Genomic DNA, 72,089 nt, shown 5'->3' with positions numbered 1-72,089 from the left:
GACTCTACAACTTCATCAGTTAATCTAACAAAATCTCTCACACTCTCAAAACCACAACATGAAGATGAATAGAAATTTCTTGGAGAAAAGAAAACCCACTCAATGGTCGGTACTCACGCAATTCTCATGTAAGTTGCCCAATTTTTCATTTTCTGTTTTTCTTTTGAACATTTTCAGCAAAAAGGGGGCAAAATAGTTTGATAATTGCCTTCTCTTCTAAAGAAATTGTCTTTTCTATTTATTTTTTGCATAACCAAGTTTTAATATCATTGGATGTTCTTTTAGCCTAATTGCAAGTTGAGAGCAAGAATAGACAACATATTAGTGGGTCTTATTAGCCATGATATTAGTGGTTCTTTTGGCCATGATATATTAGTGGGTCTTATTAGCCTCAGTACTACCCTCATTGTCGACATTATTAGCCATGATATATATGTTCTAATATAAACAAACAAGCGCCTTAAAAAAAGAAAAAAGAAAAACAGTTCATTATAGATTATTTCAGCACTTTGAAAATCTAAATAACAATGCATATAGTTCATTGTTCAAAGCATAGTTCGGATAGTTATATATCTTCAGCATTCAACTCAAAACAACTCGTACAATTCGTGATCAAATGCATGAATGCTTGATTTCCATACTGAAAATTGGAGTTGCATGTTCATCAGAGCAAATAGTTGAGAGAATAGACATAACAGATGTTCTCATGGATATGTGGTATTCTAAGTTCAGTTCATACGCTGTTATGGTTCTCAGGGAACAGGTGGTGTTATTTGAATATCAACAATTACAACTGAGTCGGTTTATAGGATTCTGCACCTTCAGTTGGCCAGCATGGATCCCCTGCTTGGGGCATCACCATATCACTGACTTCATTCCAAAATAAGGTTTTATGTATACAAGTGAATGGCAAGATGATGGTGTAACCCACAGATAGTAAGTATTTCATTGTAATGGATTATTACATATCCTAGTAGTAGTAGTTTTTTTTTTCCTGAAACGAAGTAATTTATTCCAAGGGGATCTTGTGTAGGACTTTGCTATCAGATGTTTTACTTGTTCCCATGACAACAGTTAGAATGAAGAGATGTTCACAGCCCATATTTTTCAAGCATATTAGTTTCTATAACGGGAGAGAACTTGCATTTGGTAATAAATTCTTGAAGCACAACATTGCCACTTCTTTATATTCTATATTAGATGAACAATAATGCATCCACAAGACAAGTCATCGAACTTAAGTTGGACTATCCTCATTCAGTAGAAGTGGGTGTGTCAGTAGGAACTACACTAACTAACCAATTTCTATAAAATGCGGTGACATACAAGGACAACATTTAAGCTCCAAATAAGGTGATGTTAATTCATAACACTCCACAACAATGTACCTAGAACAAGTACAAACCATTGTCTCTTAACTAATCAACTTTGTTCCTCTATAAACAATTATTTATCTTCAATACACATCAAATAAACAGTACCCAAATTACCATTTCCAAAAAGAACCAAAACCCAGATAAGTAAGTTTAGAAAATGAATCATTAAAAGCATATACATGATCTAAAAAAGAAAACAAGTGGTGATCTAGAGATACTTACGGTGGCAGCAACAACAGAAATGAGCTCGTGATTGGTGGCGCAAAGAATTGGCAGCCGAAAGACGGTGGGAAAGCAAAGTAGCGTATGGGTGGAGCAGAAATGGAGGCAATGGGTGTGGCGGCTTGGGTTGGGAAGAAATGAGTTTTTAGAGAAGGTAGAAGAGAACGAGGGTAAAGGGTAGTATGTTTGGGGCATTTGTGTCTTTTTCCAACTTACAAGACTTACAAAATTGTAGTAGATCCAATTTTGGTACTTACAGAAATCAAGCCTCTTATAAGACATTTCTAGTAGAATGCCTCTTATAAGAGGCAAAAAGCAAACCAAAAAAATGTCAAAAATCACTGGGCCACATCTTATAAGACATCAATGTATTATACGAGGCAAAAACAAATGGCCCCTAAGTTGACACACTTGCAATTGGATTGGAAAGTTCCACTACCTATTTTCTCACTTATTTTCTTATCTATTTATGATTTTTTTTTTCTTAATCTTTATCAACGTTGGTTAGGCTTTTAATTCTTGAATGGTACCTAGGTTGGGGTTTACTTTTTCAGTTAATTTTTGTATAGGGTTTCAATTGAAATTAACACATTTAAAGGCCCCAAATTCTGGAATGCAATTTTACTTCCAATGGCCTATTAGTTACGTCTAAAGTTTAATATGAATTTGACCATTGATTTCTCACCATGAAAACCTGTGTGTGATTTTTTAATACGAACATTTACATAGACTTGGTTTTCTTGATGTTTCAAACGAGCAATTTGAAAATGCTATGAGAATCAGTAGCAATCGTTGTCGTTTTTTTTTTCCTTGAATCTCTTTTAACAAAAAAATTAATATAACAGGTAAACTTCCTTTTTGTGTGTGTTCATGTGTGTGTAAGCGGTTTCTTGATCCATATGTGGCAATATGTCGATTGCGTAATAGCATTAGCATTTACCATCACCCTAGGAATTTCATTTGAATAACAATTTGAGGACAAAGAAGAAATCGTTTAGCAATTGTTTCTTAATAATTTGGCTTCGCAGTCCTAATTAGACTTGCTTCATTACCGTTTAAAAGGATTATCAACATGTGGTTTTTCTTATCATCTCTAATCATTTTACAAGTATTAATTTCTTCTTCTTCTTACTCAAATTGTGTTTTTTTTCCTTAAGGGAAATTCATATTTAAAAAGGAAGATAATCAAACTTATCAAAAACAGAGCAAGCAACACCCATAACGGTGTTGAAATGTCGTGATAACCACGTTGATTATTTTGTCATTTGTTGATGCTTAGTAGTTCGCCTGAACAATGACCCTTTAAATTAGTCAACAGAACCCCATTTCAGAGTGTGTAAACCCCATTTCCACACCAAATGGGCTACATTGCTTAATAATTGGTAAGGAATTTTCGGGGTTTCTCTTTGTGGTGTTTTCTTATTAAATTTCATATCTATTTTGAAGTTCTTGGGGTTGAATTCATTGTAGCCAAGTGTTTTTATAGTGTGCTATGTCCATTATTATCCTGACCACAGTTTTTAATTTCAATTTTAATTTTTTTTCCATTCAATGCCTACTACTTTCATCCTGAAGAATTCTTGGACCAGTCTTTTTTGTGGGTGACTAATGAGAGTAACCTAACCAAAGTTTTCATTTTCCTATAGATAGAAAACTCAAACAATTGTTGTGATAGGCGGGTGACGTGCTACTTTGCATCTTTATTTTTGAGAGTTGTGTTAATGATTTTATGCAAACTTTAAGTTGTATTGGGATATTATCCTTGAGATTCATCATCTAGGAAGGTAATCCTTTATTTGGTTCCCTCCTGACTCTTCAATCTTTTAATGATTTGTCACTTTTGGAATCACAAAGTTGGTTATTGTTATTGAACCGTTTAAGTTCCGCGTGGTTATTGTTAGCGATCTTTCTATCATTTCTTCCATTGTCTCTTTTCCATGTAGTGCTCAAGTTGTTTGTTTAACGCTTGAAATCGAAATCTCTCGATGTAATTTCTCTTTTCCAATTGTTTCATATTATAGTTTAGATGTAATGGGCTCATGTTTTACGTTCCAGTTCCTATTCTTTGATTGACTGCTTTTAATTCATTCCTTTTAGTACCCGGCCATTTTTGTGCGGAGATTAGTGTTCGTGATATCACAATGTTTTTTTTTTCAAATGCATGGTTCTATATTTGTAATTTTCATAGTTCTTCCATGCGCTTGAATGGATTATTATCTTTGTACTATTGTAGGTTGTATTATGCTATTTTCTTTTATACACGTGTTTAGGGTGTCAAACATAAAGATGGGACAAACACTAAAAAGGATTGTGTTCTTAAGTTAAGACGTTATAAAGTCATTAAAACATTGTATGAGGTAGATCTTGGTGGGTCATTTTCTAGAAATAACTAATGACAAGATTATAATTGTAATTAAGCTATAATGAAAAGTATATTCATTAGACATTATTGTTCTTCTATGACCTTAAACTAATGATTAAGTTGTTGTCTCAATGGGTTGAAATATTTGTAGGTGGCACTGAAACTTTTTCGGTTGTAGCTGTTATATTTTGTTGTTTTGTAAATAGGCAATGTATATCTTTACTTATTTATAGTAAGCCTCTATAAAGTCAGTATTGGAAGTTGTTGAACCTGTTGCTCTTATTAAAATGAACTTGCATATGCACCAAAAGAAGGATTATACTTTGATGCAGGAACAAAGGAGTTGTTGTTGTAGCTATTGAAAATAAAGAGGAATAGATAATCAACTCCCCTATCTCTTTAAGCTTCTACCAGGAGGATGATTGGAAAAACTCTACAAAGGACACGGAATTGTTTAATAGCACTGACGACAAAGACCATGTTGGACCTGATCAGCTGTTCTTTAGCTTTTAATAAGAGGAAACCGAGATGGGTGTGGGTGCAAAGGGCAAGACTAGAGAACACAGGACAATGGAGGAGAAGTTGTTTCACATGAGGACTTTAGTTCAGATGATGAGCTTTTCTTCTTTGTTGTCGTTTTCTATTTTAGATAGTAGTTTGTACAATTTTGGTACTAGGTTATAGTTTGAAATATTGTAGTTGTGTTGATTTTGGTTAATAATAAGCGAAAAACTTAAGCAAAACTTTGTCTCTGAGTTGATTTTGCATGTAATAACACCGAGACTCATTGATTGCTACATATATTCTGACTTTTACACTTGATGCAATCACAGAATTCAGTCCGTATACAATGATTCACCATTTGCATCAACTTATTTAGTGTAACATTTCTATTTGCCTTTAGTGTTAGACTATTTATGTGTATAGGAACTTATATTAGTTGGTTTTGATGTAGTGAATTTGCTGTTGAAGTTTAAGATCCAACAAGAGGCTAAAAAATCTTCCGTGTTGAAGGCACGGGCATTAACTAGTCTATATAACAAAAAAGGGTAGAGTGGGTTGACAAATTCCACCTCATAAGGTGATACGTGGTCGTGCCACCCCCTAACCATAGGCACTAAAATGTTTTTCTTGGGTGACTTAATAAGTTTTTTTTGGGGTGAGTTTAAAATTTTTTCTCACCTCACCCACTCTACACAAAAAAGGCCTGGACTATTTTTGGGTTGAGCTTTTATGGGTTGTTAGGCTCAGCGCGCTGAAGGCGCACGTATCTATGCCATACAGCATGGGAAAATACTAGTATATTACAAATCAACATTGAGATGATAGAAATTGGTTTATATTTGGATTCGTTGTGTGCACTCCACTCATCGTTGATTGCCATGTGGATTTGGAGTTTATGGAGTAAACTCAGTGCCTAGTTGAATTTCAGTAGCGCCTACCACCCACAGACGGACGGTCAGACTAAAGTGGTGAACCGAAGTTTGGGTAACCTTTTAAGGTGCTTGGCAGGAACTAAACCAAAGTAGTAGGATCTGGCGTTACCGCAAGCTGAATTTGCCTATAATAGATCGAAGAACAGAACCACAAGACTGAGTCCATTTGAGATTGTCATTGGTCAGAACCCATCCGAGGTGTTGGACTTAGCCCCTATTCCACGTATAGGTCGTTTGAATCCTAAGGCAGATGAAATGGCAGAACATCTTCGGGGTATCCATGAGAAGGTTAAATTGGCCATTCATGAGAACAATGCCGCCAAGTACAAGCTTCAGGTCGACAGTCATCGTTGTCATGTACTTTTTGATGTTGCTGATTTTGTTTGGGCGGTATTAACTCGTCACCATTTTCCTATTGGAGAGTATAATAAGCTTAAGGAGCAGAAGATTGGACCCTGTGAGGTACTACATAAGATCAATGATAACGCATACCGGTTGCACCTACCCAGTCATTTGAAGACTTCTGATGTCTTTAATGTGAAGCACCTGAGTCATTGTTTTGTGGAGTCCGATACTACTACTGTGAACTCGAGGACGAGTTATTTCCAACCTGGGTCGACTGATGCAGGAAGATCCGAGTCAGATGATGCTGAGTTGACAGATTGTACGTTGATGGCACTAAAGTATCATGAGTTGGTGGATCAGCACAAAGATGGCAAGTAATTATGATCTTTTTGGTATTTTGGTATTTTGGCTATAACTTTGGCTACGGTTGTTAGAATCAGGCGTGTGACCCCAATTCAGAAAGATTTTGGTGGCGCGCATGTTGTCACCTCTAAGCTATGCTCTATGGTAGCTGTTTTTTAGGTCAAAACCCACTGTTTTCCCTTCCAAATTCATTGTTTTAGATTTTCTTTCCTTTTTACCGTTTCGGAAGTAAATATGAGTCCAATTTGGGCTAGATTTTTGGTAGATTACTTATCTTATTATCTAGTTAATTTTAGTAGGAATAATATTTGGATTTAGAATGTTTTATAGCTATAAAGTCCTGCCTGTGGGCTAATATTAGATCATTCTTGATTTTATTAAATTTTAATAGACATTAGAGACGATTTTCTTTGTGTTTAGGGCAAATGTCTTGTGTTCTTCCCTGTTTATTATATGTTATTACTAGTCTACATGATAATCGCTATTCTGTTTGTCTTCAAATGGCAATGACTGTTAGCGTTGTCTCTTGAAACACATCTTAATAAAATTCTTGAGATATTATCTATATTAAGTTTTTCAGCTATTGATGCATTTTAAAGTAATATTTGTCTATTAGCTCACATTTATATATAATGATGAATCACTTAATCGTGATTGAATGTTCATACTCAGATTATGTTGATTCCCTTTTATAGTAAATTTAAGTTTTGTTACTATATTTATGAATGGACAAATTTGTGGAATAATATTGTGAAGCAAATTACCTTGCTACTTTCACTAATAAAGTTGAGTTCGTGGTTTGCTTTGAGGCCATAATTTACGATGTATAGTGTGCATATTATCTTAGAAGTTGGAGTTGTATGTTAACTTTATTTCCAAATTGCTGAGAACTTAAGTTGCACCTATTTCTCTAAGAATGACAAACCATTATTGAGGTGCTAATAAACTGGTGAACTTGGAGAGAACTTATGGAATGCAAAAACAATAAGTGTCTTATGGATTATAATAGCGCCAACTTATGAACTAGTTTGTCCTTAACCATTTGGTTACTATCAAAGACGATTATGGATTATGTCGACAATACAAGTCTTTGATACAACCAATGATATTATGGTTATACAGATACATTGATGATTTATGCTTATTCTATTAGACACCTTAAGAGCTCAATTTTGTGTTTTTGCTATCTCTGTTTCATTGGTAGGAGTTTGTACATGAATAAAACGAGTTATCACTGTTGGACAATTTAGGCAATTATACATTGACCTAAACTTCTTACTTATGTGTTATGTTAAACAAGTTTACTATTGACGTAGTACATGGAAGGAATATTGGTGTCGCACACATGCATAAATGATACATGACCGCTATGACTCACATTAGTAAATTGTTTGATAATGACATTATGATGGCCAAATTAATGAGAAAAATGGATTGGATACATTTTCTAAAAATCGCGTACGCATGTTAGTTATTTTAAGTTAAACCCATGATGAGTCCTTTTACAAAATTATTATAAAGTATATATTTTTTTATAACACTTGTCATGTGGGCCAAGTGGGAGACTGTTGGATTTTATTGAATCCCTAAAGATGTTCCACATGATGGACACATGTCGTGTATAATTGATGGTTTACAAAACATGGGCTTATATGATGAAGTATATATCCAAATCCATATGAATATTTTGGCAATTAGAAGTTGTTTCCAATTATAGTCTAATTTTAATGGGAAATTAGAATCATTGTCCAATTAAAGAAATTGTCCTCCCCCTTTTCTATATATACACATGCCTCATAGTTGTGTATTATGTCAAGAAAGCACATTAGGGTTAGAGAAAATGCTTAGGGTGAGAAACAAGTTCTCCTTTGCGTTATACGCATTTCATTCAATAAAGCTATAGATTAAGGTATGCATGTTTACGTTTATTATTGATTTATGATTATTATGATGTTAGTGAGTTCATGCGATTCAAGATCCTTGGTTTAAGTTTAAGAATATATTTACAGTGATGACGATATAAATAGCAGACGAGGGGCTGGCTTTGGTTTCAAACAAACCTATTGCTAGAGCAAGGAGTACCCACGCACATAAGTCATTGATGATTGCAGCAGACATGTATATTCTCCCAAGGTTGGTATTTAGTAGCTTGAGGTCAGCAAGGATGCGTGCAAGCACAGGTGATAAGAGCCCAAAACTATAGTTTTAACCCCTTAATAATCATACTGTTAGACCAATTATGTGAATAATAAGTAAGAGTTAACACTGATTACGCGTTTTTATGCATTTCAGGCTTCAAAGTCCATTATGTGCAGAAATGTACCACTTTAGCGAGATACAGGAGCAAAAGTCAGCAGAACTTCCGAAAGCCGTATCTTTGGACTCAGACCTCAGAATTGGGCATACCTTATGTCAAAACGACCGGCTCGGAAAGAGCTTTGTAATGGTCCAAGCCTTGACCCAATCAGAGGAGCAGAAGTGGACGAAAAGTCTGTGGAAGCCAACTACGGTGAAGAGGCCTTTTGACTTTGAAAGAATTGGGTTTTGGGCGATTCTCCGCCCAAACCATGGCTCCAAGCCCATGCACGAATTTTGGATCTGAATGTATAAGAACAAAAGCTTAGTTCATTGTTAATGGTAGATAGTTAGGTTAGAAAATAAATTAGATTAGTTAGCCTCCATTAAACCTTAGTTCTAGATCTAGTTTTTATATTAAAGTAATTAGTTTTATTCTTGTTTTAAATTTAGTATTGAATGATTGTTCTCCCTTGAATTAGATAATAAAATAGTTGTTCTTGATTCAATTTCGATTTGTCAATTACAATTGTTAGATCTAATTTCATTTACTACTTGTTATTCAATGCTTAGTTGTTAATTAGATTTTTTTGTTATTGTTTAATTTAGATTAGTTAAATTTCATAAAGTTGGAATCTTTATATTATGTTTAGTTTAGATTCAATGGGAAATGTTAGTTTAATGAATCAAGGCTAAAACCTCCATTAGAGGGGTTGATGAAGCCTTGATGAAAACTTAATTGTTAGTGTAGAATTGTTTGTAGATTCTATTCCACTCTAGAAAGTCGTGTTTCGCCATGAGAATGGGTGGACGATTTCACATGCTAGTTAGTACTCGGTAGAAATGCCATGAACACTAGGGATTAGAACTCGAATTTCTTGCCGTAAGAACGTGAGAATCGAGATACAAGAATCTATACTAGGTTATTAAGTTGGATTCGAGGTGGATTCAATTCCCCTAATCCTTTATCTAGATTCAAAACAAGCATATTTCCATAGTATTAAGTAGTTAAATTCAACGTAGACTCATTTTAGTTTCATCGTGAGTATAACACCCTTCGTAAAGCTCTCATTGACTTAAGAGCGACTAGTTAGACTTAGAAAACAATCCGTGCTAGAGAACTAGGAGTGGAGCGAACTTACTTCAGTACTCCATTTAGTGCAATTTGCATTGAGAGTAGAAGCTTTGATAATAGACTTCGTAAAAGAATAGTTCTAGTTTACTTACGTTGTGGATTCGTAGTTCATTTCGTAGGTAGACTATTCATTTTACGTTTATCAAATGGCCGCCATCCATCTTAGTTGCACTTTAGCATTGTATTCATAATATAATTAGTTATTTTTAAGTCCCATTTCACCCACCCACCCTTGTTTGATTCATCCGTGTGGTTGCCGTTTCAGTTTTTGAAAAAATTCAGCGAAAAACGCGACTGAAGCCGCAACAAAAGAGAGCGACCCAGCTATCTTCTTGGAGCTCGACTTTGCCTTGAGCGCCACGCATGCAAAGAGAGCGACCGCTATCTTCTTGGACTTCGACTTTGCCTTGAAGCGGCGCATACGAGTCGAGCGCCACGCCAGCCTTAGCTGAAATTTCTGGATTTCCCGGGTTTGATTCGAACTTCGAGTTGTCAAGTTTTTCATTGTTCTAATCTCTTATTTACACTGAACACGCGTAAACAAGACGCTATTCAAACGCTGTAGCAAGGAGGCATTCGTGTACTCCTTCTTCCACCTCGCGATCTTACGTCAGGAGGTTTTAATTCTAGTATAATCGGGCTTGTTTTTCGTAGAAATAAATACAACACGCCTATCTAGAATTTCACACACTACACCTGATATTATGGTGAAGAAAGAGAGACTCCTCTCTCGACTTTTATAAAGCTTTGGCGATAGCCCTAAATCTTGCATCGTTCTAGCGGACCAACGGGGATTTTCGAATTCCCCAAACATATTTAATCACATTACCCGTTTTCCATGGTCTAGACCATGAAAAAACCTTACCAACACATAGGATTGAACAAGTCCTTACAACATTCCATCATCCTACCGTTGGTGCGGACGGATTAAAACCGAGGGTATTTCCCTTCACCTTAGCTGATAAAGGCGGCGTCTTGGTTAACTGCCCAAAGCCTAATTAATGGACTCGTGGGCCAAACTTGTTCAAATTGTTTATGGAACATTTTACCCACCCCTAAAGACGGATGAGATGCTTTCCAAGATTCATTTTTTCCGACAAAATCCTCATGAATCATTTTCTCGAGGCTTGGAATCGTTTTCACCGATGCTGCTTATAGAGTGTCCACACCATAACTTAGCTAAAGACACGTTAGTTCGTGCCTTTTCAAAGGACTTCTACACCACCATAAAGAAGTCCTTGACATAATGAATGGGGGTAGTTTCCTAAGTAAAGGAGCCAATGAGGCTTACAAATTTTTAGAGGATCAAACTAAAAGCGAAAATAACAATCGGGGTAGTGACGACGATTACTCCCGGCTCCGCTAGTTTCTTCTTCCACGATTAAAAGCTACCAAAGTATGTTTGAGGTTAAACCCGATCTAGAACTTAAAATTTAATCGAATCTCTAACTAAAAGGTTGAGGCCATTTCTGTACAACAAAAGCCTATCCCCCATGAATGTAAATTCAAATCCATGTAGTTTCGGAGTCCCGAGCATCCCGACTCCCATCGTCCCTATAGCCTATGAACATTCTTGTTCTATTAATAGTGAACCTAACGCCCCTTGAGACAAAATCCCAACTTCGTTGGAGAAATAACCAACAAGTCACACCTCCAGAGGTACAATAATCAATATGTTAGGCCAACACACGGTTATAACCAAGCTCCTCCAGGACAAGGGATTGTCGAGGGGTAATTATAATAATTATAACAACCAAGCACAACTCGACAAGGTCAAGCACAAGGTCAATATAGTTATAATAATTATAATGCTAATAGAGGTATCGTTCCGGTAAATAATAACTATCACAATCCGCCTATAAAATAATCAACGCGACATAGTTCCAAACACCACCCGTGACTATTACACCCACACAACCGATCGTCTTGACACCTTCATACAAGTGAGCCAACAACTTTTCCAAACCATGGCTCAATCTAACCAACACATTCTACAATGTTAATAATTTAAACCAACAGTTAGCCCAAGAGAAAGCCCAACCAAAAGGCGTGTTTCGAGTGCCAAGCGATACCCAACCCCTAGAACGGCAAACACGGCCTTTGAGGTAAACGGTAATACTAGTAATGGAAACTACAAACGTGGGTGAGCTAAATGCCATCACCACTCTCCGTTAAGGAAGAGTGGTTGATAACAAAGTAACTATGCCTATAGTTACCCCATCAAGATCCTCTACAACGGATATCGAACTAGATACCGAAATAGAAACCGAAGAGCCTACAACTGTAGAGGTACCAGTTAAAACCACAACCTAAGAAACAAAAGCCAAGGTTAAACATCCTGTTGATCCATATGCTAATTATAGAGAGAAAACACCGTTTCCCCAAAAATTAGCCATGTTAACTAGGGATACAAATTATGAGGAGATTAGAACGTTTTCAAAAATCTAACTATAAACCTTCCCTTTCTCAAGCTATTAAAAAGCTACCACACCATGCTAAGTTTCTTAAGGAGTTGTGTACTACTAGGCTAGAAGACCAATATAATATACCAAAAGACGCCTTTTAATGAACAATTCCCCCAACGCTTATCCGAAAATAATGGAATTGTTAAATACAAGGACCACGGTCGTCCCTCTTGTCATAATGCACCTTAGGAGATTCTCACCACGACGACCCATATTTATTAGACACGGGGGCTAGTGTTAACTTACTCCCATTTTATTTGTATAAACAAATAGGCCTAGAGGAGATGCAACCTACTAAAATGACATTGCAATTAGCGATCGGTCTATTAAGTATCCTAAGGGTGTGGTTGAAAACGCGTGCTAGTTAAAGTCCAAAATTTTTACTACCCAAATACCGTTGTCCTGAGACACGCGAAGTCACTAACGACTCTGTACCTATCATTTTAGGGCGTCCCCTTCTTGGCGCCAACGCCAACTTTTATAAAGCCGGCACGATGGTTCGATGTCCTTGTCCTTTGGCCATCTTTACTGTTGAGGTAAATGTTTTCAAAACTAGGACCAAAAGATATCCGATTCATCTACAAATGGAGAGGTTAGCATGATCGAGAGCTTAGCTCAAGATTACTTCAAAACATGTTTCGGAGAAACAGATTAACAAATTCCTTTCCTTCGAAATTCCGACTTTAACAATGACTCCACGGTAGTAGACGAAATAGAAGAAGAATTCTGCAACTCTTTTGCACCGCTTCTTTACCACTTCATGAGTCCCCTTTGCCAACAACCATACATCCTTTGATACTATGACGGAAGATGAATTTTTCAATCTCTATCCCAGTGATCCTTTTGACCCAACTATTGAGGAATGTCTTGCACATATCAAGATTTCGATGATATGGACTTGAGAGCTCTAGCTGAGAATCATTCACCTTCCCACCAATATTCCCCACCCTCCACCTTTTCAAAGGAACCTCGAGTTTGCACTTTCGATCCTTTAGTTTCTCCCCAGGCTTCATGATTTTTAAATCCACCTATTAAACAAATACTTCCCAAGGATAAACCACTAGACACCTTCATTTTTAGACTTGAGACGGTCCACCCTAACTACACCATGAATGAGTTTTGTGCTAAACCCACATCCTCATTTTTCCATGCTCTCCCTCTAAAACTTATCCCAATCCACCATATCTTCCACAACCATTCACTGTTCCACACTTATTCACTAGGACACCCTCTCGTTCAAAGATGAAACATAAGGTGCATGCTCGGTTATGTTATAGGTCTATTCGACTTCGCTTTCATTCCACTAGGTCAAATGCGTAGGGAAATCTTGGTGCTTGATTGTGTTTGGATATGTTTTCTGTGATATTTATTTATGGAACGATCCACAACTATTTCGGTTGTTGATATATGATAAACCTGCATATTCATACATATATTTAGATAAAGTCTCGAGTATCTGACTATAAACGACTCAATTTTTGTGTTTGGTGCATTTCCTTTCATTTCAATATATTATTGAGTGCACCATTCAGGTAACCGGGCCCTCCCTATGGAGTGTGTGGCTGTAAGTACCGGATCCTAAGTCCACGGTTCACATAATTCACGTTTTCCACTCCTTGCATGTTTTCTCGGTTTTGAGTCATGTTTCTCTATGGTGTGAATTATGTCTTTACTGCTTATTGTTTTCCTTTATATTAAACCTAATTCATAAAAAGTAAAAAAGTTTAAAGATATAAAAATAATAATCTAGCAAGTCTAGGGAATCTGACTTTAAAAGACCCACGTTTTAAAACAAATTTTTACAAACCTGTTTTCAAAAATTTGTTTGGGGGTGTGGTGTTGGTTTTTCCATTCTTGATCACTTAAATTCCTATTCTTACCCCCACCTCGCTCCCTTGAAGAGTAGCTAGATTTCTCCTTGTATGTTGTTTTGATGTTGTCTTTTTATTTTTTTAGTAGATAGGATATTACGTTGTTAAAATTCGTGGTTAATTTTGACTTTTGTAGTGAAATGTTGTTTGAATGACAATATGAATATAATGTCGTTATTTTCATTGTCGTGATTAGTTAATGTTGATCCCACCTTCCCAAACTTTTTGGGGTGGTGTTATCTATTCCAAAGCATGATTTTATATAAACTTCATTCATTCTACACTCACAACCCACACTACACCTAATTTCCATCACTCACCTTTCCTCCCACGTTTAGTCTCATTTTTCAATTTTCAGCAACTCCGGCGCTTTTCAAGCTTCTCTGAGGCCTTTCAAGGCTCTCTGTATATTTTGTTCTGAATTTTGCTCAAAGCGGCGCCAGCGCCCAAGGCCGCGACCGCCCATCTATTTCGGACCAAGGCGCCAGCATACAAGTTAAAGCGACCCGCTAAAACACTGGAATTCTAAAATTTCGGCCACTTCAGCCTATATGGCTGGCCAGCGCCGCCTCTTCCGTGGACCGAGAAAAATTCCAGTTTTCTCACGGGTAGTTTCGGATCATTCATAGCTATTCCAGGCGTAATTTTGAGATGACATCTCCTATAATAATACCGAGCAGTCTTTCAAAGATTTGTTCCAAAGCACTACTTATAGTGCTTGGTTTCCCGAGGTGATCACACACGTAGGCTAGGAACGCTTATGGGTCTTGCTAGCAATTGTTCTTGGACTTGCCATGCCCACTGAAATACAAGACCCATGATGCTATTGGGTAGATAATATGCATGTCCCGGAGTGGAGGTAAGTTTTAGTTTCTGTTAGTATGCGCTTATGTCCCAAAGATTTCATTCTGTTACCCCATAATGGGTGGAACTCTTATAGAGTTAAAATCGGTTTTTTTATTTCCTATATTAGTATGTTCTAACCTTGTTTTGCAGATGTTCCACAATTTCGCAAGTTTCCATGGTATTTTCCTACCCTCTTTATTTAAATGCTTTGAGGACAAAGCATGCTTTTTGTTGGGGGCATAGAAACACGATGTAATTAAGACATCTGCTAGGATATAAATATATAATATGCATTTGTTTTCTAGTGAAAATTTTCAAAAATTTAAAATATAAATAAATAAGTTATGCTATACACTTAGGAATATTGGTATTGTTTATTTCTCCATGCTTTTAACAATCTAGAAGTCTCACATAGGTACATTGCATCGAGAATAATTGTTAGAAACGTGGGTTATCGTAGGTAATAATCTTTGCATCTATCTATAAATATATTACATGAGTATCTATGATTGTTAGCGATGAAGTTTACTGAAATCTAGGCTAGAGTACTTATTCTACAAATCCTGTGAGAATATAGCCTAAAGCCTTATATGAGCGAAAACATTTGAGAAATGACACAAGGAGAAGTAAAATCCGGATAAAATCACACGTCCAAAGCTTGATCACTAAACCATATCCTAAGTGAGAATTTAGGCGCTCTTTTGGATCGATATAGCGAGAAATTCAAACCTATGAATTATTTTCCGCTAGTCGCCACTCGAAGCCTCTTCTTTAGCCTTCCATACACCACAATTCCTTTACCCCGTTACAAAAAAAAAAAATAAAAAAAAAAAGAGAATAAATCAACCTACCCAATTTAGAATAAGTCTCGAGAATAGAATGAGTGAAGAAAGAAGAAGAAAAACCTGTGTAAACAAAAATTGTTAGTTGCTTGAAAAAAAAAGAAAGAAGTTTCCATCCAAAGAAAAAAAATAGAAATAAAATAAAACTCCAAAAATAGAATAAAAGGAGTCAAAAGCCAAGGAAAAAAAAAAAAAATATGGCTAAGGATGGAAACAAAGTGTAGAAAAAAGAAAATAACAAGGTTTTCTCTAAGTTACATAATCTGAAGACTCTATTATCTCAGACTTGTCCTTTTGAATATCCATTTCCTTCCTTCTTAAACCATCTCCTAATCCCCGTAACACCTAATAAAGACCTCTAAGCTCGATTAGGAATAGGTTAGTGTGATAGTAAAGTGGCGAGATGTGTTTGATTGACCCCGCTTCCTTGTTGTCATTGAGATTGTAAGGTAAAGTGTGCCCATTTGTACAATTGGAGTAAACTTGAAACTTGAGTGCAAAAATCAGTGTTGTTTCTTGACTATTATTGTGAGAACCTACTTAGGGGCAGCTATTCGAGTTCTCGGAAACAAACACACTAAACATTTGATAGTCTTACTTTCGTTGTATATATGTTTATTGTAGATGATTGATTATTATGCATATATTAACTTAGGGTTTTGGTGGTTATTCTTGTGTAATTGCTAGAGATGTATAGATAGTTGAGCATGAATAAAGGAAACAATAGTTTTATTTTTCTTAGTCGTTGTAGTATAGATGAAGTTTGTGATACCTTCAATCGAAAACTCTCACGAGGCTATAACTTCGTCCACTAGGGAATTCTAGTGGTTTAAAGGCCTTGTTGCATATGGTCAATGCAATGCACTCAAGTGAAAAGAGCAGTTAGAAACTCCACTTTTGGTCACTTATTCTAATTTCTCATCTTTGCTTGAGGGACAAACAAAATCTTTGTTTGGGGAATTAGTTTGATAAAGAGCCCAAAAACTGTAGTTTTTAACCCTTAATAATCATCTTTTAGACCCGATTATGTGAATAATAAGTAAGAGTTAACACTGATTCTGGCGTTTTATGCATTTTCGGGCTTCAAAGTCCATTATGTCTTGAAATGTACCACTTTAGCGAGATCTGAGGGCAAAAGTCAGCGGGAACTTCCAAGTATCTTTGGACTCGGACCTCAGAGATTGGGCATACCTTATGTCAAAGCGACCGGCTTTCGAGGAAAGAGCTTTGTAATGGTCAAGCCTTTTTTCCATGCTCTCCCTCTAAAAACTTATCCCAATCCACCATATCTTCCACAACCATTCAACATTTCCACACTTATTCACTAGGACACCCTCTCGCTCAAAGATGAAACATAAGGTGCATGCTCGGTTATGTTATAGGTCTATTCGACTTCGCTTTCATTCCACTAGGCTGCTACCGTAGGAAATCTTGGTGCTTGATTGTGTTTGGATATGTTTTCTGTGATATTTATTTATGGAACCATCCACAACTATTTCGGTTGTTGATATATGATAAACCGCATATTCATACATATATTTAGATAAAGTCTCGAAAGTATCCGACTATAAACGACTCAATTTTGTGTTTGGTGCATTTCCTTTCATTTCAATATATTATTGAGTGCACCATTCAGGTAACCGGCCCCTCCCTATGGAGTGTGTGGCTGTAAGTACCGGATCCTAAGTCCACGGTTCACATAATTCACGCTTTTCCACTCTTGCATGTTTTCTCGGTTTTGAGTCATGTTTCTCTATGGTGTGAATTATGTCTTTATCGCTTATTGTTTTCCTTTATATTAAACCTAATTCATAAAAAGTAAAAAAGTTTAAAGATATAAAAATAATAATCTAGCAAGTCTAGGGAATCGACTTTTTAAAAGACCTTATCGTTTTAAAACAAATTTTTACAAACCCTGTTTTCAAAATTTGTTTGGGGGTGGTGTTAGTTTTTCCATTCTTGATCACTTAAATTCCTATTCTTACCCCACCTCGCCCCTTGAAGAGTAGCTAGATTTCTCCTTGTATGTTGTTTTGATGTTGTCTTTTATTATTTTTAGTAGATAGGATATTACGTTGTTAAAATTCGTAGTTAATTTTGACTTTTGTAGTGAAATGTTGTTTGAATGACAATATGAATATAATGTCGTTATTTTTCATTGTGCGTGATTAGTTAATGTTGATCCCACCTTCCCAAACTGTTTGGGGGTGGTGTTATCTATTCCAAAGATGATTTTATATAAACTTCATTCATTCTACACTCACAACCCACACTACACCTAATTTCCATCACTCACCTTTCACTCCCACGTTTCGCCTCATTTTTCAATTTTCAGCAACTCCGGCGACTTCAAGGCTTCTGAGCAGAGCGGCCTTCGGCCTCAGATATTTTGTTCTGAATTTTGCTCAAAAGCCATGCTTCAAGCCGAAATGACCACCCCTCATCTATCGGACCTAGAGCGCCACCACTTCAAGTTGAGCGACCAGCTAAAACACTGGAATTCTAAAATTTGAGCGCGACCTCTATATGATACCAGCGCCTCGACTTCCGTGGACCAGAAAAATTCCAGTTTTCTACGGGTAGTTTCCAGATCATTCATAGCTATTCCAGAGCGTAATTTTGAGATGACATCTCCTATAATAATACCAGAACAGTCTTTCAAAGATTTGTTCCAAAGCACTACTTATAGTGCTTGGTTTCCCGAGGTGATCACACACGTAGGCTAGGAACCGCTTATGGGTCTTGCTAGCAATTGTTCTTGGACTTGCCATGCCCACTGAAATACAAGACCCATGATGCTATTGGGTAGATAATATGCATGTCCGGGAGTGGAGGTAAGTTTTAGTTTCTGTTAGTGTCTGCTTATGTCCCAAGCAATTTCATTCTGTTAACCCCATAATGGGTGGAACTCTTATAGAGTTGCGTCAGTTTTTGTATTTCCTATATTAGTATGTTCTAACCTTGTTTTGCAGATGTTCCACAATTTCGCGCGTTTCCATGGTATTTTCCTACCCTCTTTATTTAAATGCTTTGAGGACAAAGCATGCTTTTGTTTGGGGGGCATAGAAACACGCTGTAATTAAGACATCCGCTAGGATATAAATATATAATATGCATTTGTTTTCTAGTGAAAATTTTCAAAAATTTAAAAATATAAATAAATAAGTTATGCTATACACTTAGGAATATTGGTATTGTTTATTTCTCCATGCTTTTAACAATCTAGAAGTCTCACATAGCTGTTGCATCAGAATAATTGTTAGAAACGTAGGTTAATACGTAGGTAATAATCTTTGCATCTATCTATAAATATATTACATGAGTATCTATGATTGTTAGCGATGTTTTTCAAAATCTAGGCTAGAGTACTTATTCTACAAATCCTGTGAGAATATAGCCTAAAGCCTTATATGAGCGAAACATTTGAGAAATGACACAAGGGAGAAGTAAAATCCGGATAGAGAAATCACACGTCCACTTGCTTGATCACTAAACCATATCCTAAGTGAGAATTTAGGCCGCTCTTTGGATCGATATAGCCAGAAATTCAAACCTATGAATTATTTTCCGCTAGTCGCCACTCTGAGCCTCTTCTTTAGCCTTCCATACACCACAATTCCTTTACCCCAAGTTAAAAAAAAAACAAATAAAAAAAAAAAAAAAGAGAATAAATCAACCTACCCAATTTAGAATAAGTCCGAGAATAGAATGAGTGAAGAAAGAAGAAGAGAAAACCCTCGCGGTAAACAAAAATTGTTAGTTGCTTCAAAAATAAAGAAAAGAAGTTTCCATCCAAAGAAAAGAAAAATAGAAATAAAATAAAACTCCAAAAATAGAATAAAAGGGAGTCAAAAGCCAAGGAAAAGAAAAAGAAAAATATGGCTAAGGATGGAAACAAAGTGTAAGCAAAAAGAAAATAACAAGGTTTTCTCTAAGTTACATAATACTGAAGACTCTATTATCTCGGACTTGTCCTTTGAATATCCATTTCCTTCCTTCTTAAACCATCTCCTAATCCCCTGTAACACCTAATAAAGACCTCTAGCTCAATTAGGAATAGGTTAGTGTGATAGTAAGTGGCGCGATGTGTTTGATTGACCCCGGCTTCCTTGTTGTCATTGAGATTGTAAGGTAAAGTGTGCCCACTGCATAATCGGAGTAGCTAAACTTGAGTGCAAAAAATCGAGTGTTGTTTCTTGACTATTATTGTGAGAACCTACTTAAGGACGCTTATTCGAAGTTCTCGAAAACAAACCCGCTAAACATTTGATAAGTACTACTATTGTATATATGTTTATTGTAGATGATTGATTATTATGCATATATTAACTTAGGGTTTTGATTGGTTATTCTTGTGTAATTGCTAGAGAGATGTATAGATAGTTGAGCATGAATAAGGAAACAATAGTTTTATTTTCTTAGTCGTTGTAGTATAGATGAAGTTTGTGAGTACCTTCACCTGAAAACTCTCACGAGGCTATAACTCGTCCACTAGGGAATTCCTAGTGGTTTAAGGCCTTGTTGCATATGGTCAATGCAATCGCACTCAAATAAAAACGAGTAGTTAGAACTCCACTTTTGGTCACTTATTCGATTTTCTCATCTTTGCTTGAGGACAAGCAAAATGCCGTTTGGGGTGGTTTGATAAGAGCCCAAAACTGTAGTTTTAACCCCTTAATAATCATACTTGTTAGACCAATTATGTGAATAATAAGTAAGAGTTAACACTGATTACGCGTTTTATGCATTTCAGGCTTCAAAGTCCATTATGTGCGTAAAATGTACCACTTTAGCGAGATACGAGGGAGCAAAAGTCGCGCCAGAACTTCCGAAAAGTCGTATCTTTGGACTCAGACCTCAGAATTGGGCATACCTTATGTCAAAACGACCGGCTCGGAAAGAGCTTTGTAATGGTCCAAGCCTTGACCCAATCAGAGGAGCAGAAGTGGACGAAAAGTCTGTGGAAGCCAACTGCAGCTGAAGAGGCCTTTTTGAATTTGAAAACTTGGGTTTTGGGCCTGATTCTCTGGCCCAAACCATGGCTCCAAGCCCATGCACGAATTTTGGATCTGAATGTATAAGAACAAAAGCTTAGTTCATTGTTAATGGTAGATAGTTAGGTTAGAAAATAAATTAGATTAGTTAGCCTCCATTAAACCTTAGTTCTAGATCTAGTTTTTATATTAAAGTAATTAGTTTTATTCTTGTTTTAAATTTAGTATTGAATGATTGTTCTCCCTTGAATTAGATAATAAAATAGTTGTTCTTGATTCAATTTCGATTTGTCAATTACAATTGTTAGATCTAATTTCATTTACTACTTGTTATTCAATGCTTAGTTGTTAATTAGATTTTTGTTATTGTTTAATTTAGATTAGTTAAATTTCATAAAGTTGGAATCTTTATATTATGTTTAGTTTAGATTCAATGGGAAATGTTAGTTTAATGAATCAAGGCTAAAACCTCCATTAGAGGGTTGATGAAGCCTTGATGAAAACTTAATTGTTAGTGTAGAATTGTTTGTAGATTCTATTCCACTCTAGAAAGTCGGTGTTTAAGCCATGAGAATGGGTGGACGATTTCACATGCTAGTTAGTACTTCGGTAGAAATGCCATGAACACTAGGGATTAGAACTTCGAATTTCTTGCCGTAAGAACGTGAGAATCGAGATACAAGAATCTATACTAGGTTATTAAGTTGGATTCGAGGTGGATTCAATTCCCTCTCCAATCCTTTATCTAGATTCAAAACAAGCATATTTCCATAGTATTCAGAAGTTAAATTCAACGTAGACTCATTTTAGTTTCATCGTAGTATAACACCTTCAGAAAGCTCTCATTGACTTAAGAGCGACTAGTTAGACTTAGAAAACAATCCGTGCTAGAGAACTAGGAGTGGAACGAACTTCGTACTCCATTTAGTGCAATTTGCATTGAGAGTAGAAGCTTTGATAATAGACTCGTAAAAGAATAGTTCTAGTTTACTTACGTTTTGGATTCGTAGTTCATTTCGTAGGTAGACTATACATTTTACAGTTATCAACAGGGATGTTATAAAAATAACTTAGATTATCACTTTGGAAGAAGAATTTCCAGCAAACAACTCAGTTCTTTGTTTCTTAGTTTTCTTCTTAATCTAAAAACAAATACATAAATGGCTTATATAGCCTTTAAAGAAGACTCTAGATACTAGAAATTGTTAGAAAAATAGATTTGTGATATGAATGAGTAATTTGTCTCCCAAGTTACCCCACTTGAGATGAAATGGATTTTTCTTGAAACAGTACGTAAAGTAAGAAAAACCTTTTCAAAAGGATGCACTTGTTCGAAACAGTGCATTATGCCGAAAAGGTGCTACCTTTCGAAATGTGCACTGGTTCGAAACAGTGCATCATGCTGAAAAGGTGTGACCTTTCGAAATAGGCACTGGTTCGAAACAGTGTTTTATGCTGAAATAGTGTGTCTTTTCAAAACATGTGACTTTTCAAAGAGTTGCTTACTTTTTCCCAAGAGTCACTGTGTTGTTTCGAAGAGGCACCACTCACCTATAAATAGTGGATGGATTTGGAGAGAAAGACACACCAGATCACACAGAGTTCTGATCTTTCTCTTCTCCCTCTGTTCTTAGTCAAATACTATGTTGTGTTCGCTGATTCTATAGAATTGAAGTGCTAGCTTTCTATAGAAGGAAATCCGTTCTATCTTGGGAGACAGTTTCCCATCAACTTTCAAGCACCGTGAGAGGGAAAATCTGTCTTAAGGACATAGTGTATCTACACTAGGCTCAGATTTAATTAAGAAGTACAAGACACTTACAAGACAAAAGGATTGTATTGTTTGGTAATTGGTAAAGAGTAAGTACAATTAAGTTGTATATTCCTAACAACTTAAGACATATTTCTTTTTCTTCTTCTTCTTTACCGAACAGAATTTGTTTCTGTTTTCTTCTCTTTTTTGGTTTAAGGGAATAACAAAGTGTAGTTGTATTTCAGAATATGGCAACACTACCAGTTACTCCTGTTGTTACTATTCCTACTGATGTTTCCCATTCTGTTCCTCATGGGGAGAAGCCTGAAAAGTTTAATAGAACTGATTTCAAGCGCTGGCAACAGAAGATGCTCTTCTATCTGACCACCCTGAATTTGGCAAGGTTTCTATGGGATAAGGCTCCTGATGTAAGCCCTGATGAAATCAACAAGGAGAAGGTTTTGGCCAAGGATGCTTGGTTTCATGCTGATTTCTTGTGTAGAAATTATGTCCTTAGTAGGTTGGCTGACTCATTATACAATGTGTATAGTGTATTCAAGACTGCTAAGGAACTTTAGGATTCGTTGGACAAGAAATACAAGAGTGAAGATGCTGGCATGAAGAAATTCATAGTTGGCAGATTTCTTGATTTCAAAATGACGGATAGTAAGACCGTCATAAGCCAAGTCCAAGAACTTCAAGTAATCCTCCATGATGTCATTGCTGAAGGAATGGCCATAGGATAATCTTTCCAAATGGCTGCTATGATTGAGAAATTACCACCATCTTGGAAGGATTTTAAGAACTATCTTAAACATAAACGCAAAGATATGAATCTTGTAGAACTTATTGTCCGTCTAAGGATAGAGGAAGATAACCGCCTATCTGAGAAGAAGGGCAAGGATCCCATGGTGGCAAAGTCCAATGTTGTGGAAGGATCAAGTGCTAAAGGAAAGAGGAAGCGCCAAGACAAAGCTCAAGGCGAAGAGAGTGGTACACCTACTAAGTTCAAGGGCAAGTGCTACAACTGTGGGAAGGCTGGACATAAGGCAAGTGAATGTCGCAAGCCAAAAAAGTACAAGAAGCAAATGTGATAATGGACACGCTTTCTGATAATGTTAATGACATGAACCTATCTGCTGTGGTTTCTAAATGTCTCATGATTGGAAATGAAAGGGAATGGTGGGTGGATGCTGGTGCTACTCGCCACATATGCTCCAACAAGTCGATGTTCACCACTTATCATGCTGTGGAAAAGGAAGAACAACTCTTTATGGGAAACTCTTCTACGTCCAAGGTTGAAGGCAAAGGAAAGGTGTTGATGAGGTTGACTTCTAGGAAGGAGCTAACTCTGAATGAGGTGCTCTATGTGCCTGACATTCGTAAGAACTTGGTTTCTGGGTCGCTGCTGAGCAAGAATGGCTTTAAGTTAGTCTTTGTTTCTGATAAATTTGTACTAACTAAGAATGATGTATTCGTGGGAAATGGCAATCTTTAGGATATCTTGTTTTACTATTGCGCCAAAGAGCGTCAATAAAGTTGAATCTTCTGTTTACTTGATTGAGTCTTCACATGTATGGCATGGCAGATTAGGACATGTTAATTATGATACCTTGCGTAGATTAATTAATTTGGACTATATACCAAAGATAAAAATAGACCCACACTATAAATGTGAAACTTGTGTAGAATCCAAGTTGACCAGATCATCCTTTCATTCCATCGAAAGAAGTACTGAGCCTCTAGACTTAATACACACATATATATGTGATCTTAAGTACATGCAAACTAGAGGTGGTAAAAAGTATTTCATTATTTTTATTGACGATAGAACTAGATATAGTTATGTTTACTTGTTGAGAAGTAAAGATGAGGCAATTGAAGTGTTCAAACACTATAAAAATGAAGTTAAAAATCAACTAAGCAAAAAGATTAAGGCTATAAGGAGTGATAGAGGAGGTGAATATGAATCACCTTTTGAAGGTTTCTGTTCTGAACATGGAATCATTCATCAAACTACAACTCCTTATTCACCTCAATCAAATGGTATTGCGGAACACAAAAACCGAACTCTAAAAGAGATGATGAATGCTATGTTGTTAAGTTTTGGTTTACCCCAGAATTTGTGGGGGGAAGCTTTGCTTTCTACCAATTACATTCTCAACAAAATTCCTAACAAGAAGACGCTTAAAACACCATACGAATTGTGGAAAGGTCATCAGACTTCCGGTGAATTCTTAAAAGTGTAGGGGTGTCTTGCTAAAGTTGAAGTCCCTAAACCTAAGAAGGTGAAAATAGGACCCAAGACTATTGATTGTGTATTCATTGGATATGCAAACAATAGTAGTGCATATCGTTTTCTCGTTCATAAATCAGAGATTCAAGATATACATGCTAATACGATTATTGAGTCAAGGAATGCTTCATTCTTTGAAAATACGTTTCCGTATAACATATGTATAGAGCCAAGTTCAACAAAGAGAACTTTAGACGTTACAACTAGTAACCATCCTACACAAAGCGAAATTGAGGAGGAACCTAGACGTAGCTAAAGGTCAAGGACATCAACGTCTTTTAGACCTGATTTTCTAACATACTTGTTGGAAAGTAATCCTCAAACGTTCAAGGAGGCAATGTCATCTCCAGAAGCTACTTATTGGAAAGAAGCAATAAATAGCGAGATTGAATCCATAATGCAAAATCATACATGGGAATTTGTGGATTTATCACCAGGTTCCAAGACTTTGGGATATAAGTGGATATTCACAAAGAAATTTAAGACTGATGGATCAATCGACAAGTATAAAGCTAGACTTGTGGTTAAAGGCTTTAGCCAAAAGGAAGGATTGGATTATTTTGACACTTATTCTCAAGTTACAAGAATAACTTCCATAAGGATGCTAATAGCAATAGCATCAATACATGGATTTGAGATACATCAAATGGATGTAAAGACGGCATTCTTGAATGGTGAGTTAGATAAAGAAATATAAATGGAACAACCCGAAGGTTTATTGCTCCTGGACAAGAAAGGAAAGTTTGCAAGCTTGTTAAATCCTTATATGGATTAAAGCAAGCACCTAAGCAATGGCATGAGAAATTTGACAATGCAATATTGTCAACCGGTTTCATGATAAACGAGTGTGACAAGCGTGTCTATGTCAAAAGCACTCAAAAGGGATGTGTCATTGTTTGTCTCTATGTAGACGATATGCTAATTTTGGGTAGTAATATGGATGTCACAAAATCTACAAAACAAACGTTGTCTAGTAAGTTTGACATGAAAAATTTAGGTGTCGCTAATGTTATCCTAGGAATTAAGATCTCTAGGACGGAGGATGGACTTGTTCTATTACAATCTCATTACATTGAGACGATTCTTGAAAAGTTCAAGAAATATAACATCACACCAAAAAGGTCACTAATTGATGTAAATCTTCATTTAGCCAAAAATACTGAAGATATCATATCTCAACTAGAATATTCTCGTATACTTGGTAGTTTAATGTATGTCATGAATTGTTCAAGGCCTGATATAGCATACTATGTGAGCAAGCTAAGTCGATATACGAGTAATCCTGGCAGAGATCATTGGACTGCCATACTGAGAGTTTTGGGATACTTAAAGTATACTCAGAATTTTGGTCTACACTATACAAGATATCCAGCCATTCCAGAAGGGTACTGCGATGCTAATTGGATATCTGACACTAAAGGTTAAAAGTCCACAAGTGGATATGTCTTTACACTTAGAGGTGCAGCTGTTTCTTGGAAATCCTCAAAACAAACGTGCATAGCGAGTTAGGTCCACTATGGAATCAGAATTCATTGCATTGGACAAGGCTGGAGAAGAAGCAGAGTGGCTTCGAAATTTCTTAGAGGATATTCCAAACTGGGCTAAACCTGTGCCAGCAGTGTGTATACAATGTGATAGCCAATCTGCTATTGGAAGAGCACATAGTAGCATGTATAACGGGAAGTCTCGACACATACGTCGTAGACATAACACCGTTAGAAAATTGCTCTCAAATGGAGTTATCTCACTCGACTATGTAAGGTCAAAAGATAACATTGCGGATCCTCTTACAAAAGGTTTAACAAGAGAGGAAGTTGAAAGATTATCAAGGGGAATGGGCTTAAAGTCTTTGAGATAATCAACCAAGAGTCATCACAATGGAAAAACCAACCTAGTTTACTGGAGATCCCAAGATCTAGGTTCAAAGGGCCAACTAAATTATGTTTGTGACTCAGTTAGCACTGGAGAGTAATATTATACTCTAACCCATTCCTATATAAGACAGTGCATATCTGCCGCGAGAACCAGGATAAGTCAAGCTTTTAATGATTTACTATATCTTAGAAAGTTATGTTATCCAAGTGGAGTATTGCAGGATACTCTTTATAGAAATCACCTATATGAGTGTGAAGTGAGGCCGCTTCTATGAGAATTTTAAGGCAAATGTCTCAAAAGCACTCTCTGAAACCAAGAAGTGTTCAAGGCCAAAATGAACACAAACGTGAGAACCAACAGTATTCGAGAAGGTACTGCGTGAAGATGATTGTCTAGGTTTATACAAACGGATGACAGTTCAAGGACATTAATTGAAGTCTACTGATCGTCCAATTAAATCTGATCGTCTTTCACTAAGGTAAGTTCAAGGCCTCCCATGCTACTTGACCTGATGCGGTATCTTTTCATTTGTAAAAGAACAGAAATCCGATGTTTATGATAGAAGAAACCAAATTTTCATTCATGTAGGGGATTGTTAGAAAAATAGATTTGTGATATGAATGAGTAATTTGTCTCCCAAGTTACCCCACTTGAGATGAAATGGGTTTTTCTTGAAACAAGATGCGTAAAGTGAGAAAAACCTTTTTCAAAAGGATGCACTTGTTCAAAACAATGCATTATGCCAAAAGGTCGCGACATTTCAAATATGCAATCGGCTCAAACAAGCTTGCATCATGCCGCGAAAAGGTGTGACCTTTTCAAAATAGGCACCGGGTTCAAAACAGTGCTTTATGCGAAAATGGTGTGTCTTTTTCAAACATGTGACTTTTCAAAGAGTTGCTTACTTTTTCCCAAGAGTCACTGTGTTGTTTTGAAGAGGCACCACTCACCTATAAATAGTGGATGAATTTGGAGAGAAAGACACACCAGATCACACAGAGTTCTGATCTTTCTCTTCTCCCTCTGTTCTTAGTCAAATACTATGTTGTGTTCGCTGATTCTATAGAATTGAAGTGCTAGCTTTCTATAGAAGGAAATCCGTTCTATCTTGGGAGACAGTTTTCCATCAACCTTCAAGCACCGTGAGGGGGAAAATCTGTCTTAAGGGCATAGTGTATCTACACTAGCCTCGGATTTAATTAAGAAGTACAAGACACTTACAAGACAAAAGGATTGTATAGTTTGGCAATTGGTAAAGAGTAAGTACAATTAAGTTGTATATTCCTAACAGAAACCTCATTAACTATATCACACATTTTAATTAGATTTTTCATTATCCTAAGACACAATTAAACTTCCACCAAGACTCTTTGACTTCTAGAAATTTGGTTTAGTTTTCCAACAAGAGAAGGCTGTAACATAAACAACGATGTGATACCCATGAAGAGGAGAAAGGAGTATTCTGTTATGGCTGCTGCAATTTTGAGAATGAAGCCAGTGAGGATACCTATAAGGAACGGCAAAGCCATGCCATCCAAAGCAATGACCATGGCTTCTCGATCCGTACGTTTAATCACATTAAGATCCATTTCTACTCCAACTAGGAACAAGAAGTAAAGGAGGCCAATTTGTGCCATTGTCTTTAGCACCATGACACTCCTCATAGGAAATATTGTGTGTGAAGGAGTAATATTCACATCTAATGAATATCAAGCACGCGTCCAGTATAAGCAGAAATGTCCTATCGACCTTATGTCCTCGTCCTCCGAGCTCGCTTCATAAGCAACTCGCCTCATGTAGGTGGTCCACTTCAGCTCGTACTACAAGCAATGACATCATCACTCGATCTAAGATGTTCATCCTACTAGCTCGCTCCAGAAAGACGCAGGTCGCACAGACAAACTCACGCAGAATGCTTCATCTCATGACATCATCTCTTATCCAGATACAATCATTACCAAAGTCATACTTACATAATCTATTACAGCAAATTGCAAACCACTGTAACCACTTCCCATTATTACGAAATTCCTACCAACACTATTCATACACTCCTTCTCAATCTCAAACCTACATTTGTGTTTGTCAACACACGTGTTGTGTGGATCCTCATGATCAGCAACTATAAATACCCCCTACACGAACTACGTCAGACCTGATTCAACTCTCTCTCCATAAGTGAGAGCTTGATATGTAGGCAGTTTGCTTAAGAACGAACTCGGTCTTTCCAATCCACAAATTCCCTCTCCTCCATCTTTCACACAGTTGTAAGGGAAAACAAATTAACACCTTTACATTGGCGCCGTCTGTGGTATCGATTTCTTGAGAAACTTTCACAACTTTCACAAATCACTCAATAAGAAAACTCCTCAAGCCCATAAAGCATGGCAAGCCTCGAAGCTCAAATCCAGAGCTTATCAAGTCAACTAGGTACAATGAATGAGCATATCACCCTGCTCAGGCAGGAGAATGTTGCATTATGAGCATAACTGGACGCGCAAAATCCACCTGGTGCCATAGTAGAGGATGGTATCAATGAAGTTAATCAGCAGATTAACGAGCTATCACAAAGAATCGATCAGAGTGCAGTTAAGAAGGACGCCACTCAGATCGTTCAGAAGATGCTAAAGACGTATCGGGTGTCCCCTTTCACTACTAAGGTACTCAGTAAACCTTCCCCTCCGGATTTCATCCAACCACGCTTTGCAATGTACGATGGCAGCACATGTCCCGATCAACACGTGGCTCGCTACATTCAGAGCCTCGCACTCTATAATGCCCAAGAGTTCGACCATCTCCACTACCATTTGTTTCCTGCCAGCCTAAAAGATGACGCTCTCGATTGGTTCTTTTCACTCGAGCCAGACTCGATAAAGAACTTCGAGAATCTCACCGATCTATTCACTAGCTAGTATGTCCACAATAGGCGTAAAAAAGCAGACCTAGATTCACTTTTCCAGCTCTCACTAGGCAAAGATGAAACCATCTGTGCCTTCTTAGGTGGCTTCAAAACCGAACTGCTATGCATGGAAAGCGGACTCAAAGAATCATTTGCCACATTGGCATTCACCAACGCCTACTGTGTATGCAACACAACGCTCTTTAGATCGCTCTTGAAAGAACGTCCAAAAACTTTATCTGAGCTGTATGCTCGAGTAGACAAGTATATCAAGTTGCACGAAGGCCTAAAACGTGAAGGCCTAATAGAAGAACAACAAGTGGCAGCAATTTCTAAAGTCGCCCCACCTTCAAAAAAGCGACCCAGACAACAAGGACAGAAGTCTGGAAATAGAACGCCCAACAGCCGAGAGTTCGATGTACTCACCTGATCTCCCAGTTATATACTGGAAAAGATCAAGAAAGCTGCCTATTACCGACCTGAACTGCGGCAGTCAGAGGATCGATTAGGCAAGCCCTACTGTGCCTTCCATGGAGCAAAATGTCATGGTACCAATGAGTGCTGGGGGCTCAAGCACTACCTCCAAGACCTCGTCAAGTTGGGTCATATCAAGCATTATACTAATATCGCCGATAGTGACCTGCGCCATAAGCTCATGGCTCGCAGAGAGCATAGCAAATCTCCAGCTCGCCGCAATGGTCAAGCTCGCTCCTGTAGCAGAGGACGCCCCAACGACCGTTCCCATCATTACCATCGTCAACACTCATCTGACAGAGATAATGACAGGACGATCAACATGATCACGTTCCAGGGTGATTATGTTACATCCACTAGAGAAAAAAGGAGATGTGTAGGCGCTCTCCAGGAAGTCTACCACAAGGATGTTCCAGGATGTTCACTGACCTCCCACTGAAGAAGATCCTTCTTAGAGACAACAAGACAACTCGCATGGTGGTCTAGGCAGAAGAACTCGCTGAACATCACATCGACTTTGTCCTGCGCACTTCTCAGAAAAGATAGGTCGTTGTTGACTTTCTAGCAGACTTTCCTGTCGACGACCTGAATTGGGAGCCAGAAACAGATATCACATCCACCAAACAGCCAGACAAGTCAACCTGGTCACTCTTTGTGGATGGTTCTAGCAATCCCGGAGGAAGCGGGATCGAAGTCGTCCTAGTGTTACCAGATGGCACTATGGTTGAGAAAGCAGTTCATATCGATTTCGCGACCTCTAACAATGAGGCGGAGTACGAAGCTCTAATTATGGGACTTAGAATGGCGCTACAGCTCAGTGTCCAGAAGCTAAAAGTCTTTAGTGACTCGCAACTGGTTGTTCGCCAGATTGCTAAAGAGTACACTACCTATGAAGGTAACCTTTCTAAATACCTTTAAGTTGTTTATCAGTTACTTCTTTCTTTTAAGACAGCCACCATACACCACTTCTTGCGTGACGAGAATCGCCACACGAACAGTTTAGCCTATCTGCCTACTCAAACACCTAACTGCGCCCCTAGACAATTACTCATCAAAGTAACGAACCGACCTGTTTATCAAGATGAGCACGTCCTGGCAATCAGCGACTTGCGTCCACTCTCTGGCATTCAGATGAGTCAAACCTGGATGCAACCCATCATAGAATACATCCAACACAACACAACCCTAGAAGACCGTACCAAAGGCAGACAAGTTCGATATCAGGCACGTCGCTACTGCCTGGTGAACAACAAATTATTCTGAAAATCTGCTGGCAGACCTCACTTGAGGTGCATAAGCCCCGAACAAGGTCAGTTGATTTTTGCAGAAATCCATGAGGGCGAATGTGGGAACCATGCTGGAGGTCACTCCTTGGCTCACAAAGCGATCTCCCAAGGGTACTTCTGGCCACGAATGCAAGTCGATGCCAAGAAGTACGTACTTAAATGCATCAAATGCCAAACTTTTGGCCACAATATCATCCAGCCAGCTCGCGAGTTAATTAACATCGCCAGCCCTTGGCCATTTCACATGTGGGGCTTGGATATCATGCATGGGACCATTCATCCCGCAAAAAAGCACTGGCTTTCGGTTCGTCTTGGCCGCAACTGATTACTTCACTAAGTGGGTCGAAGCGATCCCCTTAGCTCATGTCAAAGAGTCACATGTCAGAAACTTCATCTGGACACACATCATCGCCAGATTTGGTCTACCCCACACACTGGTGATGGACAATGGCTCCCAGTTCAAAGGAAAAACAGTCAAGGAGTTTTTAGCAAAGTGGAAGATCGTTCATGCATTCTCCACTCCCCAGTACGCCCAAAGCAATGGTCAAGCAGAGGCTAGCAACAAAGCAATCTTGGAAAATTTGAAGAAAAAGATTGAAAAGAACAAGAGCTAATGGCCAAATCAGTTAGAGAACATCCTATGGGCTCACCGAACTACAGCTCATTCTAGCACAGGCGAGTCACCATTTTCACTATGCTATGGCACGGAAACCATTTTTCCTACCGAACTGACAATCACCACGACTCGGTCAGAGCTCGTTGAATCTAGGCACAATGACTCCGTTCTCGCTTGAGAGGTCAACTTACTGGAAAAACGCCGCAACCTAGCAACCATCAGAGTGACATCTTATCATCAGACTCTAAAGAATTCATACAATAAGCGAGTCAATCCTCGATCTTTTCAGCCTGGTGACTTAGTCCTGAAAAAGACTAAGGATGACTCCAAACTGGCACCAACATGGGAAGGCCCTTACATAGTAGAGCGAGTTGTTGGCAATGGTGCCTATTGGATCAAAACACAAGACGGTCAAGCATTACCATGTCCATGGAACACTTACTCTTTAAAGAAATTTTATCAATAAAGTTCTTTTCCATTTCCGTTGTGTTTTTACTATTATTGTTGTTACCATGTATAAACAACTTTTCAGTATCAAAGCTGGTAATTACAATCTCCAAACACACGCACAACTCGCTCTCTACAGTTCTTACTAGTTGATGACCTATAACTCTAGGCTTAACTTAGCGAGAACGTTCTCCGCGAGCAACACGCTTTCTTAAGTTAACACTCTCACTCGAGCTCATAGGCTTCTTAGCCTCTACAGTTCTTACTAGTTGATGACCTACAACTCTAGGCTCAACTTAGCGAGAACACTCTCCGTGAGCCCCACGCTTTCTTAAGCTAACATGCTCACTCGAGCTCATAGGCTTCTTAGCCTCTACAGTTCTTACTAGTTGATGACCTACAACTCTAGGCTCAACTCAGCGAGAACGCTCTCGGCGAGCCACATGCTTTCTTAAGCTAACATACTCACTCGAGCTCATAGGCTTCTTAGCCTCTACAGTTCTTACTAGTTAATGACCTACAACTCTAGGCTCAACTCAGCGAGAACGCTCTCCGCAAGCCACACACTTTCTTAAGCTAACACGCTCACTCGAGCTTATAGGCTTCTTAGCCTCTACAGTTCTTACTAGTTGATGACCTACAACTCTAGGCTCAACTCAGCGAGAACGCTCTCCGTGAGCCACACGATTTCTTAAGCTAACACGCTCACTCGAGCTCATAGGCTTCTTAGCCTTTACAGTTCTTACTAGTTGATGACCTACAACTCTAGGCTCAACTCAGCGAGAGCGCTCTTCGCGAGCAACACGCTCACTCGAGCTCACAGGCTTCTTAGCCTTTACATTTCGTATTTGTTGTCGACCTATAACCCTAGCCTGCAACGACGAAACAACGAAACAATATGTACAAGCAGTTGGACATCAGCAAAATACATGCATTCCATAACATCCACAATTCGAACTGCCTGAACAAACTCAAGAAACCAGTTCATAAATTCACCGCTCTGCTAGGTCTACCCAGAAATCTAGATCGGTCTGATTACAAGTTTTTAAAACTATCGAACTGCTACTTACGTGGAAACCAGTTCGTTTTGTATCTTTGCAATATAAAGAAAAGCGAACTGCCCAGGTTACTACAGGAAACCAGCTTTATTGTTCCAAGCCAGTGGCTATACAAAAGCAGTTACTTACACAAGAATTTCTAAACAACATGTTCAAAACCTTCACTTAGGAGTGGATCCATCACTTGAGAGGAGACAGGTTCTATGGACATTGTCGCAGCCAAGTCAGCAATGGTCATTCCCAGTTCACCCCTGACCCGAGGCAGATCAGTAGAGGCAGCAACAATAGAGGACGACACTACTTCGAGAGCATTACTAGCATCTTCGAGCGAGTCGTTCCCTCGAACACCCAATGCCCCACGTGCATGCTCCTCTTGCAGCTCTTCGTATTTTTTCTCCAACTCCTCTAGATCAAGGCGCATGTCATCATATGCCTCCTTAGCTTGCAGCGTAACCCCTTTGCACTTCTCAACGAAGTCGTTTGCCGTGGTCAGCTTCCTCTTCAGGTCGTCCACCTCATTGACAGCCACCGTCTTCTCCAAAATCACCGAAGTCAGCTGTGCTTTCAAAGCGTCCAATTCCTTCTTCTCAGACTGTTATACTTCTCAAAGAGTCGACAGCTCGTCCTTCAAGGACTCGACCTCAGACTTTTCCATCTCAGCAATCTGAGCCGCTATTTTCAACTTTTGATACCCAATAATAAGCTGCACCAGTGCGGTCACAACATAGCATCATTACACACTTTAGCACAACAATATGAAGCAAAGCAAAGGAAAACCAACCACAACAAGATAGGCACTTACCAAGCAGTAAGCCTTATCCATTTCCCTCAGGTTCTCTTCCAACTCCTTCGAATCTAAATCTTTCCTATCACCATCTAGTGTCATCTCCTCCAGTAAACAAGCAACTATAGGCGCGGACTTGTAGCTACAATCCGACCTCTTAACAAGCCGTTTCTTACCAGTACACTCATCTACATACACCAAGTTGCGCTCCAGGTCATCCCTCCCACTACCAAAGTGACCTTTGCCAGTCTCCCTAGTAGCAGCAGCATTTCCCTTCACCTTACCAGAAGTGTCCCCAGCAGCCCTGGTCGATATGACCTCAGTGTTCCCATGGCCCAGGACACTAAAATTGACCTCAGCCCTCGACCTCGAGCTGCGAGTTGCCTTCCCACCAGTTCGCCCTCCACCACCAGCTCCCGAGCTACTCCCAAGTATAATATCAGCCGTTCTTGCGATCTTGGCAGTCCTCTAGTCAGGATCGTCACCCTTCCTTTTCAACAAGCGGCTTCGCTCATGCAGAACAAAGGAGATGGCTTCCAGATCATAGGGTGCGCTCGCTAGAGTCAACAGATAGTTTACGATCAACTTGGCCCCAAGCCCTTTGCTTATGCTTCCTTCTTTTCGCCCTGATCTGGCGACCTCCCCTTTCAACGAAGTAGTTCGGTACCTCGGGCAGTATCTCATGTTTCTCATCTCAAGTTAGCTTAGCAAACCTCTCTATCACCCCACGATTAGTTCGCACAACAACGACCTCCTCTCCCAAGGCTCGTTACTCACACTGTCTAGCACGCTAGACTTTCTCGTCCGTGTTTGCAAGTTAAAATTATTTGCCCGGGATTGCTTCACAGAGAAGTGCTCAGTAATGTCCGCAGCCCCAATGGGATATTCATCACTCCCGTTCAGCAGGTCAAACACCTTGAGCAATCTCCAAGTATTGCCAACGAACTGGCAGGGCACTTTCCCACAAAAGTTCAGAAACTCACAAACCAGCTTTGAGAGCGGTATCCTCATCTCTGCCCTCAGCTACCCCTCGCAGATAACTACCATGTAGTTCGCTGGGACGAACGTCTCACTAAAAACTTATGCGTCCTCCTAGTTCTTGGATCTCCAAGTCGCTCACTTTTATACCATAAATTTTCCTTAGATCGCTAAAAGCTTTCGCAGCTCGTCTATCTACTATCCTAGGTGGTAAACCACTAGAGGTCGATGTTGCCTCACTGCTAGAGCTACTTTCTACAGCAACAACAATATCAGGTCTAACTTCCTCCCTCTCACTCTCAAACCCAACCAATTCTTCTCTCTCCTCCTCAACATCATCACAACCCAGAGAAACCTCACGAATCTCATCAAATCGTGTGTCGTCGGAATCAGACATCTTCCTCCCACAACTCATAACTACCACAACAATAAACAAAACGAACGACCTAACAACTCAACAGAAAAGCAAGAACAAAATAGAGAGATGCAAGAGCAACAATGGCAGAAAACTAACTTGAGAGCTCTAGACGTAGTGTTTTCTGGAAATGAAGCAAGAGATGGCTCTTCAGATTTCCAGGATTGGTTTTATGTGACCAACCCTTCAGTTCTCGATGCACATCATGATTACACCCTAAACCTTAGCCCACACGTCTACCAAATACCTATCTTTTCAAAATCCTAAAAAAAGCGGCGGCACATTTTCCTCCTCAACTGCTCAGATTCTCCCACGTGTCAATCATGTGCCTGCTATAGTCCAGCACCAGATCATTATACAACATGGAACGATCTCCCCAAATCGGTGGATGTTTCTGTTCACAAACGTTCACCTCCTCACATATGCTAGACACACGCCATCGTTCTTTCTCAGCAGATCACTTCTCCGTATAAAGAGACCTACTGAGATGGGGCTGTGTGAGAGAGTAATATTCACATCTAATGAATATCAGGCGTGCGTCCAACATAAGCAGAAATATCCTACCGACCTCATGTCCTCGTCCTCCAAGCTCGCTTCATTAGCAACTCGCCTCATGTAGGTGGTCCACTTCAGCTCTTACTACAAGAAACGACATCATCACCCGATCTAAGATGTTTGTCCTACTAGCTCGCTCCAGAAGGACGCAGGTCGCACGAACAAACTCACGCAGAACGCTTCATCTCATGACATCATCCCTTATCCATATGCAATCATTACCAAAGCTATACTTATACAATCCATTACCGCATATTACGAACCACTGTAACCATTCCCCATCATTACGAAATTCCTACCAACACCATTCATACACTCCTTCTCAATCTCAACCCTACATCTGTGTTTGTCAGCACACATGTTGTGTGGATCCTCATGATCAACAACTATAAATACCCCCTACATGAACTACGTCAGACCTGATTCAACTCTCTGCCCATAAGTGAAAGCTTGATACGTAGGCAGTTCGCTCAAGAACGAACTCGGTCTTTCCAATCCACAAATTCCCTCTCCTCCATCTTTCACACAATTATAAGGGAAAACAAATTAACACCTTTACACTGTGTTTGCAAACATCCTACTATAAGAGCATTCCCAATGCAAGTTAATATTTCCCCCCTCTTATGACCTCCACGTAGGCAGTTTTTCCCCCTCTTATCACCGTTTTGGTGAAAAGCAAGGTGAAGCTGCCCAATGCAAAGGTGAATATTAATCTCGGACGGGATGTTAGATTCCGTCTAGACGTAAAAATTGAAAAAATGCTCCGGACGGAATGAAACATCCCGTCTGAAATTTTGAAAAAAAACCGAAAAAAGTCAAAAAATCATGCGAGGCGGAATGAAACATTCTGTTCGAAAAAAAAAATCTATTTTTTTAAAAAAAAACACACACACACACTAGACGGAATCCAACATCCCGTCCGAAGTTCACAAGTCAGCCACTATCTCGGTTGAAGGTTTTACCCTGGTAATGACTAGGGAAAATAGTCACCCTCCTTTTCACCTCTGCATTGGGCACTGGATTTGAACAAAAAGGAGGTGAAAATTTTCACATTCCCCTCTTTTTCACCTGTATTGGGAATGCTCTAACCGATTCCAGATGGACCTAACAGCACTCCCCCCTGTCATGCATACACATCATTCTTTTAGAAACACAAACATTGAGAGTGAAATCGCAACAACTAACAAAAGTACGTACCTTGTTCCAAGAAAAATGTCTCAAGTTATAATCATGGATGCCTTTTGACCAAATTTCTCACTTCCTCCTACTTGATAAACATGTACCTTTTGTTCTGCTAAAAGTAATCAACATGCTCACTAGAACTAGAGTGACTGAAGATATGTCAACTTGTCCATGGAAGAAAAAATTGAAGTTGATACCTTCTCTTGAATTTATTCTTTTTTCTGTTATATTATTATTGGTTTCAACTTTCAAGTTACCTACCGGCCTCTTCGATCTGTTCAGTGTTCTATTACACATCTCTGATCAAAATGGCTCAAGTGTCGATATTGGAACAAATTAGAGTTTCAAATTTAAACATTAATCCAGTAAGAAAAGTAAATCCATTTTAGCGGAAGTGCATAGCTTAACAAGAATGATAGGTTTAGATTCTTCTAACATAAGTTGTCGTCAAATCATTTGATAGTTGTGCCACTTATTTTCAAAATAAATGAGACCAATTCACCCAAACCTATCCCGTGTTTCCATTTGTCTTTATAGACAGAGAAATTATCCAAATAATTTTGCCTCAGTTTAGAACATAATACATGTAAATTGTTACTTACCAGGATCTCAGAGACGACTCTGGGTTGTTGCAACGGTTTGAGGACGAAAACTAGAATTCTGGTGGTAACAACGATAAGCATTGTTTGTAAAATGAAGAGGGGTAGAGAGTAATATAATCCAAGGGATTATCACCGTCCCACAATCCACTTGCAGTGATCATTCTAGGTACGGTGCATAACATACCACTGCACCATCCGATGCATTTTGGTGAATATCAACTGCCTGCACCGAAGTCATATAGACACCTCTTTATTTGTTGCTATCTTTTTTTCTTTAACACTGTATGTAACCAATCTTACATTTAACTCTGTACGTAATCACTCTTACATGCATAAAGCCATCACCATGAACACCTTAAAATCTTTCACATTCCCTAACAAACATAGTAGGAGAGAAAATTCAAATGGAGAAGCAGAAAGAACTACATAAGAAGAAAAAAAAAAAAAAAAACAAAACAAAACAAAAAGAAGAAGATGGTATTTGCATTGCAGAGTAAGGTAAAATGAGAGAGGAAGAATGGTTCAACGCACACTGTGGTTTTAGGTGGCCTAAAGGTAAGGCAATGGAGCATAAGAGTCTCTTTTCTTCCGTTTCAGGTGGAGAGAAGTGGATGAGATAATTCCTCTTGGCAGTTAGATGTCTCATTTCCTTGGACCATTTCCTATAATTTGACCCCTAAAATTGTACATTATCCAATTTCACTAGGAACTTCTATTATTTGTTTTCTCTGAAGGGTGAGCTTGTGCTTGTACGATTTGGTGGTGTTGATATTTATAATTTGAAATTTACAATTTACGTCCTTTTCATTTCAGAACATAGAAATTCCACACTGGACACCAGTGCAAATATAAAAGAGCAGCATCCGATCCCAAGAAGAAAGAATGCACATCTTTACATCTTTAATAGTATATCATATATTGGTCTCAGAAAATTGTTGTAACCGAGTATCTGAGTCTTGTTGCATATTTTGTTACGAACATTCAAAAAAAATGCATCCCTTGGAGACAACGCATTCCCATCCAGCAAAAAAGAAGAAGAACGCATCCCTTAAGTTTAATGTCAAATCATTTACAGCCACATAAGTGGTGGGAATCAGGTTTTGTGCAATTTCTTCATTAATCCTAGTGCTAAAGAAAAAGAAGTATAATTTGTAAAGAGCATAATTATCTTGAGACAAATAGACAATACAAATTACTGATAAGACACAATCATAAACAAATGTCTTCCTTGAGATAAGTTGAGCCTTCAGATTGTTATATTGTGACAAACATTCTCACCAAACAAAAATTATTATTTGGTACAGACCCTATCCTAACTAAAGGAAAACTAATATGACTTCCCACAATGTATTAAGCTCCCAGCTCCCAAGAAAAGGCCAAAAACGGCGGCAGTGCCAACTGTGGTCTGCCCGATGTATCTAATCTTCAGCAATCCTGGAACCTGCAGAGTTTCCGATCAACAATTAACAGAAATACCTTTCTGCTGATTATAGAAAATGAATTGACCGCAAAAAAAAAACGAACTATAAATGATGCGGATTCTAATAGGTTATTTTGTATGTATTAAACTTAATATCAATATGGTAATAAGACACTACCACGCGTTAAGGTTGATTTTAACACAAAATCCTAATTCGATTGCAATTTAATCCAATCTCACCATGCGAGCACTATCCAACAATTGCGACAGTGAAGAAACAAAATTTTGTATGCCTTAATACAAATGAGAGCGAACTAGAGAAGATTCTTGAAAACAGAGAATGATGAAATTCCTGATAAAAATCCTTATTATAATATGGAGATAATAACTAGGTCTAGCTCATACAGGCCTTACACGAATATGTAGAGCATCTTCAGACTCAATTGCAAGAGGAGGAATAGAGTAAACATCAGTGTCGGGTAACTGATAGGTCTTTTCCACCATTTGCAATCAAGAACTGATAGACTGACCCTGGACTGTGATAATTATCCCAAAAAATTTATAGGAGACGATGGGATTACATCAAGATTATCAGGGAGATTTGCACAGAGAGCTTTGTTAAGTAAAGCCTAAACAAAGCTTTTGTGGCTAATATCTCTAAATATAAAGGAGCTGGCAGTAGGATTTTTATTTACTAATAAAAGTGTATATCTAAACTTTTACCCTCTAAGTTGAGATAATGGACTCATAGGATGGTCTAGCTTGAGTAAGAGGCATTTTTGCTTCCAAGGCAAATTTCAGAGGGTATTAACTGCAAATAAATGTGAGCCACATAAAAAAAATAAAAACCCAGATTTTTTGGTGCCATAACAGAATGCATATCTAAAATGGTACCCTTGCGCTTGCAAAAGTTAGCTATCATAGTAATAACTCTCAAAGTTGGCACACATACACACCACAGACACACCTATAAAATACACTCAGGGAATTTTGACTTCTATATGCTAGATGGAGAATGCAATATTTGATAAGCTATAATCCATTTGAGAAGACAATCTATAGATAGATTTAACTGATTAGATACCATTGTCACCGCATCCTTAAACTCATAGATCAACCTCTACGATGAAACCCAGTAACAATGTTCTAACAATTTTGAAATACTTCAAACCTATACGGAAGGCAAACTGGCATGCAACAATCACACAATGGAGCTTATATAAACTATGAAGGGACCATGCATTAGGAAAGGGGAGAGAAAAACCCTAGCTATAATCCTTTCGTAACATAACTCTATGCTTCTCACGAGCTTGGTTTGTACCAAACCAAAAACTAATCAATAATATGATAATAATCCTGAAGACATAACGCTGCATAAAAAAGATTGACCCAAAATCCAATATATTCAACTAATTACACACTCCAACTAGTTACAAGCTCTTATTAAGCTTCAATTAACCAAACAAAGCAAACTATTACATCTCAACACATGAACCATAAAACATCATCATCATCATCATGTGATAATATATATATATATATATATATTTGAGTATGCATTTAGTAAGCTGTAATATAAATGTTACAAAAAATAAAAAAAAAAAATAAAAAATAAAAAAAAAAAACCTTGATTTTAATAGCTTCATAAGTCCCATAAACAGCACCTGTCAACCAAAAAATGTTTCACTACTAAAACAAGTATAATCACAAAAACAGAGATTGACCCCAAAAAAATAAAATTATACCTACAGCACCACCAAGCGCACCACCAACTGCAACACCTGTACCGACACGTTTCAAGCAATCATTCGCCATCACTCTTTCTTCTTATTTTTATTCTACTTAATTTACGCGAGGGACAGACAACAACGTTCAACTTTATTTAAAAGCGAACATAACTTTGTTTATAAGTACGGCACTCGGCACTCCCCTACAAGCCCAGCAGAGAAGCCCATCCAAATTGCAACGGAAGTCCAGTCCCAAAAAAGCCTAGTCGTGCACTTGTTGACAACCATAAGCGCCGACCATTGATGCTTCACGTCATAAACAAAAGCCAAAATATCCAAAGGTTAGGGATTGAACACCACCTTTGTTTGTTGTATAGATATATAGTACAAGTCTATAGGACACACTTTTTAGTGAGTAACTCACAAAGACAAATTTTAAAAATTAGTAACTCACGAACCCACGATTTCAAATTTAGTAATCCTTGAGGACAAAATAAGTTGGCCCGGCCATTTTATTTCTTTTAAATGCCAGTTATACCCTTTCGTGAAAATAACCCTCAAGGACAAATGGCCTGGATTTAAAATAAATATTTTTCAATTCTACCCTTTCTGTCATACCTTCTGCTGGTGTATGAACAATGATTGTTCATATCCAAATAAGTGAATGTACCTTATACAATATATTGATGTATGAACATTGAATGTTCATACCCAAAGTATTATGAACATTGAATGTTCATAGTGAACATTGAATGTTCATACCAAAAGAACTATGAACATTGAATGTTCATAGTCAACATTGAATGTTCATAGTCAAAGGACCAAAGACTATGAACATCGAATGTTCATACCCAAAGGATTATAAACATTGAATGTTCATACCCAATCAATGTTCATACCCAAGGACTAAGAACATTGAATGTTCATATCCAAGGATTATGAATATCGAATGTTCATACCTAAAAGACTATGAACATTGAATATTCACACCCAATCAATATTCATACCCAAGGACTGTGAACATTGAATGTTCATACTCAAAGGACTATAAACATTGAATGTTCATATCCAAGGACTATGAACATCGAATGTTCGTACCCAAAGGACTATGAACATTGAATATTCATACCCAATCAATGTTCATACCAAGGACTATGAACATTGAATGTTCATATCCAAGGACTATGAACATCAAATGTTCATATCTAAAGGACTATGACCATTGAATGTTCATACCCAATCAATATTCATACCTAAAAGATATGAACATTTGATGTTCATACCCAATCAATATTCATACCCAAGGACTGTGAACATTGAATGTTCATACTCAAAGGACTATAAACATTGAATGTTCATATCCAAGGACTATGAACATCGAATGTTCGTACCCAAAGAACTATGACCATTGAATGTTCATACCCAATCAATATTCATACTCAAGGACTGTGAACATTGAATGTTCATATCCAAAGAACTATGAACATTGAATGTTCATTATGAACATATTCAATGTTCATACCCAAAGAACTATGAACTATGAACATTGAATATGCATACCCAAAGACTATGAACATTCAATGTTCATACTAAATACACCAGGTCATTTCGTCTGGGTCGAGCCGTTAATTATTTCGCATCAGGGGTATACTTGACATTTCATCTACCCAATCTATTTTTTATTTCGCATCAAGGGTATACTTGAACTTTTATCTACACGGTCCTTGAGAGTTACAAAAATAAAAAGGTGTCCTTGAGAGTTACTTTTTCGGCATTTTTGTCCTTGAGAGTCACTACCTGTATATAGTAATATAGATAGCATTTCCAATTGTTTCTCGCACCCAATTGTTTGTCTGGAAGTTGTACATGGGTGCCTTGCTTACTGGAGATGTTCTAAAACAAAGAACAAATGTAGGGGATTTCATATGCCCTCTCTACTTTGAAAAGGAGGAAACCCCCTTACACTTATTCTTTAAATGCAACTGGATGAGAGGAACTTGGTTAGCATCAAACCTTGGTATAAGGACTGATGATAACATGTTGTTTGGAGTTCGGGAGTGGGTTGATGAGTTCTTGCAGGGAAGCAATAGCCAAGATCAAGGGCTAGCAAAAAAAAATGCATCCTAGCTTGCCTTATCTTGCAAGGAGTTTGGGAGCTCAGAAATGACATTATATTTAATGGGAAACTTGCAGATAGGAATTGCCTTCTACGGAGGACTAATGTGCTCTAGAACAGATGCTTGAAAGCCTATGCTACTAAACCTAGGGAAGTGGGCTTTCAAGCTGACTCACAAAGCATAACATAAGCTTCTAACTCTCTCTCCATGTTTCCCATTATCCATAATGAATGTGTTGTAATTCGTTTCGATGCTGCTTTTCACAGGGACAAAGGTTTAGCTAGAGCAGGAGTGATGGCATGGGATAGTATTGGGAATCCAATAGGAGCTAACTTCAGGAGATTTAAAGCGAAGGATCAAGAAGAAGCCGAACTAGTAGCTGCGGAGATGGCAGTTAGACTTGCTCAGAGTAAAGGATTTGCTCACATTTTAATTTGGTGGAGGGAGATAGTAGGAATGTTATTTAAACTCTGCAATCCACTACTGAAGATGTTTTGTAGAATGGAGACTGCTGCCTATTAGGGACAACATTTTGGTGATAGCTAGGAGCTTTTTATCTTGTAATTTTAATTGGATAAGTAGAAACTATAATGCAGAGGCACATGAGCTTGCTCAGTGGGCTCTCCACAAACATTTCAGGGATCCTCTACCACTTGGTATGGTGGATTTGAACATTGTACCTGGTTTTAGCTAAGTAATATATAATATATGTGGTTTACCGAAAAAAAAAAAGATAGCCTTTCTCAATCTGTTGACCAACCATTCTCAACCTGTTGACCAACCATAATGTATTGTCGGGGCCAAATCTATCCATATTGGACCCATCCCAAAGGCGCAAACCATAATATATTGTCAGGGCCCCAAATCTATCCATATTAGACCTATCCCAAAGGCCCAAACCATAATGTATTGTCGGGATTCTCAAAATTTTAATACATATCGAGATATTACTGGTCCTGAAAAGTGAAAACCAAACAAGTTCTTGGGAGGGCTGGAGGTATCCTTAGGTCTTTAATTAACGGGATAAAATATTTTAAAAAAAAATTAAAAATCAGAGTATTGTATCGATGCCACATGTGAGTCGTTATTTAAACTAGTTTGATGCACACACACATCTAAAATCACTTAAATTTAATGATAAATAGAGAGGCAAAAAGAAAATCATATCAGAGCAAAACAATCATTAAATTAAAACAATTAGGGGCAAAATCATTGCAACATAAAAAAAAATATTGCAGTACTGTAGGTGGGAGCCAGAATTTTTAAAGTAATTAAGATAGTGAGGTCACAATAGTTGTCCAATTGGAAACGTTTTTAGGCTCGAGACTTGTTATCTCATCTAAAACGTGCACATACTTGAAGTAGTTGTCTCAAAATCTTGCTAACTTTGTGGACTTTTGCCATACTGAGCCACGAAACTAATAAAAAAAAAATATTAATCCCATCTCAGTGGGTCCTACCTCAAAATCCTCTTTTCTCTGCTTTGCGAATCTAAAACTTGGATTAATCTCTAACGATCACACGAAACCCTAAAAAAATACCCAAAACCCAATTATGCAAAATTCTTCCATAACAGAAGAAAAATCTATACAGCAAAACCACAAGCTATGTGGATTTTTACGCATCGTTCTCTCATCAAATTCTCTTCATAACAACAAGAACGTTTCACAATCCTTACCCTTCGGTACTTTCTGTTACTTAAACAACACTGATGACTTAGCATTTCGAACAGAAGAAAATGTAGTCCTCGATCTCTATGATTCATAACAACAAAAATGATCATTTGGAATTTGAGGAAGGTACTACTAGTGAGGTTTTAGGTACAAGTTTAGGGAAGAAGAAGGTTTTGGAAAGTGTGATTTCGAAGAAGAAGAAGAGGGGGAGATATGGAGTGGTTGATGAGAAAATGAGTGTGGTGTAACAACTATGGGATTTGAAAATGAACAAGTTTATTGAGATTGTTGCTAGACTTGTTTCTATTTCGAGTCGTGGTGATTGGAATGGGAATGGGAGATTTGTTTTGTTGGTTGATGTTTATTTGTCGCTTGCTTTGTGGAGTGGGTGGTAGTTTCCTAAATCCAAGGCGGTGGCTGCTTCGTTGTTTAGGCATTTGAGGTATTGTTTTTTTTTTTTTTTTCATTCTATAGTTGCATTATTCAAGAGTATATATTCCATGGGTGACTTTATTTGATGGATTTTAAGTAGTATCATGGAGTTGTATCTGTGTTAATAAATATTTTCGTAGTCTTTTTGGGTATAGAAGAAACTAACCCTAATTTGAAATGGTATGCACAAGTCCCCGTGTGTTAGACTTAAATTTTTTTCCATCAGGTCCATGTTACTTAGATGGTATCTTAAGGTGTGGAAACCATAAATTTAAGTACCATAAGTACGTGTATGCAAGTTTATAAAGCAGTAAGATCTTACATCTTGACGTTATGAAATATTAAAAATATGGATCAGCAGATCAAATTATTTTTCTTTGGTATTTTCATTCCAATACCAAAGTTTGACACATTATCCAACATAGAGAACTCGGCCCCCACCCTACCCCCTTCCTTATGGTATGAGACTATAATATTATGTCCGCTCATTAGATACTTGGTCAAGTCTGCCCTCCTTACACCAATGAGTAATGTGTATATGCAGTTGCAACTGGGATCAGAGAAAAGTGATATTGTCTAACAGTAAAAAATATTTTAAATTGATGCATGAAGATGATCAGAGCATATGGAACCATTCTGATCGTCACGTTCTTGAATGTAAAATGCATCACAGTGTGACTGGATCTTGTAAGAAGAGGCTATTTGAGCTTCATGAAAATTTTAAGAGTTTACCTAGTGTTGTGAAGGAGGGGAAATTCCTTTCGACAAAAATAAGACAAGAGGGCCTCTCTCTTAGTTCTCGTCATTTGCTCAGGGCAAACCTGATCTTATATCCTATCACAACATGGTAGCAACCGGCCAAATTTGGGGACCTAGTTCTAGAATTCAATACTTTAGTAGCGCTCGTGACTCTTTTGTGAGATTAGATTTCCATCTTTGAACAACAGGTGCAAGGTTAAGCTAGGAGTTGAAAAATACTCTCAGAGATAAGGTATTTGTTCAACTCCTCATGCTAACAGGATGTTCTCAGAGATGAGCTCATCATGTTAAGGATCACGAATCAAAACTCGCCTTTGATTTGTCTATAAATCAAATGAGACATTAGAGATGCAAAACAAGTTGTAAGTAGTATGGGAGTAATCTACATGAGTGGATTTAACTCTCCACATTTCTCTTTCTATCTTAATTCTTCTTGTAATTGTTTAAAAGTTAAGTTTACGTAATTTGTAAGTTAAGGTAAAAAGAATCCAAGTGTAACGTAAAAACTTCCAACAAAATCCTTCTTTCATTTAAGTTCTCTCTTGAGTAGTTTAACAAAGGTGTGAACAAGTGCTCTAATGTTTAGGCATGAGACGATTCCCTTACTTGAACTAAATTTCAACACGAATCAAGAGTAAGGCACTTGACATAAGTGTGAGTTAGAGTAACATCAATTTACACTTATCACTGATCCTTAAACCGCCCTTAGAAAAATGGAGATTACGTACTTTTAAGGGTTGGTCTATGTGGAATCTATTGCCCTATTTTTGCTTTGTAGAAAATCACATAACTATTGTTGTACAGAGAATCTTTTATTATGAGAACGGGGAAAAACAACTATTTTGAAAAAGAAATGTAAAATAAAGAAAAAGAAATTGGTATACTTGCTCCATAAGATCACCTTTACTCAAACTAAAAGTAAAAAATGTTTTACAAAAAATATGTGAGATATACGTGGATTAAGGTTCCAGCACTTACAACCACACACTCCAAGATGAGGGCCCGGTTACCTTAAGGATGCACTCCTATGGAATGCATCAAGAAAATATAATATAAATCTTTTATAGTCAGATATTCAAGACTATACGTGGGGTCATTTTAAATCAGATTCCCTAAGACTATGCATAAGATGGATGATATTCTGTTAACTATATACTAATACTCATGTTTGAATTCTCCAAGAGAGTGTGAGTGAGGTAGTAGTTGTCCCCCTAACAGTTGGGGATCTTTATAGAAAAACATATGAAAGCATATACTCTCAAACAGAATGAAATGATGCATCTAAAGTGTAATATGCAGAATGATAAGAAAAAATTTATCTAACCCATTATGGAACTTATGCAATAACCCATCATGTTTGAATTGTCCAAGAGAGTGTGAGTTTGGTAGTAGTTGTACTTCATGAAGCTCAGATGATGGGGAATAGGACATATCAGGTTTCTCAATTACTGAAATGGTGGACTCTTGCGTTTGTATATTGGGCAAAGTCCCTTTACTGAGAGCTAGGACGATTGAAAAAATTATGAAGTATTTCGGAGGCGATTGGTTCAAGTGCGAAATTGAGGTCTCTTTGAAATAAGGGAGATACGAATAGCTTGGTGATGTTAGATGAGTGAATGGCAAGAGGTGTTAATTTGGGAGAATAGTGGTTGGGTGGTGGCTCATCACATACTCTCAGGAACTCAAGTCTACATGTGACGAGATAACAGAAAATAAAAATAATAAAGGAGAAAAGCTTGAGCTGCCTAGGAGGAAAACTAGTGTTGATTTGTACAAGTTGCGTTGGATTCTAACATCAAAGGAGAAAGGCAAGTACCTAAGCTACTTCTTGTGCTAGTTGTATAGTCAAGTCAGTGGTGTACTGGAGTTGGTTTCGTATGTGTATGTGTAGTTGGGCTGTAATTTGCATATATACATATCAATCTTTTGTTGGCATATATGTTTACTGTTTCATCAATCTTGTATGAAGTCGTACTTGGTCTGCCACACCTCCATGTTTTCATGTTACTAATACCAGCATGCGTACTATGTTAAATTTCTTTTTTAATTAGAGTCAGGTCATTGCATGCTTTTGTACCTCTTTCTATTTCTGTACTTAATTATGTCCATGGTTATATCCTTAATTAGATAGATAATCACGTGAGTTTAGTAACATTCATTCTTGTTGACCCTAAATAAAAGGAATGGTAAGTTAGTCCTTGTTCAGTACTTTAAGTCACATGCAAGAGTTTGTCCTTATTGTTTATACGTACTTTCATGTCTACTGATGATGTTTGGTTAGGTTTCATTTTATGTACTTACTCATCCTATATTCATGTCATGCAGGTTATTTATTGAACTTTATTATGTTGATTTTGCATTAATAGTAATTGATCTAGATATAAAGACAAGAGTTGGGTACATGATTTTTCCTATGTTTAGACAAGTATAATTGTTACCCTTTTAATTTGAGTATACTATTTCAATATGTGTGAGTCACCTAATATGAAATTTCGTTAAATAGTACGTATTGAAATATTAGTATAATTGAACTTGTATTTTTCGTAGTATGTTTGTCGTATGTTGGCAATGTTGAGTAATGTAAAACTAATAAGAATAATTGGTTAATGGGAAATAGTTTGCATACTCAACCAGTTGATAGTATGATTTGGCGTGCTCTAGACACGACCTTTCATGAGGACAGCTAAGGGCAGTGCATAATTTTCCCAAAACCATATCAAGTAAAAGAGAAAATCTTATAATTGATCATTAAAATCATGTGTTCTTGTTACGAGTAGATTTAGTATTCATTTTGTTTTGTTTACTGGCTTCCTGTTGTTAGAGTCTTGGCATATATTAAATTTTGTTTACTAGCTTCATGTTATCACATGTTATAATAACACATATATAAGTGTAACTAATAATTCTTTAGTTAGGATTGTAGTGCAGTTTGTAGTGTACCTGTTGGGCGCGTTGATTTACGCCCCCTATTTTTCATTTTTTTATAGGTGAGCACGATATAGCACGTGGAGCGTGTTCTTAGAGTCTTGGCATGATCTGGCGACCAGTCAAGTCTTAGTTTAATTGTTTTTGTTTTAAACATTACTTTTCTCACTACAAGAAAATGGGCTTTTTGCCACAGAAGCCCGGTATTTTTACCCACGGCTAATTACCCTAGCTAAATAACCAACAGATGTTGGTCGTCGCTACTGCTCAAAGGTCCGTAGCACTATTTTGGAACTCATAGCCACTATTAAGCAACACTTTTAGCCGTGGCTGTTGCTATGGTTTCAACTGTGGGATACATGTGTGAACGGCTTTAGATCTTGTTATGCTGTCAAGAGTCGTAGGTAAAGGTCCACCTTATCATATATTATCTGAAACACAAGAAAAATTTAGAAAGACATAGCTTGAAACTGCTCGTATTCAACACTTCAAACTAACGAGAAGATCTGCCACTCCCACTTTGTGACTGGATGAATCAGAGTTATTATTAAATCATTGGGATTTATGGGTGGAGGACGGACGCGCCTCTTTTTATTTCGATATACAAAGGTAAAAAATTATATCTTTTGTGTTCTTCTGTAAGGCAATTCTACAAATACCATCTTTTTGATATTTTTGCTAATTGGGGTTTCACTTGTCATATTTAATTGAATTAATGTTGAAGCTTTGGTTTTTCGAGAACCCCAGTTCTTATAAGCCTAATTTCTTGAGTATTTAGGGTTTGGAAAGCGAAATCTGATTTGAAAACATTTATTGGATTTCAAATAGAAACTAAAACTTTATCTTTATCTGGAATTGGTTCATAAATAATTTCCTTTTATGCAGTTCAGGAGGGTTTGGTTCCATGGGATTAGCTATTCCTGGAAAAAGTGAATTGAAGTCAATCAGAAACCTCGGAGTTGCAAGCAAAGATAAGAAGATAGAGGTTCTTTGGTTCGGGGCATGATGGCTCTTGACTTTCGTGACATTTCTTTATGGCACCGGTACTTGTACCCAAAGACTTATTCTCCTTATCCAAAGCAAGACCTTCATTTGTGTAACTTTTCTTTATGGTATCATGGATTTTTTTTTAATAGTAGTGATTGATTGATGAGCCAAGAATGCATCTCTTAGTCAATTTTCCCCCGAGCGAGGGCCCCGAACACTTCCCTACTAATTAACTTCCCCGGTCTTTGCTTTGTGCTGAATTCTGGATAGCCGAGTTGGTGAAGCTCTTAGATGGGCTTGTTGGAATATTGTTGGGATAGGGGCGTGAAGCCAATCTTTGGTGGAAGGTGTCGAAGGAATTGAATCAAGAGTAGGAATGCAAAGAATATGGCCTTTGATTGAAAGGCAACTAAACTAGTCTTGGCGAGAGGTGCGTAGCAGAACTTTCTCTATTATAGTAGAGCTACACAATACTGAAATAGAATAACTTATATGGTTAGACTGTTCATCACCGCTAGCATCTACTTGCTTCCTTTTCTGTGTTGATGCGCACTTGCCTGTATGGTGTGGGATCAAGTTTGTCGTGCAGGTAAATGAGTGTGCAACATAACCGGTTGTTTGGAAGTGAGGAGACTACCTGACTTGTTATTATTTATAGCAGAAGTATGATAGCTGTTCGCCGCCTAGTGATTGTGATTTCAGGCTCAAATGCTTATTTTGCTTATGGTGGGGAGCGGCGCCATAGCTGTTCTTAGTTGCTTGCTTGGACTGCTTTTGTGTTGCCTTCGCTTCGTGGTGCAATATTTATATGGTTGAATGTGTATGTTTTGAATGATTGTGGTGATGGTAGTAACTAGTAACTGATGAATATGTGAAGAGTGAGCATAGGTTTATCTGTTCAATATTTCTACTGCTTTTACTTCGAGTTCTGCCTAAACTTCTTGTGGAAACTTGTTTAACGTGTAATGGTGCTACAGGCTTTTATTATGCTACAGATCAAACCCCAGCCCCAACCATAGAGGAGCAATCTTACGAGTCTATATCGATTAACTTGTGAGGTAAGAAGTATTGGATCCCTATCTAGCTAGCTAGTTTTGGGAAGTTTTGATAAGGTTTTAGTGCAATTTTTTTGTCAAGTTACCTTTAAAAAATATAGAATACCCATCTTTTTCTAAAGCATAGTTGGTTTGTATGAAGTGTGAACCCACATTATTTGGTTATGGGTGTGATACTTTTTGTGTCTGTTTTAGAATTCTTTTGTTTTGATTATTTCATATTTTCATGAATGATTGAAAATTTGAAATAGATTTGTTGATAGTTGTGGCTAGTTACACTGGAGTCTTTCTGAAGATTAATTGCTAGTTGCACCATGAGTCTTAATCCCAGCAAGTGTTGGAATTCTTCAAAGGTTTCTCTTTAGAACTTTGTCTAAATTTAATTTATAAAATTTTAAACGTTGCCTTAGCCAGAAATGTAGAACAACTAGTACTAAAAGTATATTTTATTTTGAGTTTTAGAATCAATTTTGTATTTCCAAAAGGAATCCTGGAAGACGACTTTGCTTATAGCTTATCAGAGCCTTGGTGTAGTGTATGGTGACTTGAGTATCTCCCCTCTATACGTCTTCAAGAGTACACTTGCTGAGAAACACAAGAGCTTACAAACTGCATTGCTAATTTTGGTTTTGCTTGGGACATGTATGGTGATTGGTGATGGAGTGCTCACCCTTACAATCTCTGGTATGTTATTATTCTCATGGATGCAAAAGCTTTTGAATGTCTGGTTTCCTTAAGTTTCTAACCAACTGAACTCCTCTACTCTATACAGTTTTCTCTGCAGTGTCGGGTCTTGAGTTATCAATGTCCAAGGAACATCATCTGTGTAAGTTTCTCCTCCGCCATAGAATTTTGATGTGGGTTATATTGCCATAAAATTTTGATCCAATGAATCTTGCATCAAGTACTGTTGTAGGGTTAGTAACTAGGGCACACACGCATTATTGGAATCTTGATAAATAATGGTGGAAGTAGGTTTTTTGCCTTATAGTTTTTTGGTGCAGCCAAAAAATTAGAAAAGCTCTTTTGTTTAAGAACAATTATCTGAGAGTATGAAGAGCTTTAATATCCAGAGTGCATCTAGCATTCCATGGTCAAGGTCCCAAAGTAGTGCAGTAGCTGCTCTTTCATAGCCAGCTCTCTATCTATTAAGAGATTCATCAGCAGTTAGTGCTTATGTTTCACTGGGTGAGGGTTCTCAATAAGGTTTATTAGTGTAAAGTTGCTTTTGGAATCATGCCTTGCTGCTAGGTTTTGCACCTTGTACTAAAAGCTATGTAGTCAAGGTGTGGTAATTGCTAAGTAACCAGAGTGAGATGGCAAACAGCTGAGAGAGTGAAAGAGCATCAAAGTGTTCAGTCTTACATTTGAACTTGTTCAGTCATACATAGCTATGTAGCAGCCATGCACTAGATGCTGCTAGCCATGTATATTAAGCCCAATTTTCTATTTCAGTTTATTTTTATTAATGCTTCAAATACCTACTGAGTTGGGTTGGATATTAGTTACATTAGATTTTTATTCATGTCTTGTAACTAAAGTTATTCTTATCGATTTTAATAACGTTCCCATATTAGTTCACGTTATTTTCTTGGTATCTTGGATATTATGATGATTTGGCATAGTCAAGACATCTACGTGTTTGTATTTGGCGTATTAATTAAGTTCTTATACTTTAGTGTTAAACTATAACAGATTTCAGGATCGACATTGTAGCACTTGGAGAAGTTCACATGAGTTTACGATGGCGGAAGAACGAAGAAAGCACTTTTGCCCAAGGGCTGTCTACCTGTTCTTCGAAGAATTCTTTCTTGTTTACATTATTTATCTTTCATTTCATGAATAATGAGAACAAAAATACGGTTTAGTCCTAAATATTTTTAGCATTAGTTAGGTTTTGATTGTATGATTTAATCAATGGAATTCTATCTTTTAGGATGAATGGAAATGGTGATTTTGAGGTATAGGATGGTTATGGGAGTTTTGTTAGGTGGTTGGTACGTCTTGGCTGATTGTGGGTGAACTGACCCAAGAATTAAAATATCAATATTTTTTTTTTTTAAAAAAAGAACTTTACCATGGTCTAAAACCGTCCCAAAAACATCATTTCCCACGGACCCAAATCGTAGGCAAAAGTAACTTTTTCCCACGGTCCAAAACCGTAGGAAAAACTGACCTTTTCTCACGGTCATGACTGTGGGTAGATCATTCCCGACGCACAAAAAGCCCACGGTCCTGCGACGGTCCAAAACTGTAGGAAAAGACCTTTTCCCACGGTTTTGGACCTTGGCGTAAAACCTGTTTTCTTGTAGTGTCTGCTTTAAGAGAAATTCAGTGTCAAGTTATTTATTTTCAATCAAGTTGTAATAAGTTATTTATTCAGCAAGATTTGGGTATGTTTGACAGTTAAGTTAAGGGAAGTATTTTTGGATTTGTTTGTGTTTTTAAACATCTTTAACTTTATGGTTAGACCTGGTGTGTCCCAGACTTTATATACTTTTTCATGTAGTCTCGAGATATATTCTTGGTAGTTAGACCGGCCGGCTAATAATTGGAAATATATTTTTGGGCGTCACAACTCTAGCCTCAAACGTTGATGCGCCCATCTAAACCACAATATGTGTTGGCAGAAGCTTACTATGGCAAGGTTACCGCAGGTTTTGAAAGGGAATGTGAGTTGTCAACTCGTCAAAAAACTATTGTTGACTGCTTGAAGTCTGAGCATGCCAAAGGCTTTCTCCTTGCTATTCCTATGGATGGTCTTGAACAACTCATATCACTAGGTGAGTATCGTGCCATCCTCCGTTACCGCCTTATGATCTCTTTGTACACAAATGGTGACTGTTCTCATGTGTATGAAGAGTTGTCTTGACGCCTTTGGGTACCATGCAGTATGCACAGTGCAAGTACTTCCTTAGGTTCAATTCAAATACATGCATGATAATGTGTGAGATACTTTGTACGATGCGCTTGGCGGGCAGTTATATAAGTGAAAAAGGAGGCTCTTGTCAACTTTCTTACAGACCCTAGAGAAGGTAGATCGACGCTTCGACTAGTAGATGCTTTAATTTATAATTGTTTTGAAGGAAAACATGCTTTTATTGACATCACATTAGTGTCGCCAATGGTAGGATTTGGTAATATATGGTGTTTTTCAGGTAGGACAAGTAGCCAATAATGTAGCTACATCGAAAGTGGAGAAACACAAGTTGAATTGGCCAACCAACATTGTTTTATCCCATTTGTCTTTGATACATTTGGATTTTTGGCGTCGGAAGCAGTTGAGTGTTGCTTAGGAGAGTGCATAAAGTATTGGACAACAATGTGATGACAGCTGGTTCCAAGGGTGAATTGGTTCTGTTATTTAGAAAGGGTTTGCAGCACAATTTGTTGCATGCTAGACCTCTAATCATTTGTATGATTTATTTTTGAATATCAAATAAAATGATTTTTTGTTGAGGCTGGCTCGAAAATTCATTTTCTACACTAGTTTGCTTCATGCCTAATGCATTTCAAGCTAATGGAAACTTTTTGAAAAATTGATAGATCATTTAGTTGTGTGTTGCTTTAATTTATGTGTTTTTTGCAAAGAAAGGATGATTGATCTAGAGCAGGGAATATAGGGTTTGATGATTGAAAGAGGCAGTGTACCCAATACAACTTTATTTAAACAGTTGATGAACAGATATTTATCCTAATGCAGCTACACGCAAAGTGTTGATGAACGGATATCCTAATAAATTCACATTCAATGTGTCGATGGGATGGACGCATATTGTTTTCAAGGACTAGTTCAAGAGGTAATTAAAGAGAGTTTTTTTTTTTTTTTATCAAGTGCTTGCAAGGCTGGGAGGATCGATGAGGCTGTCGAACTCTTGAGGGAGATACGCTCCAAGGGATTGATACCCGACACTTAGAGCATCTTCAATGCTACTCTATTGTCCTACGTGTAGAGTGGGCAGCTCAAATTTTCCACACCAACCCATACTCTATATCAAGTTGACAACTCACCATACTCTATTTTGGAGCTTAAATATAGAGCTTGATTTGCTCTATCAAGTGCCACTCCATACTAGCTGCCCAAGCTACCCCAACTTGCCACATGTGCAAACAACCAAATTTAATTACTTTTCTATCACTATGAATAATTTCTAATTCAAGGATGGTGTGTTGATATGTTAAAAACATATGATTCTCTCTGCAAGTGTGTGCTTCAGTTGTGGACGGACTTATACAGTGTCGTGCACAGCTTATACATTGTTATGCACAGCTTATACATTGTCGTATATAAACTTTCTCTGTTATATAGTGTCGTGCACAGCTTATACATTGTCGTATATAAGCTTCCCAGGAACAGGTTGTTCAAGACACTATATATAAGCTGCCTTCAAGCATGTCCGTTAAAGAAAAAGCCTGAACAAAGCAATACTTCACATTCAGTTGAAAAAACCATTTCACATTCAGTTCAAAATAACTTACAACAAAATAATAAGTGAAACAAACTTGCACCAAAATAAGAAAGTGACATAGAGCAGCACATATTAACCATTGCTGAATTAATTTTGCCCACACAATTCCCACAAATGATCTATCAAAGCAGCCTGAAAAACTATATGAGTCTGCCTACAACGAATTTTGCGATGCCGACCAAGGAACCGTTGGAACCTTCCTTCATCGTTTTCATTAACCTCAAATTCCCAATTATCGTGTGATTTGTTTGAATGAAATGAGCAAGTAGTGTTTGATCTTGATTTGACTCATCCATCTCAATTTCATGAAGAGATGAATTTACACCAAAAATCATTGTGCTAAAATTGGGATTATCATAAATGGGTGGAACTAAGGTTTTTTTTTTTTTTTTTGTAGAAAGATGTAAGGTAGAGAGTGGTAAGGTATATAGACCAGATATGGGGTGGTAGAAAGGAAAAAGGAGTCGTAACATTTTACCGTAAGTGAATTATGTCTATAAGATATGTAAGGGAGTGATATTCTCCTTCAGGAATATCAGGCACGTGCTCAGCATGGTGGAAATACCACACCGATTTCTGATACACCTCGCCGACCTATGTCACCAGATCGCATCTCCACGCTACGAGATCGGTCCCAAATAGTTCGCATCATCATACAGACCAATCTACAGCGTGAATCATCTTATCTTCTAGAAGTAATCATGAAGGAATCTACACGTACGCAAATCACTGCCGCCAGCTACTGACCACTGCCGCAAGCTACTAAGTCAGGCTACTAATCCCCATCATTACAGCAGACCTATAAACACAATTCTCACACGCCTCCTCAATCCTGACCCTACATTTGTGTTGTCCTTTACACACGTGTTGGGTGAGGATTCACTTTCATCACCTATAAATACTTCCCATATGAACTACGCCAGACCTAATTCTTCTCTCCCCCCAGAATCCAGAGAAGATATGTAGGCAGTTCGCTCCTCGACGAACTCGGTCTCAACTATAATCTAATCATTTCTCCCCTTCCCTTTGTATGTAAAGGAAATACCAAAACGCCCCTTTACAGGATAGATTTCATTATAAAACAATAATTTGGAGTGTGGTGCATTGGTGCAGAAAAATTTTCATACTTCAACTAGCATCATTTTTTAAGTGGATGACATCACTTTGCACTCCAAATCAAGTAATTGCGTTGAAGATGCTCTTATACATATGCTACCCTTAAACATGAGTTTTGCAAAGTCATTGCAAGAACCTAGACCGATTCAAATCAATGACTTTTATTTTCTTTTGCTAGTTTCCACTTGAATGTTTGAAACAGGTTGTTGTAATGAAACCAAAGCAATTTAAGTCTCTCTAAAGTCAAGCGTGGCGGACAAGTCTCCTGAAATCTGTACACGTTTTAAACTCTTGCGCCTCAGAAGGGTATGCTTGAAGTCTTGCGTACCCTCCAAAGTCTGACTAAGTCCTAGCTATTCTGCTATTAATAGTTGTCGAGGAACTTTGAGTGGTGAGAACTGACGAGTGCTTAATTAGATTTTGCCATTACAAATATCAAATATTTCACCATGAAGATTCCTTCACATGTGACAGATTTTCGACAGGGTTTCTTCAACCAATCTTTCTGGTTGTTTTGTGTCTTCTATCTTTTTATACTCTTGAGCTCAATCCTAGCAGCTGCTGCTTCCAGAAAGGCAATATTCCCTACCAATGATGAACCAAGGGGACCAAATTGTAATGTCCTTTTATTTCCATCCCCCTCTTAGCCCGTAAATTTATTTTAGTTGGTCAACATATTTTGAGATTGATTGCACATAATTAGTAATGAGATTGAAACAAATGTAACATGTCTTTCAGTAATTATCATACACGCCATTACTAATCAAGAAAATCTATGATACCTGCCTGGCTGCCTCGGAAGGGTCTGAAAAGTGGATAGTTTTTGTCCAGCAGATATAGAAATCCATATCCTCTTTCATTAGAAGCTCAAGCTTATATATACTTGGCAATGATGAGCCAGAGATGTCGATGCCCAATCTTGCCCACAACTCGTTGCATTATTGTTTATTTCCTAGTACGTACAGATTATTACAATTGGCTGAGCATTCACTTGTCAAGCACATCGAAATTGTACCTTACTTTGTCTATAATTGTCAGGGCGTCATTGATCTAGCATCCGGAAAGCTGGAGCAGCAGAGATTTCATGTCGACCTTGATCGATGTTGGAGTTTTCTTTTGCAGTGCCAAAGTAGATTGTCTTGTGTTACTTAACAATTTAGCTTTGGCTTCAGTTATGGTCTTATGGACTCACATGTTTTATTTCGAAATGGAAGTACAGTTCTTCCTTCTGGTTGTTATTCTGTGAGTTCTGATTGTCTTATAACTACTGAGTATCTACGTGGATGTATGTTTCCGTGTTTTCTGCCCACAACAACCTCTGGGTAATTAGACTGACAGAGTGACAGCTGATGCAAACGGATTCTGGGACATTATCGACCCTGTTCATGTGATGAATCCCACTAATAAGATTGGCAAGGAATAAGATTTAAACCTTGATAGCATAACATTCACCATCTTGAAATTATGATCTGAAAAGCTTGGCATTCTCACTCCATGCTTATTTAGTATATACAGAAGAGATAATGACCAAATAATACAAGAAACTTGTTTATTGTTTCAAAAAGTACAACTTGTTTTTTTTATTTATTAAAAGAATACAATCAATTGGTTTCAATTGATAGTGTCGTCAAATTAATTGGACGGCATGCACTACACCATATCTGTTGAAAAAAGACACTTTTGGGTGTCGTTTTCAAAAAAAAAGACACTTTTGGGTGTCGTAAGGTGACCCGTTTTTTTCTGCAATCTTTTTTTTTCTACAACACTTGACAAGTGTCTTTTTTTTTATTTATTTTTTAAAAAAGGCTAAATCAGGGCCAAAAAATGCCCCTACAGTTCTGTAGCATTAATATCATCAGTAATAAACAGATACTTGTGCCTTTTGAAGTGTGCAGTAATAGACAAAGCCCAGTCCTCATCCATCATCAAATGGCTAATAGAAACAATTTTATAGCCTACTCAGCGTCTCAGCCTAATAGCAACAGTTAATATAAAGGTTCCCATCAAGAAGTTACTCAGCTCCTACTAACAAACCATCGCAGCTTCTTTTAGTACTTTTACAACCCACTAACACTACCACTGATTCTCATAACATATTCAAGTTGAGGATATTCCATCCATAGAAACTCAACCAAAACTCAAAATAGAAAACTCAACCAAAACATTTAGTTGATAAATGGTACTAAGTTCCTAAAAAGTTCAGGATATCCATCCATAGAAACAAAACAGAAAATAGTGTATTCTTCTAGTACCAATTGCTTTCAAGATACATCAGATCTTGATGGAATTCTGCGTCCTCGACTTCCCGCCTCTTGTTGTGTATTCATTAATGGAAACTCAGTAGAACCTGAAACAGATAATAAGATGTTTCTTTAAAAACAGAACTCTTTAAAGAAAAGAGACACTTATGAGGCACAAGCATCCTTTGACCTCTGATAAGATATGCCTATTTTTGTCTAGGCCTGGTGGAACCTTACTACTATACATATACATATACTACATTTCCCATTCAACAACTTCAATTGCGCTCAAATTCAGTAATACAAAATGAACTAGCCAAAACAAGTAGCTGTAAATTCTCCATGGCCTCCAATTTACAGACCAAAGTATAAAGAAGGAAAGTGAACTCAAAACAGCGAAAAGCGTCCCCGAAACAACACAAGCCAATAAAAGCCGACGCCCTTCTTCACTATCCATTTCCCCCTCCCTCCCCTTCTCTTCCCACTCACACCATATACATAAACACTTTCTCAGATAAATATCCAAACTTTATCAAACCCCAAGTCTTAAAACTAAAAAATCTCACTGTCCAAACTCTAATTTCTTGAAAAAAAAACTAAGTTCCCACAACTGTGCACTGTTTAGTACCAAATGTGAGGTATTTGTTAGTAGAATTGAGCTTAGAAAGTATGGTTTTTTGTTGAGAAAGAAACCAGCATTACATAAATGAAGTCAATTGGAGTGGAACCCATATGAGCAGCATTACAGTTCCGGCTGGACTCTATTAAAGCACAGTTGCACTGAGCTTGGAACAAGATTATTACAACCCGACGAAAGTCGGTATTTTGCTTTTTCAGCCATGAGCGAACTTAGAGAGTGACAATCTTAAAGAAAACAAAAGACATAAATAGAGAGGTAATCTGTCTATTTGGATTTTGGACTGACCATTGCCGACTTACTCCGCCCAACATTATTGTGGTCGACTGGGTAAGGCAGAAACCTTAATTGGATTAAAGGCCCAAGCCCAAATAAAAAGCGATTATAAAGGCCCAGCCCAAATACCATTCTAGTAACAAGGGTAATCATCACTCTCCTCTCTCTCTCAGCTCCAAAAGTGAAAACAAGGTGCTTACTCATCTTCTCTACACTTCTATATAACCAGTAAGTTCTACATCCTTCTCTGTTTATCGAAACAAAACCTTCCGTACCATAAAAACTGTATGCTATTATATTCAGCTTAAAAAAAAACAAGCTAAACTAGAAGCAGTATATAGACTTGGCGATAACTAGTCATTCTAAGCAAGTATATATACTCTAGAGTGCTCCTTCTTCCCTATCTATCAATACCTGTCAAGGCAGAACAAGCAAATTGGACCTTTTTTGAGACCTGCAGAAGGTGAAACAGAAACTTCAGAGACCACATGGGGAGATGTTGAACATTTATTTGAAGGATATGATGACCAGCAGAAAGCTGCTATCCAAAGAGAGAAGGCTAGGAGGATAGAAGAACATAACACACTTTTTAATTTCTGCGTTAATCATTAAAAGCTGCACGTCGGGTATTTTCAGTGCGCAGGTATCAGGAACCAGTATAGATGCAAAATAAAACAATGTGACTCGTAACAAAGTAACTGGGACTTACTCATCCTTCAATTTCTAGATCTTCTCTGGATCCGTCTCTTAAATTGCTGCCTCACCATATCCACTACAAGCTCCGTATTGTGTTGCTACATATTTTGAAAACAACGTCATCACTCAATTTGCTGAATAGTTTACATAAGTTAATAGAAAATTGAATGAGTAACTGATAATATTTGTGACTACGTACATAAAAATGGAAAGCTAGATGATAGTTTGATGCTGATCAAAACATATCAACTCAAGGAATTTATAAGTCCATGCAAGCCAAGGAACTCCAACTTTGTATAAAGCCAACTAATATGGAAAGTAAGAAAATGAAACCACAAAATTGTTGGAATAGAAAGATGAGAATGGAGAACAACACAATACATTTATTAATCAAAGATCTTCAAAATGCATGCATAGTCTGACATAACAGAGAAACTTAGTTCTCTACAACCAGAATGAACTTCTATTAACTGAACAAGCATAGTGGGCACTCCCGCTATCTTAATTAGTACTTGAACCCATACACCGAGACATACTAACTACTCTAACCACGCAGCAATAGGTCTTTTCACAATGAGATCTACAACTGAGTCAACACATTAAACTAAAGAGGGACACATGGCTGTACGACCCAGCCTAAATACTAGACAATAACATAGCGTATGTATTTGTATCATATCTCATCCCTCCCCCATGATGCAAAATTGCAAATATAAGAAACACCAAGAAGTTAAAAACCATAAAGGTTATTGTTGGGAAAATGGTGCAGAGGTATCTTGCTAAGGTTATTATATTACACTCGGCACCAATATTAGCAACTTGTTTATTTCTGTCCATGCAACCTAATGAAGAGGCCCAATTCAAAATTTTCATTTTCGTTTCAAGAACACTTGTTTGTTGGAGAGAATGCAGGGGTGGGGAGCGTTGAGAAATATTATTGTTCGACCATTAACCCGATCAATTTTCATTCGTTTTCCAGCAAAGATATCTAATGGCCTCTTCATTAGGAAAGAAGACCAAGCTACAGAAATAGTAATTACTGAAAGTTCTCCTAGCTGTCACAAATGAGGAAATGGTGCTCCATGGATTGTAATTTGAAATAATAGGGGTACTGGAACAAAAGATTTTTGAAGCTGATGGACAATGAGCAGAGCAGAACAGAACTATAAGAACCATATAGGATTGTGTCAAATTGAGAATGAGATGCTACTGCCAATTGAAAATCATAAACTCAAAACATGAAAGTACTGTCTATTTTGTGAAATCTACTCTAGTGAAACTTTCTTTTAGGCATTGGTACATTGGTATTGACACAACTCTTATAGGACAGCCCAATGTTCATCCTGTAATCCCACTGCCAATTAGTATGACGACCTCCCAATATTCAAGACGGAGGCCTGGGACTTTAACCCATACGAGAGCGGTAGATTGTCAATGACAATCAGTTTAGATTCCATTTGGATGTTCTTAGCAATTTGTTGCTAAGATCAGATTGGTTGTGAGTTGTGATGAGATGACATATGAACGCGAGTGACTCATTCTCTTAGCAGATCATATATATATACTCTTGGATCCTAACTTCACTAGCATGACCATGCATTCTCAATTGAGCTGATACCAGTAACTACATGAAATATCAGCCAGTTGCAATGTATGAGTATTTGATTTTTGTTTGGAATTTTAGTGACCATTTTTATGTAGGCTGTAACACTCATTTTTTGCGCCTATTCTTCCAAGACATAAAATCCCATTGCTGTAACTTTACTGGGTCACACTTTGTATTTTTCCACTATCTACAATGTATACACACACACACACACACACACACAAGACATAAAATGACATCCTTGCTTAGTTTAGCTATATATCAGGCATATCTTCATCCACAAGATGCAGTATAATTGATAATTATGTATACTTGATAATTATGCTAGAAAGTGAACCAATTAAATACCTGAGCTGAATGTGGCCGATCACATCCGGGGCTATTTCCTAATTGATAAGGGCAGTTAAAATGACGTTGTTGTATAGGGGAACGATAAATCTTTTTTTCCTTCCTTATCACGATAAAACCACTGTCTCCAATGTTCACTGCACACAACCTCTACAGTAATGAAGAAAAACAGGTTACACGAGGAGAATTTATATTTCCTATTATACGAAGCTGAAGTTTTAAAAGTGAAAACTGAGTATGGCATGAAAACTGAAACAAATAATACTCAGCAATATCATCACAATGTTGAATTTGGTAATTTTTAATTTCTAAACTTTTAATTATGCATCAATGCATCAATAAATATTAGGTTTCATTACCAAACGCAAAACCAGCTGACAAATCAATGAATCACTAATTTCGAACCTGATTACAATACTACTCTGTTTAACTAATTTCGAATCTGATTACATGTTTAAAGATTATATGAATTAATCTTTAAAAAACGTTAAAATCTAAACGAAATCGCTTAGATCTGATAAAGAGATTGTAGATTTGATAAAGAAATAATTGAAATTACCTTAAGAGATTGTAGATTTGCTGAAGATAGCGATTTGAGGATCGATCAAATATTATGAAGATTTTGAGAGTGGTTTTGAGAGTGGTTTTTTCTTATTTTGGTGAGAGAGATCGAAACAGGTTATTTTTTTGGGATAATGTGGTTTTTTTTTCTATGGGTTGTGATAATGTGATCCGACGCTTAGGTGGAGTTCAACGACACGTGGTGGGCGTGCTCACAAAAAGACAAAACAAAAGTGTCGGTAGCTTTGTCTTTTTTTTTCAAAACTGGTGTAGTGATGATTACGTGTACTGTAAGTGACCTCGTGGCATTTCCCTAAAGACCTTTGCATAGCCCAGGTTTTGGTCTCGAAAGAGCTTTGTATAGTGCGTTACTGGTCAACCTGTATATCAACAACCTTATTTTTACTCTCACAGCTTATCAATTGATGGAAACTAATGGACTGAAGGCTGATGCTGAAACTCACTTAGTGTATTGGCCAACATGTTAAGTTGGACAGCTAAATGAGAAAGTGGAACCCTTTTACTTCCTCTCTGAGAATGATTTGCCTACATACACTAGGGATGTAAAATGTATTCTCTCATATATTCTTCCATCGTTCCAAGACATGATGGAGGCAGAGAAAGAACACTTGTGACGGAGATATATATGAAACTTCAAAAGATTGATTAATTATGAGCATCAGCCAATATATTTTAAAGCTTTCTTTCAACACCTGCAAACAATTTGTGAAGCTTCTTAGGTTACATGTGTGTCAGTAGTTAATTATCTCAAGTTATCTCAAGCTTCATAGATATGACAGTAGTTATCTCAAGTTTGTTACCAGAGTTACCAAACACCACCATGAACTGTTTCCATCTGTAGTCACTTCACTCTTGAAGATTAGACTATATTTTATACTAAAATTTCCTAATCAAAATTTAACTATATTTTTTAAAGAAAAGAAAAGAGACAATTCTTCTTTCAGCATCAAATAAAATGGTGAATAATATTGGAATCTCTAAGAGTATTTCGAAATACTTGTGAGTGTGTGCAAAGTGGAAGAGATGAACTATGTGTGTTCTCTCCACTTTAGTGCATTGTGTTTAGTCCCACATTGGTTAACCACCATTAGCAAGTGAGGTATATGAGGAATTCCTCTACCATAAGGGCGTGCCCTTAGGGTATAATGCTTTTGTGTTAGGAGGGAGGACTCACCCAAAGCCACACGCGCCCGCGTTGTGTTGGGTTGGGTTCGGGCTTTGTGGGTAGTGGCTAACTAAAAGCCTAAACTTGTTTTGCTTTTGCAGCAAGTTTCGGTGGGTGTCCTATTTCAAGTTGGTTTCTGCTACCTTATCAGTTTGTGAAACCGATTTTGAGGAGTCCTTTTCCCATCTAGTAACCAACTGCCTTCCTCTATATAAACACTGATGTGCGTCCATAGAGAGGCATCCTTTCCAGACGCAGAGAAACATAACTCATGAATACCAGACAGCCCTTCACCTCACCCCACACGAATCAGAGAAAAAGAACCTCATCCCTATTCTTCTTTTTCTCTTCTTCCTGTCAGCCGCTAGAGAGAGTTATATTGTTGTTCTAGAAGGTAGTCTGTTCTAGTGCAAAGTCAAGCAGCTGTTAACCATTGAATCCTGTGAGGAAGACGTCACTGTTGCCTTTCTGCACCATTGGAAGGGGCAAAATATTTCCTTAAGGACAGCCTAATCCGCGCCTTGGTTATTACCTTTTATTTTGTCCTTATCTCTTTAATTGTTTTCTTTATCCGGATACAACAATCTTAAGGAAAGAACAAGATGTCTACACCTGTTGACACTACGCCGATCAAAGAAACCAATTCTGAAGTCATGGAAGTTACTTCGACTATGAGAGATGTTGCACCTCTATTGAATGCTCGCAACTTACCTAATGTGTCAAAGATTGAATCCTTCAATGGTTCACACTTCAAGCGATGAAGAGAAAGAGTATTCACATCCCTAGATGTACTCAACTATGCAAAGTATCTCACTTATACAACACCCGTGGAGGGTTCTAATGATTTCAAAAGAAATCAAGCTGCTTGGCTCAATAGGAATAAGGTATGTCGTCATGCTATTTTGAATACTTTGTCCAATGAAATTTTTTATATTTATTGTTCAAATAAGAATGCACATGATATATGGGAGAGTTTGAACAAAAAATACATAATAGAGGATGCTGGTACTCAGAAATATGCTATTGGGACTTTTCTAAAGTTTCAGATGAGAGAGAATAGAGATGTAACGTCTCAAATCCATGATTATCATGTGCTGATTAATGATTTGAAAACTGAGGGTATTAATTTACACCTCAAACCTTTGTTACTTGGATGTTTGATTGAGAAACTCCCCGAGTCTTGGAAACACTATAAAAATAATATGAAGCATAAGCGCAAGCAGATGACTCTTGAGGATGTGATCATTCACATTCACATAGAGGAAAAGAACAAGACTCGGGATGATGTGTTGTCTAAATAATTCCATTCTAAAGCCAATATCATTGAAGGTAATCCCAGCAAATCTAACAAAACCTCTAAAAAGCAGAAGTACAACAAAAATAAGAATTTCAAGGTCAAAGGCACTTCTTTTAAAAGGAATGGTACTGGCAATGGAAATTGTTATGTTTGTAGTAAACCTGGACATAGGGCTTTTCAGTGCAGGCACAAGAAAGACACTGATGATCCTCCCAATGCTAATATAGTTGAGGGAGATGATATTATTGCTGTTGTGGTGTCACAAGTGTTCATGGCCACTAGGAAGAAGAACTGGGTACTAGATTATGGTGCCACCCGCCACGTTTGTGGTGATGTTGAAGCCTTCTCAGACTACATACTAGTGAAAGATGAAAAGGTCTATATGGGTGACTCAAGGTCCGTTCTGTTGAGGGAACATGCAAGATTCTTTCCGAAGTTAACTTCGGGAAAACCCTTTCACTTAGTAATATATCGCATGTTCCCGAGATTAAATTAAATCTGATTTCGTGTCCCCACGGCGGGAAAAGTCAAGTCAAAGGTGACTTTTGAGAGTGACAAGTTAGCTCGACGAAGAATGAGGGTTTTGTTAGGAAAGGTTATTGTAATAACAAATGGTCTTTTCATGTTGAATGTACTTGACAACATTATTATTAATAAGGGTTAGTTAGACTTACCCCCATTAATAGTTGCAATTAGTGTTACCCCATTTTCAAAAATATTAGTGATACCCCCCCAATTGCAAGATCCAATGGCTAAGAGATGGGGGGTAACACTAATTGGAAACTAGTAATGGGGGGGTAAGTCTATGTAACCCTAATAATAAAGATGAATCTGCTTCTGCTTACTTGCTTGACTCTTTTAATATATGGCATGGTAGACTAGGACATGTGAATGTTCAGTATATGAAAAGAATGAAAGCATGTGGTTTATTGTCTGATATTTCTGATTTTTCTAATGATAAATATGAGATATGTGCTGAGACTAAACTGGATTGCTAACTCTTATTCGTACGGATTTGGGTGAATTCAGAAGTACCATGTCTAAAGGGGGGAAGTTTTATTATATTACATTCATAGATGACTTCTCTAGGTACACCATATATGGTATATTTACTTAGAAACAAGCATGAGGCAGGTGAGATGTTTCTCAAGTACAAAGCTGAAGTTGAAAACCAGCTTAACTGTAAGATTAAAAGACTTCGGTCTGATAGGGGTGGAGAATATGAGTCTAACCCCTTCCAGGACTTTTGTAACAAGAATGTCATTATTCATGAGACTTGTAATGCCCGTATTTAAAATACGTATTTATTTATTTATTTATTAATTTAATTATTTATTTAAAATTTGCTGGATTGGATTTGGAATATGTAGGCCTAATTTTTGGGCCCGAGTCTATATTGGGCTTAGGTTTCAAACCCAAGTATATATTCATATTTTTCTAGAGAATAGGGTTTATAGATAAAAATAAAATAAAAAAAATGGAGGCGGAGATAAAAGCTCGTTGGCTAGAGCGTTGGAGCGAGACAATTCGGATTAGGAGGGATTCGTCGAGCTGTTAATTAAGGTGAGTAGATTAGTTTTTCTATTTCATGTATAATTTTACTGTTCAAAGTTTTCGCTCATTCTTCTGTCATTATTGTTTGTCCTGTCGTTGTTAAATACTTGTTAAATTGTCGTTGTTAAAGCTCGAAAATTGACATTGAACTGTCGAAGCTTGATTGGGCTCGTTAACGGCTGCGCGAGCCCAAACAAACAATTGTCCTGTATATTGTTTGTTATACTGTGTTGTTGAGTTGGTTGATTTCGGATTGGTAGTTGAACTGTCGAATGGGTGCTGTCAGGAGTATGGGTGAAGTGGATTGATTGAACTGTGGTTGAGGGAAGGGTGATTGGGTCGTGTAGTGAGATGGTGCTGCTGAAGCTCCGAAGGAGCGTTAATGGCGGCTAGAGAAAAAAATCGACAGTAAAATTTAGGTGAACCATTATTGTTGTTTTTGTGTTGATTGAAGATTGGTGGTAGTAAGGGGATGAATGTCGGGTTTAGAATCGGTTGATGGGTGCTGTTGGAAGCTTGAAGCTTTGACAAGCGTTAATGGCGTCGCCAAGCCGAAATAGAGAAAACATCCTGATTGTTTGGTTGGAACTTTTTGTTGTGAAGGTTAGGATGTTATTGCGTTGGGTTGGATTTATGTTTGGTGCTATGGGGAGCTTTTGAAGGGTGTTAATGGTGCTGTTGAAGCTCCCAAATGGTTCGCTAATGGCGCCAACCGCGAATTTTGAAGAGTGGGGGAATCGGGTTTTGAGGGTATCAAAAGATGGGGTTTTTCTGGGGGTTAAAAACCGAACCGTTTTGGTTAGGTTGGAGTGATGGGGGGGTGGTTAGTGGTGGCTGGTGGAAGAGCTGTTGTGAGGAAGAAAGAGGAGGAGGAGACGATACTGTGTCTGTTTTTAGTTGGGCTTGGGCCTTAGTTAGTTTCCTTTGGACCGGGTTATAAATTTTTGGATATTAGATTGTTTAGTTTGGGCCCAGTTTAGGTTAAGTTGTTTGGGCTAAAACTAATTGGTTTTCCTTGGGCCAGTTCTTCTATTTGGTTGTTTTGGGTCGAACCAATTAGTATTCTTTGGGCCGATTTCTAATTTTATGTGGGCTGGTCTTTATGTCCCCAATTGGGTCAGGTTGAACAAATAAGTTGGTTTTAGACTTTTGGGCTTGGGCCAAAACTAACTAGTGTTTTCTTTGGGCCAGTTTCTAAGTTTGTTTTGGGGCCAGTTCATATAACTTAATATAGATACAAATGAGGTCTTTAAATATTTAGACCTTTGGGTTTTGGTTTTGGATTTTGATTGTGAACTTTTGACATTTTAATTGTACTACTGATAAGAGCCCAAAACTGTAATTTTAACCTCTTAATAATCATACTTTTAGACCAATTATGTGAGTAATAATTAAGAGTTAACACTGATTACGTGTTTTTATGCATTTCAGGCTTCAAAGTCCATTATGTGCAGAAATGTGCCACTTTAGTGAGATAAAGGAGCAAAGGTCGGTTCTAAGGAGTTCCGTGATTAAAGTCCAAGATTCAAGAAGATAAAGCCTTTCTAAAGCCCTGGCCAAAGTGAAAAGTCGGCCTTGACGGGCGTAAAAAACACAATGCTCAGAACTTATAAAGGTCGTATCTTTGGACTCAGACCTCAGAATGGGGCCTACCTTATGTCAAAACGACCGACTTGGAAAGAGCTTTCCAATGGTCTAAGCCTTGACCCAATCAGAGGAGCAGAAGTGGACGAAACGTTTGTTGAAGCCAACTACAGCTGAAGAGACCTTTTTGGACTGAAAGAATTGGGTTTTGGGCCTGATTCTCTGGCCCAAAAACATGGCTCCAAGCCCATGCACGATTTTGGATCTGAATGTATAAAACCAAAGCTTCACTCTTTGTTAATGGTAGATAGTTAGACCTAGATTAAAGATTAGATTAGTAGCCTCCATTAATTAATTCTAGATCTAGTTTTCCTTAGATTTAATTAGTTTAATTTAATTAGTTTCATATCTTGTTTTATTTAATTCCTTGAATGATTGTTAGTCATTTAATTAGATAAATAAAATAGTTATTATTATTCAATTTCGATTTTTGTCATTTGCATTTATAGATCTAGTTTAAATTCTTGTTCTTATTTCATTCTTAGTTAATTAATTAGATTTCAATTATTGTTTAATTTAGATTAGTAAAGTTAGAATTTTGATAATATGTTTAGTTTAGATTCATATGGGAATGATTGGAATGATTCAAGGCTAAAACCTCCATTAGAGGGGTTGATGAAGCCTTGATGAAAAAACTAGTTGTATAGTGTAGAAGCATTGTAGAGTCTATTCCATTCTAGAAGGTCGTGTTTAAGCCATGAGAATGGGGGTGGGCGACCTCACATGCTAGTTATAATTGGTAGAAATGCCATGTTAATTAGGGATTAGAGCGAGCAATTCTTACCGTAAGAACGTAAGAATTGGATTACAACAATCTATTCTAGGTGATTAAGTTGGATTCGAGGTGGATTCAATTCCCTAATTCTTTATCTAGATTCAAGAACATTAGTATTTCTATATATTTCGTAGTGACATTCAACATATTGCTTTTCATATTGCATCGTAGTATAATTCCCCTTCGTAAAGCTCTCATTAGACTTAAGACCGATTAGTTAACTAGAAAACACTCCATGCTAGAGAACTAGGAGTGGAACGAATTTGTTACTTCACTCTATTTCGGTAGAATTGAGTGTAGAAACTTTGATAAATATAGACTCGTAATAAGTTTTAGTTTACTTACGTTTTGAGTTTCATTGTTCATTTCGTAGGTAAATTTCAATTCTTTATATCATGTTTAGTTTAAATTTAATCGGAAATGATTGCGTAATGATTCTCGGCTAAACCTCCATTAGAGGGGGTTGAGAAGCCTTGATGAAAGCTTGATTCCGACTATCGTAGAATCGTCGTAATTTTCTTTCCACTCTAGAAACGATTAGTTCACCATGAGAATGGGTTTAATCGTTCACATGCTAGTTATGAATTGGTAGGAATGTCATGTGTAATTAGGGATTAGGAAGAACCAATTGTTCTACGGGCGGTTCAATTCGGATTCTGACGATTAAATCGTTAATAGGATTAAGTCGAGTTAAAGGTGGAATCAATCCCCTCTAACTCCTTATCATAGAATCAACGTAGCATTCCCTTAGTTGTCCTAATAGTTGACTAGTGCATCTTGTGGGTAGTTGCATCATTAGTCTAGTTGCCTTTTTTCGTAAATCTCTCATTAGACCTTAAGTAGAGTAATTACACGTGATAACAAGCATCTTGGAAGGACTAGGAGTGGAACGAATCACTCTACTCCACTATACCTCATAGGATTGAGAGTAGAAATCTTTGATAAATTAGACACATAAGATTAGTTTTAGTTTACTTACGTTTTGAGTTTCATCGTTCATTTCGTAGGTAAGCTATTCAATTTTATCTTTTATCAAATGGCGCCGCTGCCATCTTAGTTTCACTTTAGCATTGTTTTCATAGTATAATTAGTCATTTTTAAGTCCCATTTCACCCACCCACTCTTGTTTGATTCATACTGTGGTTGTTCGTTTCAGCATTGAAAAGTTCCGCGAAAAATTACGGAGCGACCGCTCATACCGCGGCGACCAGCTAAGTTATCTGGAACACGGAAATCACCGCTTATACCGACCGCGACCAGCGCTAAGTTATTGGAACACGAAGCGACCAGCTAAGTTACTAGAACACGGAGCGACCGCTATCTACGCGCACACTGGCAGCGCCTAAGCAAAATTTTCCGTGATTTCTACAGTTTGTTTTGAACCCGATTTTCAAGTTTTTCAGTGTTTTAACTTGTTATATACACTGAACACGCGTAAACAAGACGCTATTCATAAGCGAAGCAAGGACGCAATTAGGTATTCCTTTCTTCCACACCTCGCATCTCCAGTTAGAGGTTTCTACTAGTATATCAGAATTGTTTGGAGTGTTGCATGTTTAGTTAAATTCGACTTAGTCTTGCATGAGATTAAGGTCTGGTCGAAGAAAAACAACTAACGTAATTACACGGCAACGTCAACAAACAAGTCTATCTAGTTTCCCACCCACTACACCTCTAGCTATTATTTCACACACACCACTTGATATTATGGATGAAGAAAGAGAGACTCCTCTCTCTGACTTTTATAAAGCCTTGAGTGATAGCCCTAAATCTTGCATCGTTCTAGCAGACCCAGTGGGGGATTTCCGCATCCCCCCAAATATATTTAATTTGTTACCCGTTTTTCATGGTTTACCTTATCAGCATATGCGTAGGATTGAACAAGTCCTTACAACATTCCACCATCCTACGGTTGTTGGTGAACAAATTAAATTGAGGGTATTCCCTTTCACCTTAGCTGATAAAGGCGTCTTGGTTAACTGCCCAAAGCACCTAATTACAATGGACTCGTGGGCCAAACTTGTTCATTGTTTATGGAACATTTTTACCCACCCCTAAAGACGGATGAAATGCTTTCCAAGATTCACTTCTTTCGGCGTAATCCTCGTGAATCATTTTCGAGGTTTGGAATCGTTTCACCGATCTTCTTATAGAGTGTCCACACCATCACCTAGCAAAAGACACGTTAGTTAGTTGCCTTTTTTCAAGGACTTCTACACCACCATAAAGAAGTCCTAGACATAATGAATGGGGTAGTTTCCTAAGTAAAGGAGCCTCGAGGCATATAAATTTTTGGAAGATCGGACTAAGTGTAATAATAATTTGGGGTAGTGACGATTACTCCCGCTCGCTAGTTCTTCTTCAACAACTTAAGGCTACCCCGGTATGTTTGAGGTTAAATCAGATCCCGAGCTTAAAACTCTAATTGAATCCCTCACTAAAAAGGTAGAGGCCATTTACGTACAACAAAAGCCTATCCCCGTCATGAATGTAAATTCAAATCCATGTAGTTTCGTTGAGTCCCGAGCATCCCGACTCGGCCCTATATAGCCTATGAACATTCTTGTTCCATTAATAGTGAACCTAACGCCCCCGGAGACAAAATCCCAACTTCGGTTGGAGAAATAACCAACAAGTCACACCTATAGGTACAATAATCAATATGTTAGGCCAACGCGACGCGGTTATAACCAAGCTCCACCACAACAAGGGCGGGATCGGGTAATTATAATAATTATAACAACCAAAGCTTAACCCTCGACAAAGTCAAGCACAAGGTCAATGTAGTTATAATAATTATAATGCTAATAGAGGTAT

The 72,089-nt window shown here is 37.7% G+C and overlaps 1 protein-coding gene and 3 long non-coding RNA genes across 7 annotated transcripts; 2 read left to right on the top strand and 2 right to left on the bottom strand.

Moving 5' to 3' along the window:
- Window positions 1-38,984: 38,984 nt before the first annotated feature.
- On the bottom strand, window positions 38,985-41,091 carry LOC147509182 (uncharacterized). Its single transcript, XM_086601484.1, has 3 exons — window positions 40,938-41,091; window positions 40,819-40,856; window positions 38,985-39,213 (listed from the first exon to the last, which is right to left on the bottom strand). The coding sequence occupies exons 1-3, from the start codon at window positions 41,005-41,007 to the stop codon at window positions 39,100-39,102; spliced, it is 222 nt and encodes a 73-aa protein (XP_086457610.1). The 5' UTR covers window positions 41,008-41,091; the 3' UTR covers window positions 38,985-39,099.
- A 9,170-nt stretch (window positions 41,092-50,261) lies between these two features.
- LOC147509181 (uncharacterized) lies at window positions 50,262-52,822 on the top strand. Of its 3 annotated transcripts, XR_015216516.1 has the most exons (5): window positions 50,264-50,870; window positions 51,131-51,220; window positions 51,330-51,551; window positions 51,640-51,693; window positions 52,563-52,822. It is a non-coding gene; the product is annotated as an uncharacterized LOC147509181 (long non-coding RNA). The 3 variants fall into 3 exon arrangements; XR_015216515.1 differs by having other exon boundaries at window positions 51,131-51,551; XR_015216514.1 differs by having other exon boundaries at window positions 50,262-51,551.
- Window positions 52,823-56,841: 4,019 nt separating this feature from the next.
- LOC147509180 (uncharacterized) lies at window positions 56,842-57,690 on the top strand. The gene is made up of 2 exons (XR_015218415.1): window positions 56,842-57,067; window positions 57,491-57,690. It is a non-coding gene; the product is annotated as an uncharacterized LOC147509180 (long non-coding RNA).
- Window positions 57,691-58,380: 690 nt separating this feature from the next.
- Window positions 58,381-62,979, bottom strand: LOC147509179 (uncharacterized). Of its 2 annotated transcripts, XR_015218414.1 has the most exons (6): window positions 62,815-62,976; window positions 62,256-62,405; window positions 60,501-60,607; window positions 60,315-60,399; window positions 60,020-60,059; window positions 58,381-58,799 (listed from the first exon to the last, which is right to left on the bottom strand). It is a non-coding gene; the product is annotated as an uncharacterized LOC147509179 (long non-coding RNA). The 2 variants fall into 2 exon arrangements; XR_015218413.1 differs by lacking the exon at window positions 60,501-60,607 and having other exon boundaries at window positions 62,815-62,979.
- Window positions 62,980-72,089: the final 9,110 nt, after the last annotated feature.

Source organism: Coptis chinensis, chromosome 3 (assembly GCF_015680905.1).
Source record: "Coptis chinensis isolate HL-2020 chromosome 3, ASM1568090v1, whole genome shotgun sequence".
In the NCBI taxonomy this organism is placed as follows: Eukaryota; Viridiplantae; Streptophyta; class Magnoliopsida; order Ranunculales; family Ranunculaceae; genus Coptis; species Coptis chinensis.
The sequence above is the reverse complement of the archived record's forward strand: the minus strand, read 5'-3'. Positions and strand labels throughout refer to the sequence as shown.

What these genes read in the sequence shown, in the direction of transcription:
- LOC147509182 (XM_086601484.1), bottom strand. Translation starts at nt 41,007, where the DNA reads ATGGCGAATGATTGCTTGAAACGTGTCGGTACAGGTGTTGCAGTTGGT. An exon ending in TGCGCTTGGTGGTGCTGTAG is followed by an intron (nt 40,857 to 40,937) that starts GTATAATTTTAT and finishes TTTGGTTGACAG; the next exon opens with GTGCTGTTTATGGGACTTAT. An exon ending in ATGAAGCTATTAAAATCAAG is followed by an intron (nt 39,214 to 40,818) that starts GTTTTTTTTTTT and finishes GAAACTCTGCAG; the next exon opens with GTTCCAGGATTGCTGAAGAT.